Source organism: Peromyscus leucopus, chromosome 19 (assembly GCF_004664715.2).
Source record: "Peromyscus leucopus breed LL Stock chromosome 19, UCI_PerLeu_2.1, whole genome shotgun sequence".
NCBI lineage: Eukaryota > Metazoa > Chordata > Mammalia > Rodentia > Cricetidae > Peromyscus > Peromyscus leucopus.
This window is the reverse complement of record NC_051079.1, coordinates 36,918,378-36,990,466: the sequence shown is the minus strand read 5'-3', so window position 1 is coordinate 36,990,466 and position 72,089 is coordinate 36,918,378. Positions and strand designations below refer to the sequence as shown.

Sequence of the window (72,089 nt, the reverse complement as noted above, 5' to 3'; positions counted from 1 at the left end):
CCTACATGTGCAGGCTGGAGATTGCTAGGTTCCCATTGCTGTTCATTGTAGATGTAACCAACCGTCTTATTAAATAAGAAACACAGAAACAATGTAAAAGAGAAAGCCAAGAGGTCAGAGCTCAGAGCTAAAATCTTACCCTTCCTCCTGCGGTGGTCCCAGCTTCCCGAAAGAGAGCTGTTTCCCTGTGTGTAAGTCGTTTCATAATCATTCTGCCTTCTCATTGGTTGTAAACCCAAACACGTGACTGCCTCATCACTGTCTGTATGTACAGCCCCACAGGTCTTAAAGGCATATGTCTCCAATGCTGGCTGTATCCCTGAACACACAGAGATCTATGGGATTAAAGGCGTGCGCCACCACCGCCACACTCTGTCTATGGCTCTAATAGCTCTGACCCCCCGAGCAACTTTATTTATTAACATACAGTCAAAATCACATTTCAGTACAATTAGAATACCACCACAGTTCATCTTTAAAATAAATAGTTCAAAGCAAAGAGAAGAGTAGACCAAACTTTCTTAGTATCAGGCACTGGAATAGCTACTTTCTGAGAAGAATCTTGAGAAACAGAGAACATAGTTGAAATTTAAGAAGCTAGTGGTTTCTTTTAATCTGACCTGGAGGGCTGGAGTGTAGCTCAGTGATAGAGTGGCTGGCTCAGCATGTGTGAAGCCCTGATTTTGATCTTGAACAACAGAAGGAAAAAAATGTTGCAAATGTGATGTACCCAGACTAGGGTTGCTTGAGTGACATGTAAGAATCATCCAGTATAGCTACACTATTGTAGAGGCTGTGGTCATCCTCTATCTTTCCCCTTAGCTCTGTGGTTTGTGACTAAGCCCCTGCCCTTCCTCTGCCCACACCCTAGCTCTTGGAGAACCAGACACTTTCAGACTTCTTCTCCAGTCAATACAAACCTCATTAGACTGTGGCCCTCTGCCGTCTTCATTCACAGGCAGCCACCAGAGAAATGATCAGTGTGTCTCACACTGAGGTCGGGTCACTTTAATTTCGGGGCAGACATGTGTCCATGCATTTGTATGAGCCAGAGACCTAAGGATCAATATGTATTTAGGAAAGAATGTAACTCTCAAGCTGTTCCTCATCAATCGCACCTGAGTTGTTAGTTTTTGTTGCTCTGAATAAGCCAAGACATTAAACATTGGCCAGATTCTGAAAATGTATTTGTGTATTTTTCTGTGTGATAAAAAAATAAACTATTTCATCAATATACTATGTGGTAATATATATAGTATATATACTATTAATACATAGTAATGATAGTTTGCTTTGTAGGGGAGGATTTTATCTTTATTTCTTTAAAAATTTGTAATAAAGTATTGGATAGTTATTAGCTATTTGGAGAGAGAAAAAGGCTTTCCCAACAGTGTAGCAAGGCTGGTGAGTGTATGTGGACACACTTCAGTCTGTCTCGGCACTTGCCTTAGCTTATGTTCTTAGAAGCTCAGGCCCTATACCATCTTGCCTCTTCTTGGCCCAAGCAAGACTTTACCACAGTTAGACCCTCATGGGGCATGTCCTGACCTTCAACTCCTGTGGATCCCAGTGTCAAGGACAGTAAAGCCTTCCCTGCTCACCAGTGAATTCCAGGCAATGGTCATAGTTTATAGCTGAAAATCAAGATTGTTCTATGGAATCCAAGTCTAGAGGGTTGACTATGTTGGCCATTCTATCCCACCAGCTACCAAAGTTGGGGTGAAGGGAAAGGCACCTGTTTTGTGTCTTTTCAGCATGGTGTCCCTCTCTAATTGGACTTAATCACTGCACTGACAAGTCCATGTGACACCTTTTACCAATAGCCTTTTTGCTGGTTCATTCATTTTACCCTGACATTAGGTTTGTGATATAGATGCTATTGTATAGATACATCACTTTTTATTGTTTACTAATAATCGATTTGCTTACTTGTGAATTGTTTTTTAGCTTTTTTTTTGTTGTTCTTTAGCTTTACAATCAGGTGGAGAACTACAGAATGCAAGCTTGTAAAGGCAAAGGATGTGTGAGCAGGATTTAATGAAGAGTGTCAGGAAGGTACTGGACTAGGAGACCCAAGGTTTGAGTATGAGACCTGCTGTCCAGGCTGTCACTGTAGGGGCTGGCTCAAGGACATCCAAGGCCCTGTCTTCTGCTTGGCTCATTCTGTAGCGTGTCTTCATATCTCTGTCTTATTATCTATCTAGGCTACTTGATGACTTTCTGGTTTCTTGTAATGTTTTCTTGGACAGGAAGAGTCAATTATTGTTATGATGAATATTATTTCCATTGTTGTTGTTATTTCTAGTTTTCTCTTATCTCAAGACTGTCAAATAGATGGGATGAATGAGCATTAGTTGAGCGTCTTGCTTTTGCTTGGGGCTTGGCCTATACTAGCTTATTAAACATTTGCAATTATTCTGGGCTTTGGAACTGATTATTTCCCTATCTTATTTTATGTAGTTGGAAACTACACACATGGGATACTAAGTAATTTGGACAAGATTACATGGTTAGTGCTGAGAAACTTCTATTTATCTGCATTGAATCTGTAAATGGCTTTTAATAGAATATTCATTTTCATAATATTAGTTCTACCAATACTTGAGCATGGAATATCTATTTTCTAATGTCTAACTCTTTTTTCAGAAATGTGAAGTTTTCACTGCAGAGGTCCTTCACTTCCTTGATCAGGCTTGTTCCTAGATATTTTATTTTCTCTGAGGTTGTTGTGTAGGGGTGTGTGTCCATGATCTATTTCCATATATATTTTTGTTATTGGTACATAAACAAATTCTAGATTTTTTGCAAATGGTTTCCTCCATGTTGCCTTAATTGTTGATCATTTCTAGATATTTTCTGGTAAAATTTTTGGGATCTCCTATGCATACTATCATGTCTTCTACAAATAAGGATGGTTTAATTTTTCTTTTCCTATTTATATCCCTTTGTACTTTATTTCTCCAGCTAGGATTTTGAACACAATATTGAAAAGGAATCAGGAGTAGTGGACAGGCCCCTCTTATTCCTGATTTCACTGGGATTACTTCAAATTTTTTTTCTCCATTTAGGATGATGTTGGCTGTAGGTTTCTCATATATATTGTTGCTGACATTTCTTACCTTTCCTGAAGGAAGGGGAAATTTGGTTTTCCACTTGAGGCCTAGCTAAGAACTAGTGCCTTGTTAGCATACTACAAACTGCTCAAACCCTAAATGGACTAAGAAGCTTAATATTAACAGACATTTACATTTTTCATTTTCTCTAAGCATTGTCCAGTTTTGGCATCAAATTTACAGCTACCTGTGGTTTTATTAGCTGAAGAATCTGATGCTTTAAGATTATATAAGCCACTTGTAGGATAAAGCAAGCAACTGCTACTTCGGCAATCAATCAATGGGGACATGACACCTATCCTTAAAGTGGTTGACTTGGTGGCTTTCACTTATGGATTTGAAGTCTGAGAAGTGTTATGAAGTCTCCATGTTGTTTATTCACATAGACACTCACTACCACTAAAGTCATAGCTTCATTTTATTATAGGAATGGCTACATCATCTTTATATTAATAAGATGTTCTGATTTTTCTTGGTGTGATGCAAAAGCTACTTACAACTTTGCTACTGTCTTTACTGAAGTCTGAGCCCTTTTTAAGACTAATCATTTGACTTTGCACTAATGAGATTAAACTCAGCAGGGACAGATATTTTCTTTTTTAATTTTCATTCCTGTTATTTAATTGGCATTACACACACATAATGAGACCAGAAAAAAAAACAAAAAAAACAAAAAAACACCTACACCCTGTAGCAATCTGTTTAATACAGATAACTCAAGCAGATGCAGCCAGATGTATCCATGGTGACCTCCCTGACTGTCTCACTCCACATACATCAGGGAAGGTGGCTAGGAATGCTAACTCTGCTTGCTGAATGGTGTTTGCTTCTTCCACAACAAAGGGCGTTTACCTGTCTTTATTTTTATTACCCTTTGGGAGTGTTCTTCTCAGCATCTGTAGGAGTGCCACAGTCTGGAGTTGAGTGGGTACTCATCAGTGGCATGCATTGCTGGCTGACTGCCCTTGTGACTTCAGGGTTGCATAGATTCTTAGTGTATACTCAACTATGGAGAAATACTAGATTGTCTGAAGGCCAGTAGAACAGGTCACACATAATGGGATTTTTCTCATTGTGTACCAGGTTTCTATAGCAAAATCAACTTTTTCTACTCAGAAAGCTACTATTCCTTTACTATCATTATTATTTCATGCACATATGCATTGAAATATGATTCCCATTACCCCATTCCCTTGTCCAACTCCCTGTGAAGATACTGTTACTGAAGTGGTCAGGAGCTCACAGGATCTCTTTGATGAACCACGGTGGTTAGCCTTTCATTGCCTTCTTTTTTTTCAGTGCTTTCTCATAGATTCAGGATTTCAGGGTCAGTTTCTTAATCCAACGGTGCTCAATAAATCACCGTTGCCCAGCAACGATGCAAAGTTTTCTTCCACACATGGGTACGAGCTTCCTTTCTTCCAAAACAGATCCCATGAAAATGATGCTAAGTTCCATCTTCCATGGAACAAAACCGTGTGATTCTATCATACTTCCTGGAACTTTCCTTTGTTTGCACAGTACATGGACCAGGAAAATTTCCATGCCTGGAATATATGGAAGATGAACAAACTATTGAACGGACAGTGCAGAGGAAGTCCCACTCACCCCACTGAGTTCTGCCCTCTGCTCTGGTTTTCCTTCCTCCAAAGCTGTTTCTCTCCAGTGCCTTGGTAATGCAGGAACCCAGAAGGTGACATCAAACCTCCCTTCTCTCTGTTGAGAGAGAGAGAGAATTTCCCTGTCTTCATTTCCAAAGCTACCACCGTGGCACCTGTGATATGTGACCAGGTTAATAAGGCTCCAGTCACCTTGTCTGTTCAAAACCTCCCCCTCTGCTCTTCATTCCCAGACTGTATTGCTGCTTTAAAACACAAGTTGGATCATTTCCTACCACATTTAAGACCTTTAGTGGTTCCTATTACTTTTGGACAAAATGAAATAAACTCCCTAAATCCAAACTGAAGTCAATTAGATTCTTGATAATCATAGCCAATTAGCCCATGACCGGCAGGGCTCCCTATGATGTGGGATCTGGCCATCATTTGCCAAGATGCCAACCTTTCTTATTTGGATTTCTCCATGACCACCTTTCCTTTACTCTAAGCTGAAGACAAAATGATCAGCTTCCCTGCAAGACCTTTTAGTGTTTCCAGCCCAAGCTACTGTACACATCCCTTCTGTTTCTACTTCAGCCATGACCTGCTTTCAGTTCCTAGCCCTAGGAAGGGTTTTGTGTCAGGACTCTACGCTTTATCTTAAACATCTCACCCAATTTGGATTTTTTTAATGCTGTGTGGTGAGGTATGCCTCTATCATTTCTACCTAAGTTGTTTGAGGCACAACAGGTTTTGAACTGTGCACACCACTGTACCTGGAAATTTATCCCATGCTCCCAGAGTTCATTTGTGTTACTATAGAACAGTTTTCTTCCCTTTCATCTGTCCCATGGGTATATGTTTATGATCTGAACTCTAACCACTCCTGTATTGCTTTAAAAGTGATCTTTAAAACGTGAGAGGCTTGTTTACAATGACAGCCAACATTTGCAATTGTTGGGTGACCCCCTAGGGACAATTACTAAACCCCATTCCTTCTTTATTACCAATTATGTCCAGTTTAGGTTAATTTGCTGAAAGATAATTCACCAAATGGCCAATTTCTTTAATTTATCTCTTTTATTTTACTAATTTTAGTTGACAGACTTTGACTTTGTCTTCTTAACACTAAAGAATGTTCAATTGACCTCTGCCTCAGTTCTCTGCTACTTAAATTGCACATAGCTGGCCAATTTGGCACCCACACCACTGTGTCTTTCTCTATAGAGCCTTGGAGCTCTTTAGGTATCTGCTCTTCATTCTCAGCTGTGGGATTCCAGAAGAATGGGTCCCATCCATGCTTCAGTTATACTATTTGTACGAGACATGATGAGATGAGATTTGGATAAGACTGAGAAATGAAAAACAATTACATTTCATCCGAATTCCCTGGGAAAACATAGCACATAGGACAGGCTCCGTGGCAAGCCAAGAGTCCTTCATGAGCAAGGAAGAGGCAGGTTTGCGGACAAGCATCTGCACTGTGGTTTTCTGTGGGATTCCAGCTGGGAGACTGGCTCCCATGTTTTATGACAGGGTACACTTGAAGAGTGAGGGATAAGAGATATTAGATAGAAGGACAGAGGGGAGAAAAACAGATAGAAACACAGGATAGCCTCAGGAGGGCCTGGATCATTATCCACCAGCCCTTCTGTCTCTTCTGGACTTTTTAAAGGAATGCCAAGGGGTGGAGCAAAAGACCTCCCCTAGCACAGCCAAGTACAGACAGACCCTTTCCAATCACCTGGTAACCACACACGTGGTCAAGCAATTTTCTAATGCAGCCCTGCTTGGAAAAGCAAATTCAGATCCCACTAGGAAACCTTTGTGGACAGTTTTCATGAGAAGAAATGGACAAGGCAGGCTAGGCATATTTAGGGTCACCAGCTCCTGATCAAATTCAAGTTCACTGAGACTCTAAGAGTGTACAGGTTGGTGCTATCTAGTGTCTCCAGATGTTTATAGGTGAGGTCAGGAGCTAATAATACCTAGTAACCAAATTAGGAATGTTAAATCATCAATCTAAAAAAATCAAAAGCATGGCTACTGGGGTCCCCACTGACCTGCATGGTAAGACCCTGGTGACATATAACACAAGTTTGTTCAATCCTGCTTTGGGTATATACAGTCTTCCCTCCCCAGATAGAGAAAATTCTTACTGGAAATCTTGAGCCTTGATCTAAACTCGGTCCACTTAGCCAGTAGCTCTTACCTCATCCAAGTTACCTAGGAAACACCATCCTTTTTCTAGGACAGGTGATGGATCATTCTGCAGATAGTTGCTCTGAGATGTAATACTGCCATTCTCTTTACTTTCTGAGTGGAACAGACCCATAATCCAAGAACACAGAATGGAGCCGCATGGAGCTAGTCCTATGAACTGGAATTAAGCTGTGATGGGGAACTTACTCACCAGATTCATGGTTCATCTACTGTTCTCTTATTTCATAGTTTGCAGAGAGTAAGAGCATGAGCTATGCTGTTCCTAATCCTCAGGATGCCCCAAGAGGGTATTCTACAGATTGAAGAGTAGAACCAGCTACCTAGCAGAGGATCACTGAGTTCTTGTGCACAGTACTGTTTATTTATCTGTCCCAGCCTGCCTTGTCTTTTATGACTGTTTACAGTCTTTTAGTTTTCAGTTTGCATCTGAAAGCTTTTGCTTTCAACATATACATGTCCTTTGCTCAAGTTGAGGTTCCTAGTCAGCCTTTGGGTAAATGCCAAGACCTACCTTTGCCATACTTCATATCATTCTAGGAAACAATTGACAGAATGGTAGGAAAGAAATGAAATCTTGAAAGCTACAAACTACAATATGAGAGAGATAGATGATAGGTCATAATTATTCTCATGCAAAAGGACTCAGAAAATAATTACTGAAAAAATGAAAAAGTATATCATTTGAAGGCTCTTGATGTGTGCCACCTGGTTCCTGGAAAAGTGGCAGTACTCTGCTTCTTTGGAGCAGTTCATCACTCACAAAGGCATTAGCCTTTGTGGTACCTTGATGTGAGGTGAGTGAGGTATCTTTCCTGACTCTGAAGACAGCCCTGGATTGGCTTCACCTCTTTGCCCTGTGTCTGGATTCCAGGTTACAGACAACACAATAGCATGTCAGACTTGGTCTCATTTGGAATGTTTTTGTGTTGTGATTATGTTGCCAAAATTTGACTCAACCTGCCTGTATTTTTGAGAACATGACATCCACCCCCCACCTCTTTCTCATTCTTCAATGTAGCATCTGACGGTACTGCAGTGTCTGCCATTCTTTAGTGACATATCAACGTAGCCCATCCACATTCAGTGAAGTTAATTTGGTCCCTTAGGGTCTCGGTGTTCTGCATGTCTTCTAGATTTCATTTTTCCCTAGTTCTCTAACGGATCACTTGCCAAGTCACACTGGCCTTCAGGATGTTTCCTGAACACACCTTCCCTAATCACACATATCCTAAGGTTCCAGGGCTTTGTACTTGCAGCTTCTGCTGCCACAAAATGGACTCATTCACTCCCTCAGCCTCTTCAGGCACAAACTGCTTCCTCCTTACAGAAGCATTTTATGGCCACTGTAAACCTCCTTTACCCTCTACCCACTTAGCCTGCTGTATGTTTCTTCTCTTCTGCTCCCACATGTTTATTATCTATGTAGTCGTTGTCATAGTCATCCCATGTAGGATGTCAGGCTCACAGGTAAAGATTTCACTGTGTTTATAAATGTATCTGAAACTGGGTCTGGCATGAAGTAGGGCCTTAGAAATATTTGTGGGGAGAAAAGGGTGAATGAACAGAATTCAACTGTCATTCTTCAGAATGCAACAATAAGACATTATTCATATGGTCTGAATGGAAACCATAATGCCAAACGAATCAATGGTCACAAGAGGTTTTTGGAATTTGGAATGGGGAGGAGAACAGTGTGGGGATTTCCTGAGTTAGTAACATTTCCAGACAATGTCTTCTACAATTCAAAAAGCAGGGCAAGTTGGTCAGTGAAAGGAGGAAGAAGTGTCCTGGAAGAGACATCAATTGAATGGACTGTGGGCCATGGTCTCATTCACTAGGATCTGTTACCTTCTTTTTCCTGGAATAAAACTGTCAAGACATGTTGGACTGAGAAAGGAAGAAATAGATGCTTAAGGTCAATCATCATCATCATCATTTCATGATTTTCTAAAAGCAAAGTCAAATAACTTCTAGAAATAACAAAATGCTTTCCTTTCTAGACAAAATTCAAGGGCATCACAAACATCAGGGAGTAGTCATATCTTTCCATGCAACTACTGTGGAAAGTAGTCTTTCTATGGCAGTAGGCAAACAATGAACAAATGTGACTTCAAAAGCAGCCACACCCTTGAGCTTGAATTCCCCATGTTCTGTCTTATCATGAGATGAATAATGGATAGTTTCTATACTGCTTTTCTTTGGCTCCCATAACAAATTGTTACCAACTGGGTGGCCTAAATCAAGCAAATCCTACACATTCTATGAAGGTCAGTTTTCATTCAGACCATAGATCACTCCCACGGAAAAAGACAGAAAAGAGTGAGAAAAGGAAAGGGTTGTGTTCATACAAATATAAATACGAGTGCATGTATATGTGTGAGGTGGGGGTGAGAAATTAAGAGAGTGTATATAGGGGTGAGGGGGGGGTGAATTATTGTTCTTCTATTTTACCCCTTATAGGTAGTTTCAAAACTACAAAGGCATAAACCAACAATAGGATGAGTTATTTTGGATTGACTGCTTTGGATGTAATAGGTGAAAATGGACTGAATATGGTATTTTCTGACTATTCATATTGGGTTATTTGACATAAATATCCAATATAAAATTACTTAATCTTTCTAGACTAAATTTTTTGTTACTTTAATTTCTATGTGGTGACAAATAGGGAGAGACAATTGTGTTGGAAATAAACCTCTGGGAATAGTTGTTTACTTGAGTTGACATGCTATTGGGAAGAGTAGCTAAGCTTGAGGTATTTGACAATAGAGGAACTGAAGACTGTCAGATTCAACCCTGCTTTGTATCAGGTAATCGCTTCTGATGTCTTCAAATACCCTTTTATGTGGGATATTCACTGCTATATTTCTTCTTTGTAAGTGTTCTTTCCATTGGTTTTCTCTGTGCTTTGGTCTAGCTCATGATTCTTGTCATATTCTTCCTCCCATGGGTATTGTCAGAACTACAGGGGGCTAAGCCAACAGTGACTTGAGCGCTTTGGGATCTGTTGCTTTGGATGTAATGCAAATAGACTAAATATGATATTTTCAAATTATTCATATAGGGCTATTTGACATATAATATCCAATATAAAATTGATTAATCCTTCTAGACCATATTCTTTGGTGGCTTATCTTCCAGGAGGCTTCAGAAATGGTTTGCTACTCAGTTTACAGGTAAAGATAATGGCAACTTGTGAGATGACTCATCCCAGCAGGCTTGAGGCCCAGCCAAGTAAAAAAGATACTTTCTGAGAGCCAGCCTGGGTCTGCCTAAGTGCCTTAGCAACAGCAGCTGAAACATGATCTGGAGATGACCTGGACCAATAAGAGACAGCTGTGTCACACTAGCTGATGCTTATTCATCAGACCTCCCCCCAGGGAGGGGTGGAGGATATAAAAGGCTCACCTCTAACTGAATAAACTGAGCTTGTTGTTTCCACATTCTTCTGGAGTCTGTATGCCGGTGACTCTGCGCCTACTTGGCCCCCTCCCCCAAAGGAAACAACAGAAAGGACCCTGGTATATCAACTCTCTCTCTCTCTCTCTCTCTCTCTCTCTCTCTCTCTCTCTCTCTCTCTCTCTCTCTCTCTCTTTCTCTCCCCCTCCCTCCCTCCCTCCCTCCCCTCTCCACAAGTATGTTACAACAGTTCAGATTTAGATCACCCTACATATTTTATAATATCATTTGAAATTTTCTGTTCTCTAAATTCATATGCTCCAAAGGACATGATTTCTAGTTTTTGGTAAATGCTAACATTTTAAAATAAAACATTCAAATCACTCTTGTAAAGTTATCTGAATGTGGATTCCATCTTAATTTGCTTCTTAAAAATTCAAGATAATGCTCTGTTTTTAAACCAGTAGGAAATCTTGTATCATTTCTTCTTGTCATAGAAATCATAATTCTATTTCACTGTGTGAGAACCAAAGTTAACATTTTAAGTTTTAATTACTATGTCTTAGAAATCCATGAAACAAAAATGTCTCTGATCTACAAACCCCTTACCCCAAAACAAACAGTTTCTGAAATGCTGTAGGCTGTTGTTTATGGGAGAGAACAAGTTAATGTTTTCACCCCCCTAAACAAGTTTGTTTGACTCATCTACACTGGATGTGCTTGATTACATGTGGGTGGAAGATTCACAGATGGGGGAGGTACTTCAAGATGTATGCTTGCCCCTGATTGGACCTGGTGGGAAATGCAATGAATATGGGTTTCCTTCTTAAACCCTTGCCATACTTGATTCTGGGCCATTTCTCAGGTACTTGGGTGTGGACCTGGCCGGAGCCCATTCACCTGGCCAGTATTAAAGTTTGCTTCAAATTTGGCTTTAAACTGTGATAGTGGTCTTATTCTTGATCAATGGGATTAACAACTTCCCACACAGAAATGCATTCTAATGCAATTTAGTGTGATGTCTGAAAGTCTTTTTAACTCATCATATATCTCTAGAACACAAATGTGTGCTATTTACATTTTAAAAGGTTTTCAATCACCTTAAAGCTCTAATGTGGAATATTTTTCTTCTAGATTGGGTTACTGTTGCAATTGTTTTCTATGCGTTATGATGAAGAAGCAGAAATTTGTTGCATATTATAATCAGTTACTTTATTGGAAATACATGCCATACTGAATTCAGTTTGGGAAGGCTTTTAGACGCCTTGCTCATAAGCTCATGCTTCTTGTCCTTGCCACTTGAGAAGATCTACCAAGCAGTTCCTTGGCTCCTTACCCTTTGTTAAGCAAAAGCATCTTTTGAAAGGGGGATCCCTGTTTGACTGCAGGTGCTATTCCAGGTCATTCAGTTTTAGGATTGTGTGCTCAGAAGCTCCTCAGATGTCTGTGTCTCTGTCGGGGTGACAGTAGCCTCTTTTGAACACTCTGCTTGCTACAGAAGTGTATTTCTGGCTTATACCAGGGAAGAATAGATGCCAGACTCCTGTCTAGTCTTCAGCCTCAAGATACTCATTTTGGTGGCTAAAGCCTGAGATAAGATGATTTGGCTGTGGCTAGAAGAATGATTCATATTTGCCTTAATATGGGAAACAATAAAAAAGAAGGTTAAACTGACACTATACCATTGCTTAAAGAAAAACCAAAATTCTCAGGCACTAGGACATTATTTTAACTCAGTGAAGGCTAAAATTCGTTATTTTAAGGAATCTTTAGAAACTGTTCTAATACAGCTGCACAACCACAGAATGGGAAATGACCTCACAAGCCACAAGATCTTTTGAGGTTCAAATGAACAAAGAACAGCATGGATACCAAAGAAGAGAGCAAGGGTTTATTGTTGAGGACTTATACCTTTAGGGGAGGTTTTCTACCAGGGCCAGATAATATACAAGCCAAGCAGGCATGTCAAAGTAAGACAAATAATGGTCTTAATAGAACTGCTGAATTGAGCTGCTTTGGTGGAATTGGCTCAAGGGAAAACAGGACAAGGGACATATTCGCAGGGTGAAATATTGTCTTGGAATGAAGTACCTCATGAATTTAGCTTTTAAAATGAGCTCAATTTACACGTGAACCAGTTGTTTGGATTAAAAACAAACCTTTAGATGAAAACATGAAGAGGAATAACCAAGCCCTCTGTTACCTGAAGACCATCTGGGGTGCTCTTGAGGTTTGGAGCAAGCTCAGCTTTACCAGCTCTTTTCTCGTTTTCTGGGTAGGGATGACATCTCTACACATTCGTGTGACAGGTACACATGCTGGACCATCATGAAGAGCTCTTCTGTCTCTCCCAATTGCAGGGCTTACTCTTTGATAACTCTGCTCCCAGGCAGACAATTACACACCAGCAGAGATCTCCAGTGACCTTCTGCTATCACCTTGGTTTCTTGGCAGGTGTGATCTACTATTTTAATATCGACAGTGTTAGAGACTGTGAGGTACCAGACACTTCAGAAAAAATTTTGAGAGCAAGTGCAAGAGTGTTCTTTTGCCTTTATTTATGCTCTGGCTTCCTGATGATGCACATTTATTGAAAAGATATAAATATCTCTGCTACTGTGAAATTATCTTGGGATATCTCTAATGATAAGAATTTTGTTGCTTTAATGCTAAGAAAGGTAATTGTTTTAAAGAGTTGGTCTTTTCTGTGCTTGGGGTCTCTGGCAATTGAAGATAATGTCATTAAGTATTTGGAAGTAAAATGCCTGCCTAGCATGCGCAAAGACCTGGATACAATCCTCGGCACTATAAATGATGATGGTGATGATGATGATTCCAGGCAATTTTTAATAACTTAAGTGAACCTTAAATGAAAATAATGTAAAAATTTTGAAAATTAATAAGTGAGACAAAGATTATATTTATATAATACTGTACATTTTAGAGATTCCAACCTCATTTTTTTTTTTAACAATTCTGTAAAGGTTGGGTGAAAATATATTGATAAACCTGGCAGTGGTCGTGCACACCTTTAATCCCAGTACTCAGGATGAAGAGGCAGGTGGATCTCTGAGTTTGAGGCTAGCTTTATCTATAGAGCAAATTCTAGGATAACCAAAGCACACAGAGAAACCCTGTTTCAAAAAACCCAATATATACATGTATATTTGATACAAACAGTATTCATTAATTAATTCCATGATTTTAGCTTGATGAATAACAAATATATAGCGTTACTGTGTTTTCATTCAAACTCTGAAATTATTCATGTATACTTCATAGATTAATACTTCACTTACAATCATATAAATCTATAAATTATATATAATATAAGGTATAAATCATAAATTAACATCCCATTCTATAATTTGTATATTCAAACTTATAGTCACTAGGACATTTTGGCAGCCTTTGCTATATAGGAACAACCCACAATCTTGAATTATACCAAGATAAACATGAAAGGACAAGGAAGGGGTGGAGAGAATAGGAGGATTTAATATTTAGAAACATGCTTACTTGGGATTAAATGACCTTTCCCATAAATCAGAAGAGGAAATTGTCAGCTGGGCACTTCCTCATTTGCAGACTGTCTAAGTAGCAGGAAAATGAGCCAAAACACCTTTTGAAGCAAAGCACCATGGACTATGCAATCCAATTCACTATCACCGATGTCTTTCCAGTAGATATTACTAGAGATAAATCAGGTGAGGCCCCGTACATCTCACTCCCCGACAGGCTGTTCCTGTTAGGAACATCTTTATTTTATTGCCCAAGGTTGAAGAACTCTTGCCTTTCCAAACATCCTGAGACAGATAAAGTGAGTGTGTGCTGAATTAGCACCTTGTGATAGGAAAATGATTGATTTGCAACATTGAGACTAGGAAGACTTTGGGTTGCATTATTTCAGAAGGTGGTTATGAGTTAGAGTAACATTTCTTGGGATTAATTGCAAAGTAGCAGGGCTCTGATGTTCTTGGAAATTCTGTTGGTTTGGCATCATGGACACTCTCCTAGTACACTCATGAAATCACAGTAATTTTGTCTATCTTTTTAGACACAAAGAAAAATGTCAGAAAACTCAATGGCCACCTGAGAATTGCAATGATCCTCTCTCAAAGAAAAGGTCTGCCCTCTTTCTTCCTTGAAAAAAAGATTATAATATTTTACTGCTTATTTTTATCTGTCTTCTCTATCTGTCCAACTGTTAATTAACTAACTAGTTAATTAGTTAGAGACAAGGTTGTGCTATGCAGCCTAGGCTGGCTTTGAACACATGATTCTCTTCTCTGCCTCAGTCTCCCAAGTGCTGGGATAATAGGCATGTGCCACTATATTAGCCCAGCCTTATCTCTGATGTTGCTGATTTATTCCTTGCCTGTCCATCCCATTTTCCACTTGGCTAACCCATCATACTCTTCTCTTCTCTGAGTTTCTGTTCATATTTTCCCTCTGATCTCCTCAGATACCCAAGTTTAACATCTCTGCTACTGTAGGGGAGTGCTCAGCCTGATATTTTCCCTCTAATCTGAGCCCTGTCTAAAATAGTCACTGTCTTTTCATTGTGGTTCAGTTCAGGATGTCAGTGGTGAGAGTGCTCCTAGAGAGTTGTATGTAAGTGAATATAAACTCTCTCTCTCTCTCTCTCTCTCTCTCTCACACGATCTTCTAGAGAGAGAGACTGACACACAGAGACACAGAGAGAGAGAGAGAGAGAGAACAACAGTGAAATGTCATGGTCAGATTAGATGTTTACTTATCATCCTTGGTTACCCAGTCTGTCCTTTTGTTACCAGCTTCAGCAATGCATAAATAGAATGTCTGAATGACACGGTAGCTTCTCATAAACCTTAATACCTAGGACAGTTATTTTTCGAGTGTTTTAATGACCTTTGTTTTTGGAGTAGTATTTAGTGAAATCAGTTATGCTCTAAACTGTGCAATATTCCTATCAATACAAGAAAATAAAGAATAGCTCATGTCACCTATGAATTCTTTTAAACCATTTTTGAAAGTGTGTACTTAAGTGAGGGAGGACCTTCAGAGATTATTAATGGCATGTGGAGATTGGGGTACTGTGCTCAGCATAGGGGGTGGCCATCAGGGCAACACAATTGCTTAGATACAGGTGGAAAACCTCCCCTAGCTGCTGTGTTAGGACTTCTATTCCATTTGGTCCTCGACTCTTTTGTCCACGGATTTAAGTGTTCAGTCAGAGGATTATATTAATTATGAATTCCCTTCTGTACTGAATAGTTTTATGTCAACTTGACATAAGCTAAACTCATTGGAGGGGAGGGAACCTCAATTAAGAAAATGCCTCTATACAGTGGGGCTGTAAGCAAACCCATAGGACATTTTCTTAATGATTGACGGTGGAAGGCAGAGCCCATTGTAGGTGGTGCCATCCCTGGGCTGGTGGTCCTGTGTTCAATAAAGAGGAGGATGAGCAAGTCATGGGAAGCAAGCCAGTATGCAGCGCTTCTCCGTGTCTTCTGTATCAGCTCCTACCTCCAGGTTTTTTCCCTGTTTGAGTTTCTGCCCTGACTTCCTTTGATGATGAATAGCCATGAGGAAGTGTAAGCCAAATACTCCCTGCCCCCAGTTGCTTTTGGCCACAGTGGCTCAACACAGCAATTGCAACCATATCTAGGACACCTTCTTACTAGGAACAGCAACACTACTCTGACAGGTTGGAGTTCTAAAAATACTGTAGCAAATGTTTGTTGAGTGCTTATGAGAGGCTCAGTACAGGCCTGCAGGACCAGGCATTGCCCACATCCAAAGAGCCTTGACAGAAGTCCCTAGAAGCAAGTCTCTAGTCCCCATTCATAGGCTCATGAAGCAAAGATGTGTCTTACCGTTAAGCTCATGTCAGATCACAAAGAACCAGGCACATGTGCCTTAGCCTTTCCCCTGATGACTTCCTCCTTTACACCTAATCCTAGAGGTCAGACCTTGGTTAAAGACAGAAGAAAGAATGGAAGAGTAAGGATGTAGTGATGACATAATCTTTTGATCTTGATATTGAGGCCGGAAGTCACACCTTTGATCCAGGTTGGAAGACACACCTATAAACTGGAACACCTGCTGGAAGCTTCCAGCTTATATAAGGGCATGGAAGCAGGAAAATTTTGCTTTTTGCCTGCTTGCTTTCACCCTGTTAGCCCATCTATTCCTTCACTGGCATTGGAGCTTACTTCTTCCAGCATATACAGAAGACAAGCTGAGACATCTATATATATATATACTCTAGAGAACCCTGATTAATACACTGTGAAATTTCAAAGATGCTCTTAGCTAGACATTGCTCAGATGAAATTCCATGTGTGCTAAGGACTGTCAGTGGCACCACTCCTCATGATAATTCAATTAGGAATGGGCCAGAGCATAGGGCAGCAGCATTCTAACCTGGCTCTCTTACCAGCATGCTCATCCATGTGGCTTTTTCCTTCCTAGCTCATTGGAATGAAGGCTCAGAGCCTCAGAATGTACTCACCCTGATTCCATTACATTCTCAAGGATCAACATCTGTGGCTTTTCTCCTTCTGCTCTCTATGTTAGTAACACATTTCTTCTCACTCATCTTTTATTCTCCATCCACTTTTTTCTCCATACCTTCAAGTCTTCCTTCAGCTTGCTGCTGTTTTCTAGATAGAGCAGCACATGTTACAGAGGAAATTGCAGCCAGATCAGAGGTCACATTCAAAGCTGCATCCTTGGAGGAGAATGCTTTCCCTTTCTCTTGATTCTGTGGCTCTTGCCACAGAAGGAACAGCCCAGGGGAAAAGTCAAGGAAGTTATAAATACAAACAGGGGATCAGTTATTGGCTCAGATTTTGGTTTCACCACAGGAAAAGATTGAATCCCTGTTTCCACAGTGTGCATTTTGAAATAAAATGATTGCTTTAGTCCTGTCTGGAATTCAGTGAAATGTGCATGCATGAGCTCAAAACTGACAGACTGATCCCGACTTAATGAAACTCACTGGTGCTAGCCGGAGCAGTCACTTTTAGAAGGATACACTCCCAGAGCTGACCAGGTTTCAACTTTTCCTCAGCACTGAGCCGGAAACTCCTCATTTGTTTTCCTTGTCTGCGCATCACCTCACTCTATTCAGATGAGGTGACTACCATACCTAAAGAAGCTCTTCCAAGACAATTTGCCTCAGGCATGCAGGCTCAGATTTTAGAGGAAAGCTGTAGTTGAGGAGGGACTGTTTCTCCAGCTCAGAAGAGTTTCCTAGTGACCAGAGATGATGGTGCCGTGCTTTCAGAAGCCACAGGATTTCCCAGGGACTCAAGTTCCCCTTCACACACTCATGGACAGAGGGACCTTGGCAAACCATTTAGGCTGAGAGACCTTAGCTGTAACATGGTGGAAGACCATTAACAAATGGAGGCTGATGTGAATGCTAACTGTATTTTTTCACTTCTTTTCTGTTGACAGGCCTCAGGGGGTATGTGAGTGATTTAGACTGGTATTCGTTGAAGTGGTCTGACTATCAAGTCCTGGCCTTGTCATTTAAAGTCATTAAATGTCATTAAAAATGTGGGCCCTGACATTCTGGCCTCTCAAGGCTCACATATAACAGAAAGTGCATGCATATTCCATAGTCTGAGTTATAAAGTTAAGAATACTTTGAAGTAAAAGAAAGCTTATGAGCTCTCATTTCATAATATTGAATAGCTCCATACAATATTATAATATTTCCTGTTGATTCTCAAAGAAAGTTGCATCATGAGACCCAATCTATAGCTCTTAGCTGAGATACTCAGGCTAAGAATGTAGTATGTTGAAAATGGAAAGAAGTTTTTTTTAGCATTATTATGTATTGGTCATCCTGAGAAGAGACTACATATTCATGTGTAGGTATGTGCTTATGTGTGTGTGGGGGTTTGTGTTTGGATGTAGAAATGATGGAGCAAGGGAAGAGGGAGAGAGACACTGAAAACAGAGAAGGTGAAAGGTTTCTATGCATTTTGATAAACCTGGCTTATCTCATAGAGTGTCCTTATGGAAAAAGCTTTAAGGTGAGTCTTTCCTAAATTGAAGGTACAGAGAGACTGCTGAAACTGAAAAATGGCTGAAGTCTTCCCTTCTCTTCGTGATGCTGTGCTGAGCTTCTCAGAATGGGCCACTGACGTTCGTTCTGTGGATAGTTCCTGATGCAGTATGAGGTTTAAACTCTGAGTTACGGTCATGCTTAAAATCTGTAGGAGTAGGAATGTTGAATTGAGAACCAGCTAAACTTAAAAATGATGTTATCATTCTGTATGTGTTTAGATGCATGCATGCTGTGAGTGGGTGTGGGTACGGGCATGGGTGTGTGCAAGGTCAGCTTTTAGGAGTTGATTTTCTCTTTCTGCCTTTTTTTGAGGCAGGGTCTCTCCTGGTGTTTCCACTGTGCTGTGTATTCCAGGCTAGCTGGCTCTCAAATTTCTGGCATAGTCTCCTGTCTCTTTCTCTCAGGCAGCCTTAAGCATGTTGGGATTACAGATTCATGTCACCGCTTTCTTATGTGGGTTCTGTATGTGGGTTGTAAGACTTTTTAATCTACCTGGCCATCTATGTCCCTGGCCCCAAAATCAATTAAACTTTTGACTCTAACTCAAATACATGGCTATTTAATGTGCTTGGGTGATTTGAATTTGAATAGTGTATTTGTCAACTGGAAATTTGATACATGGTATGAAAAGCCTTAGTTTTCCAGTAATTTTATGAAGACATTTTCCCAAAACAGGTTACAGTTTTCCATTTTGAAATTGTTCAGGAACAACCCAAATGTTAATGGTGGACAGTGTTTTAATACCCCTTTAAAAGCATATTGATCTAAATTGTTCAGGAATCTTTGAGTCATTAGTTAGTATTCAAGGGTTGACTATCATGTAATGAGATGGCTTGTAACAAACTCATTAAAGCACATTCAGTTGAGAAAAAAAGTAAATTGAATGTAGACTATTTGGACTATTTGTAAGGCAAGCTAGGGGAACTACAATGCATAAGACACAGTTCTGGCCCCCAAGGAACTTATGTATTATAATAATTTTTACACTTCCACATAATCACCCTGGAAGGCTATCATCTTTCTGCAGTGAGATTACTCCTGCAAACCATTTAGGGCCTTCTTCATAGGAGTTGCCCTCAGAGACAATTTAGCACATTTACTTCTCAGTGTGCACACACACACTACGGTCACGGAAATGTTTGTTTCTTTGGTACTCTTGCCAGCAAAATATAGTTTGTAAATCAAACCTTGACTCATATGTTTTTGATGCAGCCCTATAGCTAATCATAATCAAAATAAAGTAAATGCCCCCAAAGGCAAAATAATAATAATATTCTGTGACAGATGACATTTTTGTAAAATCCAAATTTCCGTGTTCATAAATAACGTTTATGGTTGTTTGCAATGCTTTCTCATGACTCACATACCATCTGCCACTGCTATCATACTGCAGTTGACTTCAGTAGCTCTTGCAGAGACCACAGACATGAAGCCCACATATTTACTATCTTGTCCCATAACTAAATCAGGCTTTGGGATTTATATTCCCACTTTCATTATAAAACATTTTTATAGATTGAGATTATATTTTATTTCATGGACACTGAAAGAATTCTGATTTTTTAAAGAAAATATTTAGTTTTTTTTAAATTATGTATACCGTGTTCTCCCTCATATACATGTGTATGCCAGAAGAGGGCACCAGATCTCATTACAGATGGTTGTGAGCCACCATGTAGTTGCTGGGAATCGAACTCAGAAACTCTTGAAGAGCAGCCAGTGCTCTTAATCTCTGAGCCATCTCTCCAGCTCTTGAATCGTTTTTGAAGGTATGCCCAAAGAGTTCCTAAATGCTACAATGAATGGGGGCATCCTGAGATAGACTAGAAGTAATAGGGAGAAGGAAAAAAAATCATCTCAGTAGTTCACCAATAAGGCCTGAGACAGTCATGGAACAATGTTTGGGTACAGGAGAAACATAGTGTTTAAGTTAGAAGCTTGGTCTCACTCTCCCCCATTCCAAACCATGTCCCCTCTCAGAAAGCTTACCAAGTAGTGGCTTCTCCGCTGGAGCTGCTCAAGACTTCATCTACAGGGTATTTAAACTCTCTCCTAGAGAGCAGCCACATAGTTTCCCCCATCTCCTCTCCCAGTCTTGCCCAATAAAATTGTTCTTTTATTCTTAATTCGGCTTGATTCTGCTCACTGAATCAGCAGAGCAACTTAATATTGGGGTACAGAAACTTTTCATATTGGCCACTGTCTTTTACCCACACGTCTTGCTTGTAGGTCCCTGCATTTCTGATGAGACTTCCTCACTTGTGAGTCTATAGACTGCCATTTCTCCCCTCTAATATTCTCTAACTCATGGTGACAGTTTGCTGTTGGCCTCCATTGTCTAGCTGCTTCTGATAGTGCTGAGTGTCAACTTGACAGAATCTCGAATCACCTGAGAGGTGGTCCTCTGGGTAGGGCTCTGGGGTATCATCTTGATTATATTAACAATAAGGACATATCCCATGTATGTGGCACTGTGTCCTGGCTGAGATCCTGGTCTGTCAAGTAGGGGAAGAGAGCTGAGAAGCAACATGCACTCAACATTCCCTGCTTTTTAAGTTTGGATGCAAGGTGATCAGCCCTCTCAAGCTCCTGTTGACATCCCCCAGTCATGGACTGGACCTTGGAACTTTGAATGGAAATAAACCATTAATTTACCTTTGTTGGAGTATTTTACCATAGCAATAGAAAAAGGAACCCAGACACTGATTCTGTGGATATTTTATAGCCCTCCAGATATTTCTAATTCAGAGATTTTGAGGGGAGGGCAACTGATAGTTTTGACAGTGGCTAAGGTGTGAAGTGTGACTTTGATATGCATAGTGCTTGATTTAGGTCCTCTCTCAGTGGGACAGTCCCTAAGTAACTCCTAGAGAGAGCAAATAAAGCAGGCTTAAATCTCACTTGGGAAGTGGTTCGGGAGAATCATCTGCTGACTTCTTGGTCCTCTGAGAGCCTGGTACATGGTTCTTTAGGCATCAGGAACTCTGCATGTGTCCTCACCATGATGGGGGGAAAGCAGACAAACAGCATCACTTCATTGAATATGGTCAGGAAATGCCAGCGATAGCTCACTGATAGAGAGCTGAATGTAAGACATTCTGGAAGGGGAAGGGGAAAAATGCCGCTACCATTGACTGTGATCCAGATAGATGGAAAGGGGAGAGAGCCATGCTAAAACCAAGTTTAAAATAGTCAGGAACCACCAGCCAATGACCCTTAATCCCCTTTATCTGCATTGTTTTTTCTTTTGCAACCAACAACAACAACAACAACAACAACTGTAGCTAGAGTTTTCCTGCCTTGCCCACAGTCAGGACAAATCTTTGTCATCGCCAGTCCCACAGCCGCTCAGACCCAACCAAGTAAACACAGAGACTTATATTGCTCACAAACTGTATGGCTGTGGCAGGCTTCTTGCTAACTGTTCTTATAGCTTAAATTAATCCATTTCCATAAATCTATACCTTGCCACGTGGCTGGTGGCTTACCGGCGTCTTCACATGCTGCTGGTCATGGCAGCAGCTGCAGTGTCTCTCTGCCTCAGCCTTCTGCTTCCCCGAATTCTCCTCTCTCCTTGTCCCACCTACTTCCTGCCTGGCTACTGGCCAATCAGTGTTTTATTTATTGACCAATCAGAGCAACAGATTTGACATACAGACCATCCCACAGCAAACAACAACAACAACAACAACAACAAACTGACCAATTTTCAGGACTTCTTCTGGCACATGCAGAGGTCTTCATCCTATATTCAAGAGGTTTGAATCTTTATAAGGAATCATCCACATTTTCAAAACTACAACCTCTCTCTCTCCTTCCCTCTCCCTTTCTCAGTAACTATTGTCATTTGAAAAACTTTGCCACCATGGATTTATCTGAATGTTTGATGTAGACTCAGAGTAAAGGGGGCGGCAACCAAGGTTGGTTGCTGTGCTCTAGAGAAGGGTGCAGGGCACAGAGAAACTAGAGTGACCTAGACTTCTTGGGGAAGCTCTAGGGTTTGAATCCCACCAATGGAGGACCTCCTTGACTTGTCTGTAAGTCATATTTGCCTTTCTTGGGGACCTAGGGCGCCTTACTGTAGTGTTGATGGGATTCTCTCTGGAGGAAAATTTAACACTTTTCATGGTCAAGTTGACTTGATCTTGCTCCTAAAACTCTTGGAAACAAAGCAGGAAAGACTGTGGCTGTGAACTTGCTAGGTCATCTGCATATATGTTATGGCTATGTGGCATGGTGTTCTTGTAGGACTCCTAACAGTGGGAGTGGGGCTGTCTCTGACTCTTGCCAGCTCTTGGAACCCTTTTCCTCCTACTAGGTTGCCTTGTCCATCTTTGTTATCAGGGTTTGTACCTAGTCTTTTTTTTTTTTTTTTTCTTTCCTGGTTTTGGTTTTGGTTTTTTTCAAGACAGGGTTTCTCTGTGTAACAGCCCTAGCTGCCCTGGAACTAGCTCTGTAGATCATGCTGGCCTGGAACTCATAGAGATCTGCCTGCCTCTGCCTCCTGAGCTCTGGGATTAGTGTAGGAGAGAAGAATAAATAAAAAGAAAAATATGTAAATGAAAATGTAATAAAAAAGTCTGAGGCCAGACTGGGCTATCTACTGAGACCCTAAACCCCTCCAAATTAAAATTTCAGATATTGGGGGCTTGAGAGATAGCTCAGTGGTTAAGATCCCTGGATGCTCTTCTAGAGAACCTGGGTTCAATTCCCAGCACCCAAATGGTAGCTCACAACTTTCTGTAACTCCGTTTCCAGGGGATCTGACACCAATGCACATAAAACAAAATTAATTTTTAAAGTATTTATTAGGACTGCAGTGAGAGCAGAGAAAGATATCCTTTGCACATTATTTTGTATCTACTATTTTATGTGGAATTACCTTCTCTCTTTTTTACCATTCTTCCTGTTTGTCTTAACCATTAAATGCTACAGTTGCTGCAAACCAAAGGAATGACTGTGAGTAGCTAGCTAGCCACCAGTTAGTCATGACCTCATTGTTCCTTTTTTATGAGTGAATGGAAAGGCAAAGCTCAGAGTCAATATCCCTGGCCTGTAACTGTTTGTGACTGAGGAAGCAAGATACAGGCAAAGACTGTGGTCACCAATGTGCAGAGCAGCAGCATGGATGGGAGAAATTAATGAACCCCTCTAGATGAGAGACAGAAGCAAGAGGCCCATTTCAGCGCTCCAGACAGATGGGGGCAGCAGGGTAATTTTAGAGTACGCTATTTTGAAATTATACAGTGATCTGCATTAAAGAGATAGCAGCTGGTACCAACTTGACAAACCAGTGAATTTTATAGGCAAGATAAACTGCATACTTGTTGGAAAACCCAGCCAGACTGATGCCGGGGATTCTAACAGAAGCTCTTACCACTGTCAAAGTCAATGTGCATCCTTGATGACCTTTCCTAAATGGGTGACAATACATTTGGCAAAACCCCAGCAAGATATATGGACAGGTAGCTGGAGGGGAGGCTTTCGTTTGCTAAGCCCGTCAGCAGTGATTGCTGAAACTGTCTTCGTCCTTCGAACCCGGGAAGATGCATGGCTACCCGAGGGTGAACATGGCTGCTTGGATCGCTCTTTAGTGACTTGAATTTGCTGGTCTGCCGGTGTGTCTCTCCCTCAAACTTTAGTGATCATGTTTATGAATTTGAACCTCAGGGTGGTCAAGATTTCCTGGCTGCCCCAGGGAGTGCTCCAGCCTTGCATCCTGACCTGCGTTCAGCCAGTGTTCTCTTTGCATCTTGAGGTCTTGACCGGGGAAGCCTGGTTCCATTTCCCTGAGCATTGTTTCTTTTAAATATTTTGCAATGAAAATGAGCCATTGGGGAGGATTACATCATAGTTAATATCTTTGTCCATGAGCCACAGCAGTTTTGTCAGTATGGGTCTGATTTAGGACCCCTGCTCTTTTAGAGTTCTGTGTAAGACACAAATACCAAGCTAACCATTCACTGGTATTTGGATTTATTTTTGAAATAGGTGTCCTCGTTACTCTTTCCATACCAATCTTCCAGCAACAACAATTAGATACAAAGGCATGAAATGCTTCGAAAATATGAGTCAAACCTTGCCACTTGCACTGAGCAGAGAGCTGACAGAATTCCCTCAGTGACCTCCCCGGAGACTCAAATTCAAGGGCAATGGACTGAGCCCTCAAGCTGAAACGGAGCACCGATGAGCCCATCTTTCCCTGTAGCTCAGTAACGAGGCGGGTTATTTACAGTGCCCTCTGCTTGCTGGCTCTGTTAGCATTTTTTTCTTTTCAATTTGGACCTTGGCCCATACCCTGCCCCTCTCACGAGGCACGTGCCATTTTGATTTTAAAATAATGGGAAGAACGCTCCGTTGCTGCTAGTTGGTGATATGGCTCTCAAAACTGTCCGCAGATTGCCGAGTAAGTGAAATGTTTTGACAGAGAGAAATATGTGTTGTCAACACCGCTTTCCCCATGGTTGAGAAGGGAAATTGAAACTGTACTTCAGTAGGGTTCAGATGTTGATGACTGCAATGATGTCCCTGAAACAAGTGACTATGGACCACTTTGTTTTCTTTTCTGCCCCATCCTTCTATAATGAAATGCCCAATTAAAGGCATAGCTCATGTGCTCCACAAGAGGCTTAGGAGGGATTCTGGGATGGAACAGTGACTGTAGCAATTCCTTAACAAAGGAAAAACATTGGAGAGAACGGTGCCATGTCGTGATCTGCAGTGTCCAGAATAGTGATTGTGAAGAAATGAAGAGCGAACATGGCCTTTGTAAGATGGAAAGATTGTGATCTCTCTCTCTCTCTCTCTCTCTCTCTCTCTCTCTCTCTCTCTCTCCCTCTCTCTCTCTCTCTGCCTGTCTCTGTCTCTGTCTCTGTCTCTCTCTCTCTCTCACACACACACACATGCATGGGGTGGGTGGGGGGATGCATTTGAGAGATTGATGTGTGGCGTATCAAATAGTAGACATAGAGTGAAAAATTAAAATATAGAAAGGAAGCAGAACCCCCTGTAGAATGAGACACCTAGGACAGCTTGGGCATTTGTCTCCGGGTTTAGCAGAGTCAGGGTCTGCACAGCTGTGTGTTGTCTCCTGGCAGAACGAGGTGCCTTTTGTTTCCCTGGCAGGCGTGCCCTTGTCAAGAGCTTGTTGGAACAGGAACACAGGCAGCTCACTGAGCCCTGCTGACCATTATCTTCACATTCAAGTCTGCAGCGTGGAAGCTGCTCCCTATTTTCTCGCTTAGAGAACCCTCCTGATAAGAGAAAATGCTGACAGCTGTGTCTTTCCTCACACTCACTGAGGAAACATTTTCTTCCCTCTTGTCAAGCTTTCATGTGCTGGGTAGAACAAAGGAAAGGGATATGGCTTTAAAGGCTATCCCAGTTTCCAACCTGCATCTAACAACCTGTATTTTCTAGAGTGTCTACGCTTCACATGCGCACAGTGTGAGCAATTACTAAGATGAGCAACACTGTCCATCTGCACATTCTCATTTAAAAACCAATCTATTGAAAGGGCTCTAAGAAGGGTGAATATAAAGTAATGTGGTTACTTACATGTATTGAGCATGGCTCACTCTATAGGTTCTAAAATTAGACAGATCGGAGTCTACTCAGTCACTCCAGCACTGTCCCCTATTGCATGGGCTGCCATGGTGTATTTCAAGCTCTTTATATGCCGATTTGTGGCACTTTTCTTGAGGCACTGTTAGGATGATTAAAGGATGTGTCACACACCTGTGTCCAGTACAGTGCCTGGCTCCTTCATTTCTACCCATAATATCAGCTTTCTTCTATTTCTTCAGACTGAGCTGTATTCCCTGGAAGCCATACTCATGTCTCTCCCAAGCCTGCCCATATGTAACAAGTGCCCATGAAGATGACATGTTCAAATGTGTAGTAATTATAATATAAAGAGACCCAACTCATGGATATGGTAATACAGTGATGATGGGTTTTGAAAAGCCACTTTCCCCAATTTACAAGTTCAAGTGGTTCTTTCTCTGCTTAAAGTGTGATCACACAGAAGGTATGCAGATAGAAGCTATAGACTGGTGGACAATAGACTGCCTTTCTCGTTCCAGGAACATAAAAGGGTTATACTTCCCCATCGCATGGAAGTTAGATACACTCTTTGATTCATTTTGACCAATGATATGTAATCAGAAGTGACTGTCAACTTCAGAAAACATTTTTAAAAATTTGTTGCATTCACTACCACCATGGCCATGGAATACACTGGTGAGGTGAGGGCTGTGCCAGCCTAGGCTTATGAGATATTATAAGTAGCAGGACCCCACTGTTAATTCACATTAAAAAAACATAGACTGGGTGGGAAAGTGACTTCTGTTGAGCTGCACTGCAGGGAGTTTACAGCCCTTTGCTTTTGGTCTGCCTCAACTAATGCAGGAAATTCTGCACACATCCCGCATTCTGCTTTTGCTGACACCACTTCGATGATTCTTCTCATGGTATTCCTTTTAGGGCAGCATGTGACAGCCACAGTCCTGGTGTAGAATGATGCTTGCTCTCTGCCCCATGACCATAGTGCCAGGCTACCTCCTCAGTTTTATTCAGTAGACTTGACCCTGACAGCATCTTCTGCAAGGAAGAAACGAAACACCACTGGCTTATTGGACAGCCTGTGCCCTTCAATCTCAATGCCTTGTAAAGGTGGTGGCGGGGGTGGGAGCAGCTTTCCCTGGGTGTCAGCAACAGGAAAGTACATTGTCTTCAGGAAAGTTTTAAAACAGTAGAATCAACCTGGACATGGTTTCTTTATTACAAATCACAAATCTACAGTTATAAACAATGTGAAGAATGAAACGCTCAATTCCTCTCCACTAGCCCTTTCCCTTCTCTACGATGAAGTTACCATGCAGGGTGGTGGTGGGGTTTTAAAATGTTTGAAAACAGAAATGAGAATTGGGATGTTGTTCCCACTGTGGTGATGGCATTTATTCGGAATGTGCCCCAAAGAAAAATCATTCTAATTTATGATTGCTCTCTGTACATTAATTTGGATGATACTAGCTTATGAATGTTTCTATAGTTACACGCACTCATTCCAATTCTCCTCTCTAGAGTGTATAAGATTTGTAAGGGCAAGGCTGGGCCTCCTTCACTCTTGGGTATTCTTGGAGTCTGACTAGTATTTAAAATATGTAGAATTAGGCCCCCGTGCTGGCTTTCTGCCACTATAACAAAAATTGGGAGATGATCCACTTATAAGGATGGCTCATGATTTCAGAAATGTCAGTCCATGGTTACTTAGTTTTGTTGCTATGGGCCTATTTTTGCATGGTACACCATGGGAGAAGCTTACGGTAGGCTGTTCTCCTAATGATGGCCAGGAAGCCACTAGAGAATGGTCTCTTAGGATCTCCTTCAAGGGCACTACTCTAATGAACTAAGTTCTTTCAACTAGGCCCGACTCTAAAGAACCTAACATTCCCCTAGCATGCCTCAGGGGGCAGCAAATGTCACTTGGGGGTCCTTTAAGATACAAACTAGAGGATGTCCAATATACATGTTGGGTGACATGAACTTGAACTAGGGTACCAGTAGAACAACTTTCTCTTTGTAGCAGTCAGGTGGAAATCAGGCTAGTGGTCCCTCCTGTGGTTGATACTAAGAAACTTGGGATACCTGTTTTATGGGGAGAGAGATGTGTTCTAGCTGATTGTGCTGACAAAGACCTGAGCCTTTTATGTATGGTACTTCATCCACACCCAGCAGTATTCATATAGGTTGAGCTGAACTGCCTCTTCCTATGTTCATATATATATGCTCTTCTGTGAATATCACTGTTCGTTTCATGCATTCATATATTTTATTGTCAACACGAAATAAAGACAAAGCAGGATGGAAAGGGAAAGGCTGCATTGTCACAGTTACTACAGTCCTAAGCCAGAGTCCTGGTGAAGGTAGGATTCTGTAGAAGATAGATGGGAGATGGAATTGAAGGGCAGTTCGGATGTTGCCTATGACTCCACACTTCAGCTTGGGAAGACACACATAAATATGACACTTACAAAATAATGGTTGGGATTGGATCTCAATGCTGAGTAATTATGGAGTGTTTCCTGCTACTGGATCATGATGATCTTAGCTTTGGGGAAAATTCCTCCTTAATTCTGATTGTTTTATGGATAAAAAATGGTAGTGGGGCCTAGCAGGCAAAGAGAAAACTGGGCCAGAAAAGTCTTTTCCTTTTCCTTTGTTGTTGTTTTCTTTTCACCATTCTATAAGCCTGGTTTCACATTTTCCACCCATGATTGAAGGCAAATGTGTTAGCTCTGGCCTACTTAGAGTCTACACATCTTCCAAAAGACCTGCCAGATAGAGCATGGTGTTGGGTAGCCTTGCTGTTAGAACAGAGCTCAGAGCCGAATTGAATGTCATCTGGAGCTTTCAAGATAGGACTCAATTTCTGAGACCATGAGAATCACTGCTCAGAGATTTTCATGACTGCCCCCCACGGCCCATTTTAAACTTCGGGATAAATGGTTGAAAATAGAGAAGTTGGAGAATACCATCATTTTTCTGATACAAATCTTGCAATCTGGGTTTGCCAGTAAGAGTTTAATTGGTGGGTGTGGGAAAACTTCTGCACTTAATTGATAACACATTCAAATTAATGAAGATCTCAAATGTTTGGCTTTGGTTTTTGCTCCGTGAAAGAACTCATAGTCTTATTGTGTTATTGTTTATTCTTTGACAGTGTCACACATATGAATATTGTATTTTGTTCATATTCACCTCCCATTACCCCCACCTAGCTGCTTGCCTCCTTTCTAATCAGTCATATTTTGATGTTGTGTGTGTGTGTTTAGTTTACTGAGTTTAGTTATGGTGGCTTTACAGTAGAATGTAGTTTTTCACTGACATTTCTTCAAGGAGCAGCTTTGTGGCCAGGCTGATTTTAAATAAAGCAAGTCTAGCTGTAATAATACCTTATTTTAAAAAAAATGATGTTCTTGTCCTTGGAAACTTTATCCACATGTGCTTCTTGGGTTTCTAAGAGTGTGGTTTAATGGATGCATGGATTCAGGAGCCACAATCATGACCATTTTCTTTATAGGAAGTCTTTGAGTGATTCATTTATTTTGTAACATCAGATATTGAACCCAGAGCTGTGTGTTCCCTAGGGAACTGCCCTACCAAAAGGCTAGAGTTACAGTCATCATTTTTCAGGTGGAGAGGGCTTACAATATGGCCTCTTTTGCTTCCATCCTTTTGCCATTTAGACAATAGAAAGACAACTTAAGCATGACCTTGTGGAACTCATTTCACAGTTTTAAACTCATAAACTATAAAATGCCAGTGTTGAACTCCGTCACAACTCAGGTCCCTGGCAACAAATCATGTCTTTGATTTGGGTGCAGACAGGGAGGCAGCTGCCATGGGCAGAGCTGGGCATGCACCCCCATGTGGTGCTTTCTTATTATTTGTCTTACAATTTCCTTCGTGCCTGAAAAATACCATTTCATCATAGGCAGCCCTTAAAATAGTTTTTTTTTTTCCCTTCTAAAGTGAGCTTTTGGATTTTGCAAAAATATTGTTCTAGATAAAATGGAACAATTAGCGAATTATTGAAACACTATTTTTAGGTCTGTGTGTTATTCCACAAACCCACTTCCTTTGTTTCTTCTTCCTCAAAGGATTTGGGTAGCTTGTTTCTTTGGCTTTCATCAAATACCTTTTTTTTTTCCTTTCCTGCTCAAAATAAACTCTGTTTCCTTTTCCCCAGCCAGATGAAAGCTAGAATACTCTGCTCTTTCTGATACCAACCCAGTGATGGTGGGACATGGGTCCACGTCACTCACGACTGTCAGTTTCAAAGGATAATTTGGAGACTGTAGCATGAAAAGCAAGCTTCAATTTTCCTCTTCAGATCTTTCCAATAGACACCGCCTGTGTATTATTTCTGAAAATCCATTCAAAAGTAGACTGCTTCCTTCCCTGACTGGGCACCAAATCAAGAAACTGTGGATAATGCATTGTTGTGTTTATTATGCATCATTTCGCTGCTGACACTGGAGTCATCAAATATTGGAGAATTTACAACCAGGGAGGTCCAGTCATCATGCCTGAAGGGAAGGAAAATATATTCTGTTATTCATCCCCAGGTCTGGTACTTTATGGACAGACAGTAAGCAATATACTTATCAAAGTCAAAATAACCTTCACTTTACAAAGCACACTCGTCCTTAATTGGCAGACTGAAAATGCACAAGCCATCTCTTTATTGATCATGAGATGGAGGCTGAATTGACATAACTTTGAGTATTTTGAAATTTACTGAGAGTGATATGGGTAATTATGTTTTAATTCACAGATTATATATGTGTTATAATGAAGAAATGGAAAAGCCCTTGGAGTTGAAAACATCATACAGTCTAAATATGTACATACTGCTTATGAACTATCTACAATATGTTTTTATTTATCTTCTTATTTGCCTATCTTAGCTTTTTGAGACAAAGTTTTTCTGTACAGCCCTGGCTATCCTGGAAGTCACTTTGTAGATCAGGCTGGCATGGAAATCAGAGATCCACCGACTTCTGCCTCCCAAGTGTTATTTCCTTGAATCAAGGCTGAGGCTAGCAGTCTTATTTAAGCAATCCAGTGAATAGTTACAGAGGTTTGGATCCTGGAACCCAAAAGATGTGTGAATCCCTGGCTATCCTGTGAAAGGGACATATGTCTCTATCTACTTCTCTGTAAAATGTTAATAAATGGTAATGAATAGAAATCTTTTAAGGATCAAATGAGGTTCTACACACAGAAAGACTCTGAATATAATGCCTATTCCATTTTGAGACCTGGAGAAATGTTACCATTGTTGTGATTACTCCTAGTTAGCCTCTTCTTATTGCTCAAATAACAGTGATCCCTAGGTTACCCATCCATGAGGCAAGAGGGAAATGATGTCCCCAGCTGGGAAATATATTATCTTTTCTCTCAGAGAACTTACTGGGTGTTACATGAGTGATATATAGTTTTGGTATTTTCAGTTGACTTTAAAAGCAGACAAAAGCAATGAAGATGATTCTTGATAATGCAGTTGGTTACTATGCTTACCTCAAGCTGGCTTTATGAAAGACACAGGATGCATCTTGCATCCTTTATACCGTGGCCAGTTGGGCACGTAAAGTTAGGAGGGCTGCTAATTTGCCAATAGGCTGGCTCTCCTATGTGGACAGTAAGCCCACTGGCTGCACATTTCTGCGGGGACAATTGCAAAGGACAGAATGGCCAGAAGATGCTCTCCACCTCCACGGTGAGAAAGGCAAGTGGAGTCCATACTTGGGCCATTTGTCCTAGCTGAGACCTGCATTGGCAAGTATCTTCACAGCAGTAAAATCCAAGTGTCAGCATTGGCTTCTCGCTGCTGTCAGAGGTCCTCTGTAAGGAAAGTGGTTGAGTTTTTAAGTGGTGCGTTAGAGCAAGGGTCTTGAGCAAGACTCCATTAGCAAGGTGGAATAACTGACCATGTTAGGATCTGAACGACCGGCCTGGCAGGTTCCTTGTTTTGGTTATTGTTCTATGTGGTGTCACTGGAAGATTAAGTTTATGCCAATGAACTGTTAATGGGCTGTCATTTCAGGCAAATAGCTTATTCAAACATCATAAGACAAGCAATGGAGGACTTTATTTGAAATGAAAATTACAGTTTGAGAACTTTTTCAGAAAATCTTAATTTTCTTCTCTTTCTTCAAACTAAGTAGCATTAGAGGTGGAAAGGTGAAACTGTTGAATCTATTCATGGATCTATCTCTCTTACACGTAACACACACACACACACACACACACACACACACACACACACACACACACAACCTGACCCCCTCAAAGCAAAAGTCTTACCCAAATCCCTCAAGAAGTCCCATTCAGTCTCCATGTGTGTTGCATAAAACTTTCCTGGCTTTCACAGGAGCCACTGTTGTGAGAGGAGGAACCATAATGCACATTAATAGGTATAGAAAACCTTCATGGGAAGGGCCATAAACCTCAGGAAACCATAAACTTTAGAACTGGATTCTAGACTGAAAGTCTCTGGAAGCTCAAAGCCACAGGCAAGTGTGTGTGGGTGGGGTGGGCTGGGGATAAGGCAGAAGAGACTGTATAAATGAAGTTTTTGGTCCCAAATTGCCAACTACAGCAGGTCTGTTGTCTACTGGGCTTCAACACCTCTAGCTCTGCCTTCTCTTCTTAGGCTGTTTATTGCTTTCTGAGCGTGAGCTTGCAATGGATGAAAAATGCAAAATTTAATACAACAGGATAAAGTAAGAAAAGTATTTATGATAAGTTTTAAAGAGATGTCCTCAACTTGCATTTTGATCTGAACAAGAAGCAGACCACCAAATTAATATGTTTACCTCCCGAGGTCCAGCACTCCCCAGCAGAACACTTCTGTAGACAGCTATTTCACTGGGCCAAAGAAGGAGGCTAGAACTGTTCTGCCTTGCCCATAGGCCTGAAACTTAAAAGTGATTCTGTGTGTGGCTCGGCTTTCCAACTGGCTTCCTGCTTCCTGAGGCTTCAGTCTCAAAAGGGCCTGTGTTTTCACAGTCCTCACAAAGCTGTGAAGGACTGCTTGTTACCAGATTTACAGCTCTGGTCTATATCCATCCACACCAGGCCCCCACCAGCGTCTGTGCCAAACTCCATGGGCGTCACCTTGGCCTCCCACAGTGTGGCTAGAGCACATGCATCCTGAGAAAACTCAGTGCTGCTGTCTTTGGTGTATTTTTCTGTCTTTAAACCCTCCATGTTCCTCTGACTATTCGCTAGGTCTCTAGCTAGTACCATATTGTTTGTGTGCAGGCCACATCTCCCAAGGGAGAGCTGAACCTTCCTGCCTCCAAGATCTTAAGAGACTTTAGCTGTTACTCAGGGCTTGACTCTAGCTGGGATAATGTTCTTCTGTGATCTACACCCAAGACCAGGGACAGCCCTATAGCATAGAGATGTATCTGCTTATTTTGACAGTATTTTGGCAGCATGTTCATTTTGCTTCAATTTTAACGGAGTCTCAGTCACTCTTTGTGGAATTAACTGGACTTCTCATGCTTGGCAGTACTAGGGCTGAAGCCATCTTCCATGGAGAGTGGAGAATTTCATTAATAAGATGTTGACAAGTATTGGATGACCCCTTGGAGGCCAGAGAGAAAAATGTCACCTATGTCAATCTTACTCCCATGGGCTAGTGTTCTGCTGAGATTTTATCAATGATAAAACATCAGTGTGCGTGATTCTTTAAGACAAGTAAGCTTGTATGAACCCGGGGTGGGGAGGGAGGAAACAGTGCAGGGCAGGTTGTCTCTGATTGCATATAGCCTTGGCTTGTGCCCTCACCTACCTTCCCTAGCCTTCTTCCCTTAAGTTCCTCACTGAGAAGTGGAGAAAGTACTCGCTGAGAAGAAGAGCATGGAAAGGAAAAGAGTTTCCAGAATGGATCCTGGGTAGCAGACTGCAGACAGAATGCTTATCACTTATGAACTTTTCTTTTTACAAACCTCCTTAGATTGCTGACTCTATGCCAGGGATTATTCCCAGAGGATACTGAACTGCCATCATTCATCACATCAACATCATTATCAAAGGTTTTCATCAGCTCATGCATGCTCTGTACTCCAACAGCGTTAACTTGAGTCAATAGTGGCCTTCTTGAACTCTGTGTGAAAGACAAGAGGTATAGATGCACAGGCTTCTTCTTGGTGTTTGCAAAAGAGCAGTTTCATGTTGTTATGCCAACATCAAGTTAACAGAATGTGGCTAAATTACAATAGATACAATTCCTTGTAGGGAAATTTGTTGGTACTTAGTTATGTTATTGTGTTCACTATAGATCATAGCTTGTTACTTTCTGCTCTTAACCACTTAAGTTTCAAAATGAAAATGAAATACTGACGCATCATGCTTTTTCAAGAAGGATGTATGTGCATCTTTCATTACATCAAACAGGTTAATATGCTTTTGCATGTGTAGCAGGAAACTTTATTAGCATGATGAAATAAATGCATGTAGGGCAATATCATCTTAACCAGTTGCTACCAGTAGATGAAGTCTGATGTGGTAATTGCTAACCGAATGTTGGATCATGGTTATTACTGAGGTAAAATCATTTACCATGGCATGATCAGGGATGCAATATTGTGAATGATAAAAGAGTCACTTCTATTATCTAGTTTTAATTAGCTAAAGATGTGTTCTGGGTATTTTAGAAGGCTCATCTTATCAATATTGTTATTTAGAAATGATTTACAATATCATTATAGAATCTGCTAATGTTTCTCTCATTAAAGTTTCATCATTGTTCCCACTCTAAATTCTGTGATTGAAGCTTTAAAGATGCATTAAATATTTATTTCAAATCCCTGTATTTGTATAAATATGTGTACAGGTATGTGTGTATTGTATTAAAATTTTTTTGTAAGGCCTTAAACCCCAGAAGTTACTGTTTGTGGATGTGCTAGTATATGTTTTCTTTGCACCTACGTCAAAGTCCAGTTTCAGTCTCACAAAAAGATATAGGTCAAGTGCTACTTAAGAAAAGGATTTCTTTTACCTATTGATTATGTATGCTTGAAAGTGAATCCCTGATACCCTAGAAATATCCATGAGCAAATCTGATGTACTACAGTTCTGACATTTAATCATTAGGTTGCTTCTGATGTTAATGCTCCAGTTGCTAGTCAGGTTTTCCGTGAATGTCAAACGTGGTCCTAGTCAAGTTCCCATACTGCTCAGTTCCTGAGTGAGAGTGATTGGAAACATTTTTTGGAGAAAAGGGAGCTTCATATCTTCCTGACAAATTTATTCAAGAAAACCTTGACAAATGACATCCCATTTTTTGCCCCAGCATTTTCAACATGACATTTCCCAGGTAGAAATGGAGGGGCTGGAGATAATAGCTTAGCCACTCAGGAAGACTGGCCATTGGATCCAGGCTGTACAGTCCTTGGATATTTTTGATCTGCTGTGTACCTCTGTCTTACCCACTAATGGTTGGTGAATAAGGGATAAACTTTATGGTGGTTTTTGTTTTAAACTAGAAGGGCCCTTAAAAAATACCCATTTTTAAAACTAGCACACAATTGCTGTGTGATGTTTGTGATACGTAAATTTGTACATATATCGTCTACTGATGTGAAATACTTATTGTTATTGGTGGTTTACAAGTCAGAAAAACAAAACTGAGTGTTGAGCCAGGAACTCAGTCTCTTTTCATCTTGTAGCCCTATCCTCAGTGCGGAGTTTCAAATGTGTTTACGTTTCTACCCTGATGTGAGTGAAGGCCTAGAGGGTGCTCTGATTCCTTAACAGCTTTGTTTCTCCTCATCCTCTGGAGTGATCCCTCTGGATTCAGGATACCTTTTTTTTCTTCTGTTGGGTACTTCTTTCTAAGCAATGGTTGTGTATTGAGGAAATACACGATGGTGGCAGAGTCTTTTCCTTTGCTATGTAACTTATCCCCAGTCTACATTCAAGACCCATAAGAGAGATTCTTTGGAGGTTAAAAAATGGAATAACTGCGTTCTATGAGTGCATAAATCTGTATTCAGAAGACATGGTCTGGCAGTGGCTTGATGTTGGTTGGCCCAGATAAATACCCCAGCCAATCTAAAGGTGTGGTGCACTTTCAAAGTCATAGCTCCAGATCTTCAGATATGAGTAGATAAGCTGGAATAAGTGCAGAAACCTGGAAAGTAAAGAGTTATTTGGGGGAAGGGTCAATAGAGAGAGAAATAGTAGGAAACAAGAGATTTAGAAGGGGAAATGGGAAAATAAGGGGACCCTAGTTAGGAAGAGGGAGCTAACTATACAAGAAGGAGGGTAACATAACAACAGGATGTATGAAAAAGTCCCAAGAAACCACACTATTAACTATCTACCTAAGAATAGCTACAATACATGTAAATTGGTGTATAAAGATACATATGTAGTTTAAATGAAAAATTTCCATCTGGGCTGACAATGCTCTTCCCAAGAGGCATAGACTATCTAACACAACCCCAACACCAGGCACGAGAAGCCCTCTTTTGAGTTGTTAGTCAGGGTTTTCTCAGAGACTACCAAAACATTACAGGTTATTGTCATTGCTTTTTGATGCTCCCAAGAGGTGGAGGGTAAGGCTCTATTGCTAAAGACACCATGCACTTCAGATGCAGGGCCCAGAGGCCCTGAGCTGGATCTGATCTGAGAGCCTCCTGTCTGAGGACTAGCTTTCCTGGTACCAAAAGAAGCCATGCAAGCTTCCAAAGGAAGGTAGCCTCCAATCATCCTATTCAGCTGTGATGCCTATGAATCACCACAACAACCAGTATGGTAACAGTGGCATGGATGCCTTGGTGGTAACCAACAGCTCTCTAATTGGACATAAGACCCACTCAACAAGAGAGAGATCATGCCTGGTTCTGGAAAGCTAGCCAACTCTCCAGGGCTAGTCAAGTAACGAATGTTGGAGGAGAGTCTACAACTGCCACATTTGTAAGTCAGCATGATCCCTAACTACCTCACACTCACAGATAGGGGTAGTCTTCATCCTTCATTAAAGAAATTTCTTCCTGTAACAGATGGAGACCATACAGAAGACTACAGTTTATCAAAATGCAGAGATGTGGAGCCAAGTCCCAAATGATACATCTATGACATCACTCCTGCACCTAACACTCAGGGAAAGTCACAGAAGAGGAGGCAGAAAGATTGTAAGAGAAACAGGAAGTTTGCAGTGACATTATGTCTGCTAGAAATGTCAGAGATGCTATACCCATGAAGTCTCACCAGCATGGCTGCCTAAATATAACCTCAACAGGTACTACACCAATGAACATGATAGCATGAAAGGGGTAAAGCTCATGGGGCCACAACTCTAGACAAAGAACTCTAGACAACTAAGGATGCTGAGAGCAGGAGAAATAGTTTTCTTCAGGGAAGAGCACATCAGTTGTTTATCCAATACCAAATGGTTAGCCCTGAAAACATATATACAAGTAACATTATACCAACTGAGCAGGTTGTAATTACATTTATATTCATATATTTATATGCAGACATGCATATACATACATACATATGCATATACAATGAAAAAGTGACTATGAACTTGAAAGAGAACAAGGGGGGTATTTGGGAGAGTTTAGAGGGAAGAAAGGAAAGAGAAATGATATAATTGAATTATAATCTCAAAAACTAAACACTGATTTTTTAGAAAAGAGGACTGGGCATATAGCTCAGTGGTAGAACACTTGTCTATCATGTGCAAGGTCTAAGGTTCAGTCCCCAGCTACATACACATGTACACACACACACACACACACACACACACACACAGACAGAGACACAAACACACAAACATACACACACACAGACACACACACACACACACACACACACAGAGAGAGAGAGAGAGAGAGAGAGAGAGAGAGAAAGAGAGAGAGACTTTAAAAAGGAATTCCAGAGTTACCCAGCAAATTTCCACCAGCTACTTTAGAAATAACTGCAACAATCATATTAAAAGAAAGCAAAGTGATAGAATTACTCATGACCCTCAAATTTTATATCTAGCTTAATTACTTTTTGCCTGGATTCAGAAGCATGGCATGAAAATTATTCTCCTTAATAAACTATTTTAAATGAAAACAAGATATATGTATGTGACACATGCAAAAAAATATACAGTGCACTTACATATATATTTTCTGTCTATAAATAATCAAGTAAAAAATAAGCCATTTATTCCAAGATCAAAATTCCACATATCATTCAGTAGGAGTTTGAGCAGGCTGTGGCTGCTAGGTTAGTAGACTCTCAGGGGGTTGATCTGTCAGGCCTCAGAGATGGTGGCTTTCTGTAGGATAAGGTGCAATTTTACATCACTGAGACCCCAGAGATAATGGATCTAAAGTAGTTGAGAAGAGATTTTCTTGCCACTTAAGGGCACTATCAATTTGAGCACAAGTGTTTCCATTCCAATTTTGTAGTTACTATAAAAACCACATTGAAAATCCAAAATAACTGTTGCCATCTTTCCAATTTGCTTCAATAGTATGTTAGTGTCAGGGTTGCCCACCAATTATCCCTGTTTGGCATTTTGTCACTTTTGCCAGATTATTCCACAGGTTTGCAACCTGGCAGAATTGATTTATGGCCTCTGGAGAGGTATATTGCTTCTAATACTGACAAAGCTAATCAATGCCTGAAAGAACTATGGATCTCTCTATATACAGCAAAGTGATGCTGGGAGGACTTTTGGAGGTTAGTGTTCTCTTAAAGGAATGGGTGGAGGATGCCTTAGAACCACCAGAGGAGCTTGTGGCAAGTACTGCCAGCAGCCCTCCTCCAGCCCTGGTACCTCAGGTTATCCTAGAATGAGACCTGGGCATTGATATTTAACAGCTCTGTAGGTAATTTTCACAAACTCCCCTTTAGAAAAGATCCCTAGTTAACTCAGCAAGGATTGAGAATCAGCAATCAAAAGTGATGGCCTCTTTGTAGTGTAGCTTAATAAAAGGATATTATTTTATTAGAAATGACCCATGATTTAGTTGTCTGGTAGACATCATGAACAAACAGTTGCCCTGATAGTTTTATAGCAGACAGTCTGGATGTGATGGCTGAGTTTGCTACAACTCTGATGTTCTCCTCTCACATCCAGAGATGACTCCTAAATTAATAGTTTACATTTGACACAACACTAAAGAAATGAAAGGCAAATCGACTCCAGCAATGCACAGAGATCAATCACTTAAGGCATTTCTCCTCCATGACTGTGAGATCCAATGACTTTTAAGGGTGACTTCTGATTATGTTAGCTTGTTGCTTGTAGTATTTTAGTGTTTCATCACTCAGGGGAAGGCAAAGTTAGAGAGACCATGGCTTTGCCTCAGTTGTCCTAAATGTTAACCCAGACACAGGAAGTCTTATTGCTTGCTTTTCTCCATTCTGGGATTCCACTTTCCAAGCATGATGCTAGAGTATCCTGGGTATGACAATGTGGATATGGAATTGAAAGACTTGCCACCTAGCACCAACTTGAATCACAAGCAGCTGGAAATGTGATAAGTCAACAGTATCTCACAGCTCTTTTACCTACCACAGGCCATTTTTTTCCCCACTGGCTACATCATTGTTAGTACCACAACATCCTTTTTAAACCCCTCCAAAATCTTCTCCATGGGCAATCTCTCTAGGCAAAATATACTCTCCTTGCTTACTAAGCTTATGAGTAATTTTTCACTATGGCTGTCTTTTCATTATAATTATATAATAAAGGCAGATAATTTTCTAAGTGTAGCTGTCTAGGCTCATAGAATCAGCATCATCTGGAATTTTGACATCATCATCACCACCATCATCATTAATATTATTATTTACCAGTCGTTATGATTTCGATGTGATCTGTTTCCCAGAGTTTCCTTTGCTGGAGGCCTTGTTTTCAACATATAAATGGCAACATTTGAAGAGTCTAAGAAGAGAATCCTGGTGTGGGGTTGTCTGGCTACTGAGGCATTACACTTGAAAGAGCTTAATGCTCATGTTGGAGTTGTTACAAAATGAGGCCAAACTATGTACTTTGTCCCTTATGCCTGTAGCCAGTCCCATTTCTACTCATTTTTCACATTATGGCATTGTTAAGGTGGTTCTCATTAATCCAAGCAGATGGGGTTTGTGATCTTGGGCTTTCAGACTACAAAACTCTGAGTTAAAGAAGTCTCTTTTCTTTGTAAATTCTCAGCCTCAGATAAGTTCAACGGCCTTCTGTTGCTGTTGCAAAAGAAGGTGGGTTAATGTGGAAAATTGGTGCCAAGGAGTAGGATTGCTACTCTAGCTGTGAATATTAAAAGTTAGAAGTGGCTTTGAAGTGGTAATGGGCAGACATTGGAAGAGTTTTGAAGAACAGGCTAGACAGTATTTTTCTGAGCACAGAAAATTATGGGTGATCCTGATGAACACTCAGAATATAGGGGCAGCAAGAAACTAGTCTCTTTGCCTTCCCCTGAGTGATGAAACACTAAAATACTACAAGCAACAGGCTAACATAATCAGAAGTCACCCTTAAAAGTCATTGGATCTCACAGTCATGGAGGGGAAATGCCTTAAGTGATTGATCTCTGTGCATTGCTGGAGTAGATAGAAATGAGACCCTGCATGAAACTAGAGCAAATGCTAGACCTTTTCTTCCATGGTAAAGAGCTCACAGCTGTATGCCCAGGCCCTTGAGACTGTGGAAGGCTGAGCTTAAAAGGAGTGAACTGGGATGTGCATTTCTAAACTGCAAATTTTCTGCATGTAGTATCGTTATTATCAGCTACTTTATTGTAGTTTACAATGTGACTCAGTAGCAAAAGAGAAGCAGAAAATGGGGAGATTTGGGAAGGTGACAGGTTGCTTAAAATGATGACAAAACCTTGCATGTTTGGGACAGTATAGCACAGTCAGGTGGTTAAATAAAAGGATGGGACAAAGGCCTCCAGGACAACTCAGAGATCTTGGCAACTGCTCTCCTCTCACAGTCTTAGAGTCTTAAGCAGTCAATGTTTTCAGGATAGCCCTTATTAGGTTCACTTGTCAGGGCTACCTCAGGTTACTGCTTTCTGCTTCCTGGAGGGATGTTCTGAAGCTTCTCTAGCCACAGTTCAGTGCAGGCACAAGCATGACTGAGGCACTGATGGATAGAGTCAATGACAGGAAGTAGCATCCACATGGTGTGCAGAATCCAAGAGTGATGGGGTCATAGTGGCTTCCTGCTTCTGCTTCTGTGATTTCAAAGAAAAGTTAAGAAACCAGGTAGCCATTGCCTTGGAGATGGAGCCTCTGCAGAGATCCTTCACTGAGGCCAGGGATCAGGAGAGTATAGATGGAATCCCATGATTGAGTCACGCAAGGCAGACAAATTCAACCTAGAACCTGTGGCTAGCAAAGCTTAATGTGGGGATGACTGAGCCCTTGGCACACATATCAAAAGGCACAGAGGCCTTTGGAGTTTGAAGACTCAATATCTGTTTTCTCTGGTTTTCAGTCTGTTTTTGTACCAGTTACTCCCTTCTATTTCCTTATTTCTTCTGGAACAGGGATGTTTATCTCATCCCTGTCCTACCACAGAATTGTGGACACAAGTGACTTGTTTTTACTTTACTGACTCACAGCTAGAACAGGTTGCCTCAAGTCTCAGATATAATATAGGGCTTGGACTTGATTGATACTGGGACAAATGAAGATTTGGGGGCTAGTAGAGATAGAAGAGCTTTGTGTGTGAGAAACAAATTAATCTTGGAGACTAGGGAAGGGATGCTATGTCTTGGAATAAGTCTCTTTCTGCATATCTGTCTTTTTGCCTCAGCATAGATCAAACATTTGAAGTTCTATCTCCCAAATCTCTCAATTAAATAGAGCTTTTTCTTTTGTCTTTTTCCTTTCCTTTCCTAACCCTCTTCCTTCCTTCTCTTCTTATCTATCTATCTATCTATCCATCCATCCATTATCTATCTGTCTATCTATCTATCTATCTATCTATCTATCTATCTATCTATCTATCTATCTATCTATCTGTCTGTCTATCTACAAGGTCTTACAATGTAGTTTCGGCTGGCTTAAATCACATGCAGACCGGATAACTTTGAATTTGTGACAGTCTTTCTGCCTCTGCTTCTTGAATGCTGGAATTATAGGCATCTACCACCATGCACAGCCAAAACACTTTTTATAAAATAAGTACCTAGCCTCATATATTTCCCTGCAGTAACAGAAAGAAAACTCAATTTACTAATTAACTGTTTTATAACACTTTAATTCCCCCAGTACCATTTCTCACTCATTCATTTATAGAATTTCAATAGCTGAATCGTACATAGCTCTTAATTTGTGTCAAATACCCCTCTATTCATTCCTCAAAGTATTAATTTATATAGTACCATATGAAATATTACTATTTCCCTATTCTACAGAGATTAAAAATTGAACAGGTAAAGCTAAGTAACTTACCAAAGTAATAAATGATCAAAAACAAAAACAAATAACAAAAACTCTAAAGAATCAGAAGTAGTGATTCTTTAGATACCCCTGAAATTCCACTTGTGAGGTGGAGACAGGAGTATCAGGAGTTCAAGGTAATTCTTGGCTATGTAGTTACATCCTGGGATACACGACACTCTACCTCAAAAGTATGTTTCCCCTTATGGATAAATGCTACAGATGAATACATAATGTTAGCAGTGGTTACTTTTGACTGCTTCTGAGTACTCAACTATAGATGGCTTCGATGTTTTTGTTGTTGTTAAGACACACACAAAAAATCTAAAATATTATTGAAAATAACTGAAGTGGACATTTCAGAGAAGTCCTGGAGTAAGTGTGTGTGTGTGTGTGTGTGTGTGTGTGTGTGTGTGTGTGTGACTTCTAGAAAACCAAGGAGTTGTATTTTATTTATTTTCCAGCTGTTTTGGAATTCAGAGTTTTATGATACATACAATGAGTTTTGATCAAACCTGTTCTCTATTACCTCCCCTCTAATTTCTTTACTATATGCCTAGTCTTTCCCCTTCCAATTTTGTATGATTTTTCTGTTTTAACTGTAAGCTTCCCAAGTCCAGTTAGTTCTGCCTGGGCACCAGACCATCTACTAGAGCACAGATAGCCACCGAGGCCTCTATCCTTGAAGAACTCTTTCTCCCCCTGCCGTCATTTGCCAACAGCTTCTCAACTACAAGTGGGAACTACAGGAGAAACCCACCCCCATGCAGGGGGGGGTTTGATGGCTTGATCTTTTTAAGGTCTTTTGAACACAGTCAGAATCACTCTGACTTTATGTATGCAATGGCCCTGTCACGTCTAGCCAGTAATGTTTTGATTTGTATGTCCACTATGTCTAGCTCTTAGATCTTATCATCTTTTAATCCAGTGGTTCTCAACACTCCTAATGTGGAGACCCTTTAAAACAGTTCCTCATTTTGTAGTGACCCCCAACCCTAAAATTATCTCATTGCTACTTCATAACCATAATTTCTCTGCTTTTATGAATAATAATGTAAATATCTGATATGCAGGATATCTGATATGTGACTCCCAAAAGGATTGTGACCTATAGGTTGAGATGATTGTTTTAACTCCTTTCTAGGATGATCTCTGAGTTTTGAGGGGAGGAGTGTGATATAGATGTCCCATTTAGAGCTGAGCACTCCACAGTCCCTTATTCTCTGCATATTGACCAGTTCTCTATTCTCTGCATTGAGACCAGGGTCTCTATGAATTGTCATCTACTGAAAAAACCTTTTCCAAAGAGGGATGAGAGATGTACTAATGTATGGGTATAAAGACAAGAACTTAGGGACAGTTCCACCCTATGCCATTTAATAGAATAATAATAGTATTAAGTTCCCCTCAAGGATCTATGACCAAGCCAGTTGCAATTTTTGGTATAGTTGACAATATCAGGTATGAGTTTATTTTATGAATCAGAATTTAAATCCATCCAGAAAGTGGTTGGTAATTCCCATAACATTTGTGCCACATACTAAATATATATTAACTGATGAACAGTTAATAAAAATATGCATATACACAATGGAATATTTTTCAGCTCTATATGAAAATGAAATTTTCCGGTAAACAGATAGAGCTGGAAACAATCACTTTGAATTGTTTGAAACAATCACTCTGAAAAGGTAACCCAGACCCCAAAGACAAATGCCACACGTTCTTTCTGAAATGTGAATGCTAGATTTGAAACTTTGGAAATGTGTATCTAAGTGATTAGAATACCTATAGAAGCCAGGAAACTAGTAAGAGACTATGAATGCGGGTTTCAAGGGTAGAATGCAAGTGGTGTGAAGGAAGAGAGTTGAATAATGGAGCAAGAAGGGTCAAGTGGTGTTGGTGGTGGGAGGGCAGGATAGTGGAGGGAGTATGTGGAAGGGAAAACTAACACTTGAAGACCTTAGAAAGAGCCAGATGGAAATGGGTTGTTGTTGTTTTATTTTTTGGCAGGGGGGAGTAACCACCCAGCTCCCAAATAAATCACACATGGAGGCTAATTCTTAATTATAAATGCCTGACCTTAGCTTGGCTTGCTTCTTACCAGCTTTCCTTAACTTATCCCATCTACCTTTTGCCTCTGGGATTTTCCTGTTCTCTTACTGTTAATCTTACTCTTGCTCCATGGCTTGCTGTGAAGCTGGGTGGCTGGCCCCCTGGAGTCTTCCTCCTTCTCTGCCTATTACTTTCCTCCCAAATTTCTTCTTCTTCTATATATTTTCCCTGCCTGCCAGCCCCAACTATGCTCTCTCCTGCCTCGCTATTGGCTGTTCAGTTCTTTATTAGACCATCAGGTGTTTTAGACAGGCAAAGTACCACACCTTCACAGAGTTAAACAAATGCAACATAAACAAAAGTAACACACCTTAAAATAATATCCCCCAAAAGAAAGCTACTCTATAGAAGCTGCTTAAGATATTTACACACATTATATATATATATATGAAGTTTAAATGAAGTTACTCTATAACTGGGAGACAATGTCTCTCCCAGACAACACAAGCTATCAAATGAAAGGCCCAGTGACAGGTTACCTCTCATTGAATTATTGGCCGGCTGAGTCCATAGACCCCTTTCAAACATTAGAGGGCATTGCCTGTGGTTACTTTGGGGAATTTGATGCTAAGACCCTATTGCTGAAGACACCACATACTTGAGTCACAGGACATGGCAAAATCAAGCTTGTTCCAACTTGACTAGCTTTCAGAGAGCTAGAAGTTTCTATTTATGCTACCAGTAGAGAACAGTTTTGACAATTTCCTCAGCTGTGACCCTTGTGAGCTACAAGCTAGATGGGCCCTGCTGATGCAGTAGTGGCGTGAATGTTATAGGAGTTGTAGCTTTCAAAATCTCCTTGTTCAAATATCAATCCTGGAAGTTGTTGAATAAATAAGCAAGGAAAGAGCCTCTAGCATGAATGCAGTGAGCCCTGGGCCTAAGATCAACGAGCCTCAGACATGATTGCAGGTAATCCTTGCACACTGGTGCCAGTGAGGCAGCAAGACTCAGGTTGTGAATATGGTGAACCTCAGGCATGAATACAGTGGTCCACGGGAATGAGTGTAGTGAGCCTTGGACATGGGTTCAGATTAGTCTCAGATGTGAGTACAGTGAGTCTGAGGTGAGAATACAGAAATCCAGGGAGGATGCGACATTGAGCAAGCAGATTTTTCCAATTCTCTAACAGATTTTTGAAACATTATCTTTATAGGTAGGCAGAAGATGGAAGCGTTTGATCACAGTACATCCAGGAAACGTTTGATAGAACAGAAGAGCACTCTGACTCATCTCTACATGAATGTAAAGTGAAGGAAGGGAATTAGTTTTCCAGGGCAGGAGGAGACATGGAGGAACAGCTATATGTTTTCAAAATAGCCCATTATTAAAAACTCCATCAAATTGATGGATATCTACCATTTAGCCATCTTTAATATAAGCCGGACAATAGCTGAAGTAGTTATTTAGAGTAAATTACTGCCATTGTAAAATGTGATAGATGTCTTATTATATCAATAGAAGACTTTTTTTTTTAAAATTTCTCTTTCCACTCCATCTCTATTTAGTCCATTCTCCTTGCCAGGATAGGAAAATATCTTTTTTTTTTGCCTTTCCTCCTGAACCTTGGCAAGAATGTTTCAGCCATGTGAATGCAGCAAGACAGGACACATCTTGTAGAGGTTTTCCATTTTAATATTCTTTAATGACCAATAATATAGTCTTTATAGTTAATCTGCTGTTCTCATGAAAACAATCTAGATGGTTAGGAAAAAAAATCAATCATTAGTGAACAGTAAGTGACGGGTCCCCAACAACACAGCTGTATTTTCGCAAAAGTGATTAAACATTGTCTGTATTCATAATTGCATGGTTAATAAGAATGTTGAGCACCAAGTCAAGCATTGTTACTAATGATGACAGATTATGATGCTATGAATGCTTTGGAGTTACCAGGCTAAATTTTCAAAGGCAGTCCTTGGAACAGAATGCACACAGACCCACTAAGTATTCAATTTGCATGGACCATTACCAGGTTTGTGTATGGCATTTGGGAGCTTTGCAGTTGAGACTCTTTTGAAAATCTGGCCCATTATGACAGAAAGCATCTGTAATTAACAGTAAACTGAGCTCCCTTTACCCAACTTGGTAAAAGGTGTAAAAAGCTCTGTGTGTTTTTTCATGGAGTCCAAAGCTCCTTTGATGAAGAATCCTTGAGACCCAGAGGAAGGCAAGTACCTGTAGGGATGTAATTCAGATATAGAGATGGGTGTATGTACCAGAGTTCTGCAAGCAGGTGAGGTGTGGATAAGTCCTTCAGAATAGGACTGGGAAAGATCTTACCTTTGAGCTCCTATCAGTGATTGCCTTTCTCATTTGGCTATAAACATACCAAATGAATCTTGGGAATTAATGGGTCAATTTACAGGTTTAACTATTTAAAATCTAGGACTATCCCATGATTCACTGGGGATTGGGAGCTGTGCTGTGGTCTGGATTTCATTCTGTTTGGAGCTATGGGTGGAGTGAGTTACTTGGTTATTGAAAAGCACTACTTCATCTCGGTTTGTCTACACTCTGCTCAGGAAGAAAGCAATTCCATTTATGGGGCCATGCATAGCCACAATTTATGAGGAAAGCTACATGCTGAAAGGTAATTTATGAATTTGTATATTCTTGAAAATATTGTGCATCTCTCTGGGATGTTGAAGGTCTGATGGAATTTTTTGGGTAGCATTATGACTTGTGGTATTTGCTTATTCTTCCTTTTCTGTATATCTCATCTTGACAATAGCTTGGCCTAGAGAAGAGGAACAATTTGTATTGTGCTCTGACTTGCTGAGAGCACCTCATTCAGTGCTATTTTTCTGTTCTAGTCAGCTGCGGTAAGAGCAGGGGGTTGTAAACTCTCTTAGTGTGTAAGACAGATTGACATAGGGTTGAGAACATGGCTTTCTGATGGCTGGGATTGAAATGTCACTCTTTTATCAACTGGTGACATTCCACAACTCTTGGAGTGTTTCTTTTCCTCATTAGTAAAACAGAAATAAGATTAATAGGCACTAGTTCAGGTTACTATGAGGACTCATGAGATAGGTGTATGAAAGTCTTAGTTTTATACACAATATACAGTAGATAAAAGTGTATTCCTCATGTCTTTATTGCTCTTAAGGTCATGGGACTTGGTTCTGGGCAATTACAGGACACAGTGAAAGCCATAATCTTTTTAACTTACTAGGTTCATTCTTCATGGGTCTAAGAGGAGATGAGGCAGAACCTTTTATCCATATGTGATGTGATTATAGTCAACAATCAGCTACTTACTTATTATGAGATAAAATGTATTTCTCTTACCTTTTGGAAGATACATACATATTACAGAGTAATGAACGTGTTGTCAATAGCCCAGGAACACAGATCATCCTGAAGCTATCATAGGGTCTAAGGTCCCACAACCTACTTCTGGTATTAGAAATCATACTCAGGACTTGGAATCACACTCAAGACTTGAGTTGAAATATTGATGGGAGGAGCATTTTGGAGTCAAAGAAGACAACAGAGTGAGCTACTATGGTGCTTGCTCAGATTCTGTCTGAGCTTCTTTCTGCTTTTATAGTAACACTCCCCATTCACAAATTAGACTTTCCATGCTCAAATCTCTGGCTAGGGATTAGGCCTCTCAACCTTGAATCTATGGGTAGAGAAAACCATTCTTTTTAAAAGTTATTAATTTTTTGATACAATATATTTTGACCATGTTCTCTACCCTCTTTCAGTTCCTCCTAGATCTTACCCACATCCCTATCTACTCGACTTTATGTTTCTTTCTCTCTCTACAAAAAAGCATGAAAAGCAATAATACTAAAACTGTAAAAATCAAAACAAACTAAAAAATTAAAAAAATTAAAGAAGAAAATTAATGAGGTTAAAACAAAACCAAAACAAATAAAAACAAGAAGTGCAGAGAGATAAGGAAATCCATTTTGTATTGGTAGATTACTCATAGACATAGGCCCTGCCCTGGAGTGTGGTTGACATTCCTAGTGAAACTATTGGAGAAAACCCGTATTTTCTTTCCCAGCTGGTATCAGTTGCAAATAGTTTTTTGGTTGGGGGTGGAGCTTTGTGTCCACGTCCCCTTGTTAGTGGTGGTGGGATTTTTGTCTGCCTTGAACTTGTGCAGATCTTGTGCACGATGTCTCAGTCTCTGTTGGTTCACATGTACATCGGTCCTGCTGTGTCTGGAAGACACTCTTTCTTCAGAGTCATCTACCACATCTAGCTCTTACAATCTTTCTGCCTCCTCTTTCGCATAGATTTGTGACCCTTTTTGAATTACTGAGCCACAGAGCCCACAAGCATAATTAAGTGGCAGTTATTTCTGTCACTGAATGTGTGTGTGTTTGTGTGTGTAGCAAAAATAATTAGAACTAGGAATTACAATTCATAAACCAATATTTTGATGAGGGCCAAGCCTGAGATCAAACAAAGCATTTTTTTTTTTTCAAAGAAAGTCTTAATGGTAGAGCTAGTTTCTACCATTAAGCACGGGCCTCATGGTCTGAAGTTCCATGTTCTATTCACCATTCTAAATATCTTCCCAAATCTTATTATAAGCCCTACACATTCATAAGGCAAAAAGTCCAGGCAATGATTTCTACTCGGTGACTTACAGTATACACCTGGCATAGGGAGTTCTCTTGCATATTTTAATCCGTGAGAGATACTAAGACCTCCCATGATACAGAAATAGAAATGGAGAGGAAGAAGACAGTTCATCTGAGATTGGAACCTTGCAGGGGAGAATTCAGGAGGTGCCACAGCAGGGTGATAAAATTCTGGAGACTGGTAGGAGAAGGCCTGAAATGACTTTGGTTCTGTTCGGGCAGAGGACCGCGTGCTGACAAGAGGGATGTTGATAAGCAGCTTTCCCTAGACTCTTGCTGTCTGCAGCTAAATGGAAAGTGAGAAGTAGCACATATGGAGCAAGAAGTAGCAGAGGGAGTCAGCAGGAGAGGAGGGGGGATGCTTGAGGAGAGAGATGGAGCCCCAGTAAGGTAATGGGAGCAGTTGGCCTGAGTATCAAAAACAAGCCAGGGGAACATCAAAGACAGTGGGAGATTGTGAGGGGGCTACAATGAACACCCCAGTAGAAAATTCAGAGTGGTTATTTGGGATGCAAATAAAGGTAATTCACAGTGTGTGGGTAAGAGAGGGAGGGCAGAAGCACATTGCATGGGGTGTGGTGGTGGTGAATAGTTTCAACTTAAAAAAAATAGTTCAGTCAATAGTTTAGGTTGTGGTATGACGTTCTTTGAGTTACCAGCTTACACGGAAGAGTCGAATTCGCTGCACTTGTGGTAAGTGCCTTTACCTGTTGGTAGTGTTGAAATAAAATCTGGACAGTGCCTTTGTAGTTAAGGTTAAAAACTTCATTCTCCCTCCCCCATGTGTACATGGATTACACATTTTCACTAAGAAGTGATCACTGGATAAAAAAGCTGGGAAATAATTATGATATGTAGGTAAATGAGAGAAAAAAATCATCTGAAAGAGAAGACTATTGGAACATATTAAGTCAGTAGACCCTCCAAAGATACTCATGTTCTAACTCCTGGAATCTTGGAATATGTCATTTTATATGGTAAAATGACTTCTTATATGTAATGAAATCACCTTCCATAGGAGAGAATATCTTGGCCACCTCAGTGCATGCAATCTAGACATACATGTCTGTAAAGTAGGGCAACTTTGGCCAGAAAAAAAAGAGACCTTATTATAGAAAAATGGCCAGGGACATATACTATTCTTGGTTTTAAAACAAGAAGTGGCTGTGAGCCAGGAAATGTTTTCTAGGACCTAAAGAAAAGTGCTTAACCCTAAAGACACCTTGGGTTTTTACCCAGGAAGACCCACATTTGTCTTCTGATCCATAGAATTAAAAAGCATTGGAACGGTCTGGTTTAAAGCCACTAAGTTCGTGGTATTTTGTTAAAGTAGCTACAGACATTGCCTTCCTCCTTCCCCTCTTGAAAGGCTGAGTGATGTTCAGCCTGGTCAGGATTCGGTGGTGTACAATAATATTGGCAAGGGTCAGTCTAACCCAAACCAGTTGAATAGCTTCAGCTTTCTGAATAATAGCTGGCTTGTTAGTGGGATTAGATTGTCTTCAGATGCCTGTTGAGAAACATCAGAACTTAATTTCCATCCTTTTGGATTGACCTACAGTGGATTCCTATAGAGTACCCAGCAATGATTTCACTTTCTTGTGTTTGTCTTGTTTTGACTCATAGGTGAACCCCTTATAACCAAGTTTCTACTGCAGAAGCAACTGCTCACTGACTCACTGTTGATACGAACAGAAGGGTTTCTTGGCTCAATCTGGGCTAATCAGAATCTAAACTTCTGGTCCAGGAGTTTATAATGGGTTTTGAGAGTAGTTAGGTGCAGCCTCTGCCTGCAGTTAAGATGGAGATGATGTAAATGTGGAGGTTGAGTGATGGCCACGGGCATTGATATAACTATCAGGTCTGTAGGGAGAGGAACCTGAGGCAGAAGCACAGAACAGAGAAAAGTAGAGGCTACAGTCTGAGAGAAAGAACCAAGAGGGTCTTGCTGGCTTTTAGTAAACACTTTTACTGTTATTGGTGCCTGGCTGCATCTCTGACCCAGATTCTACAAGATACCATCATCTCATTATAAAAGCTGTATTTATTTAAACCTTGCTGAAACAGTTCCTGTTACTTATAAACAAAGGGACCTTGACCAACACACCCACTGTGATGTAGATGAATCAGGAGAGAGATGAGGAGGTTTTGTTAATGCCATCTTGGGTCCTCATTTATGCTTATTCCAGGAAAACCTACAGAAAATCAGGCAGCTTAATTATTCAAGAGGCCAAGGGCATTTCATCTTTCCGTGGCTGTAGCTGTTGCGCATAGCAGATCTTGCCTTTGTAGGGGTTGGGGCTCCTGGCCATAGAATGCTTTATTAGGCTCCTGCCAAAGGCATCTCATTTTCACATTCAAAATTAATGTTGGCAGATGGATATCTTTGAATCAGGATTTTGTAATTCTAGCTGACTTCTCCTCATCAAGCCTGTGCATGCAAACATAGCCGCTCGAACACCCAGCTGTGGGGCTTTTCTGTAGTTAGGAAATTTCATTTCTTGGGAGAAAAATTGAAGCCAAAATGGTGGTTTTTCTAATTATCACTAATTTCAGAATTTAGAAAGCAACCATGGGGCTGAAGACATGGCACAGCAGTTGAGAGACCTTGCTACCATTGCAGAGGACCTGGATTTGGTCCCAGCACACAAACTGGGCAGCTCACAGCTATGTCTAACCCCAGCTAAGGGGATCAAATGCTATATTCTGGCCTCTATGGACACACAACACACACACACACACACACACACACACACACACACACACACACACACAGAGAGAGAGAGAGAGAGAGAGAGAGAGAGAGAGAGAGAGAGAGAGAGAAGAAACTATAAAAATCATCTTGTTATCTAACTCTTTAGTTATATAGACAAGAGAATATATGCAGGATAGCTAGATGGATTCTTTTATATTCTTTGATTGGATCTGTATGTATGTAGCAGACTATGGAAACTTAGAAAATGAATTACTCACCAGATTAAAAACATAGCAAAACTTTGGATTGAAATATTTTATGAATATTAAATATTTTTATAAGACATGTGATATTATTAATTAAAAAATTTTCTATTAACCCATGAATGACGAACCAAATACAATGTATTTGATGGACTCAATGTTAATGGAATGTTAACCCGCAGTATTTATGCATCTTTTCATTTCCCCCGTCTCCCTCTCTCCCTTCTTTCCTTTTTATTTTTCATGAGTGCCGACCTTGTCTTTTACAACTTTTAAAAGCTGGACATATAATAATTAATAATATGCTCCCATGGGTCAAGGACACTAGAAGAACTAAACAGGGCTCATAGGGACTCACAGAGACTGCAGGGGCAATCTATATTCTTAGAAAACTGAGATTAAGTCATTTTTCCTGTCCACAGACTTTATCATTTAGATTTTCTTCCATTGATATCTCAAAGGAGAATTGGATTAGGAACTTTTTTTTCCCACACAACTTGTATTGAGTTTAGGGAAAGAAATTAAAATATGCTGTGGACCAATATTTCCAAGTACCAGCTGATTTCCTCTTTTTCCCCACAATTCTCATCAAATATCTTCTGTTGTATATCAACAACTTGTCTGGCATAGAAACAGTCTTTGTGTTCATTTTCTTGGGCTGAGAGTCTAGATGACAACATGTCAACTGTTACTGAAGCCAGCTCCCTCTGTCACTGGTTCCTGCCAGCTTCAAGACACTGAGTCACAGCTGGCTTCCTGTGCACACTGTTTCCAGCCTGCAGGAGTCTTCTCCTCTCATCCAGGGTGGAGTTACACTTCCCATAGAGACAAGCAATGAGAAGAAGAGGAAAGTTGAGTTCTGGTAAAACAGGGCTCTATGACTGTCCTTTGAACTCTCTGGGTGTACTGTATATTTTCATATGGGTCATATGACAATATAATGCTTCATTATATACAGTTCCATGAGGCTGGGACTGTAGCTCAGTGGTCAAGTGCTTGCCTAATTCCTACAAGGTCCTGCATTCAATACCTAGCACAAAGAGAAGAGAATAGACCAGAATAGATAAACAAACAAACAAACAAAAACCAGATGGAAGAAAAGAAAAGATCTCATGAATTAGTGGCTTAAAGCAATAAGTATTTATTTAGTCTATGGCTTAGAAGTTTAGGCTGGACATAAATGGATTGTTTTGGTTATTGCTGGGCTCACCATGCCTGGTGTTGAACTTCTGACTGGTTTCAAATGGCTCCTGCTGTAACTCCCAAGTTCCCTTAGCTCTTTCCCAAGTCTGATATAGTCAGAGATATGTGGGATGACTCATCCCTAACAGGCTTGAGGGTCAGAAGGCCCAAACAAGTAAAAAAGATACTTTCTGAGAGCCTGCCTGGGTCTGCCTGATGGTCTTAGCAACAGCAGCTGAAACATGATCTGGAGATGACCTGTACCAATGAGAGGAAGCTATGTCATACCAGCTGATGCATATTCATCAGGCCTCCCCCCAGGGTGGGGTGGAGGGTATATAAGGCTTGCCTCTTCCTGAATAAACTGAGCTTGTTTTGACATTCTTCCTGAGTCTGTGTGGTTTGACTCTGTGCCTACTTGGCCCCTGCCCCCAAAGGGAACAACAGCAAAGACCCTGCTACAGAGATATATGTTTTTTTCCTCTCATACATATTCTCATAATATTGAGGGGAAGAATAAGCAGGGCCAGTTATGCACATTACTTTATAGCGAAATCATCTTACTGGCCAGACAAATCTCATGGGTAACCCTGGAGGCAGTGTGGAAGGGACTTGCAGAGTCACATGACAAAGAACAGGGGTTAAAAGGGGAGAGGTAAAGAGCCAGGGTCATTAATGCCATCAGCAAGCAGCATGCTTATCCGGGGACTAAATGTTATAGGTTATTTATTTACCAAATGATCCAGGCTGAGTTTGAAAGGTTTGAAGGAACCATAGGAGTAGGGGGACCCTGGGGTCCAGAGTAGACCAGAACGTGTCCAGGTAAGCAGTAGCAATGTCTGAATCTGGGGTGACAGGGCAGCTGGGAAGTGGAGTGGTGAGAGGTCCAGCCCATGTAGCTAGATATACTATAGATGTAGGGGTGTAAAGAAGATGGATAAAGGTGGCTCTGGAACGTGACCTGGAGGGTGGGAGTGCCTGTGATAAATGAATAACCTGCTGTGCCTTGCAGGTGAGGATCTGAAAGTTACTTGTCAAAGAAGCTTGGTGAGCTGGGTAGCTCAGGTCCTCTGGGACACAGGGACACAGAGCAGCAGGAAAGTAAGTTGGTGGGACAGTCATGTAGCCAGGGCCGGGAAGATGGTAGGATGATGATGGCCATGAGTGCTGGGATTGTGGAGAGCCTTCTTGCTTGGGGACTTGGAAGCTCCTGGGCAATAATTTGGATCCACTGTGTTGGAGCCCTGGCAGATTCCCAGGGACCTGTGGAGGGTGTTTATGTCTTTTTTTTTTTTTTTTTTAGATTTATTTATTTACCATGTATACAGTGTTCTGCCTGCATATATGCCTGCAGGTCAGAAGAGGGCACCAGATTTCATTACGGATGGTTGTGAGCCATCTCATTACAGATGGTTGCTGGGTATTGAACTCAGGACCTTTGAAAGAGCAGTCAGTATTCTTAACCGCTGAGCCAAGATCTCCCTCTCCTTGGTTCTCTCGGAACTGGAGCTTTATCTAAGGCACCATGGAGGAGACTCCCCATCCCTCCTGGGAGGGTGGCCATTCTGTTGTATGAAGACTGTCATTCCCTGCTGCCCCCGTAGTTCACAGGCCCTGCTATATTTAATCAATCACACTGGTTTCACCTTTTCCTCCCAGCTCACCTCCAGATGCTCTCCAGCTGTCTGTCTTTCTTTTACTCCACCCAGTTCAATAAACAATTGCAAAACCTGGCAATCAGGGTGAAGCCAAGCATTCTAAACTCTAGCTGTTTTGACTTTCCTTTTTCTTTCCAATAAAAATCTCTTTTAAGGATTCCCAAAGTGGAAAATGTTTCAAATGACCTCCTTTGACTGCCTGTTCTTGAATTCCTCAGGATCACTGCTGATAACATCACGAAGATTTCTGGGACACAGAATTGAGCTTAAAGAGTTTGAAGGCTTCTTGAAGCCACCTGATCAGAGAAGTGATTTGTTAGTTCTTTTGCAGGGAAAGTCAGGTGTCATGTTAAACAAAGCTGATGAGCAACAAACTGCCTCAGGGCTTGAGTGCAGCCCGGGATGTCTACCTCAGTTTCTCCCTACTTATCGGGACTTAATGTTACACATAAAACAGAAGTTAATAATTACAGATATTATTTTTCCTAGGTCTTAGATTTACTCAGTTTATCTTTTCTTCTTCTGTGCTTATGGGGAATGCCTGTCATTTGAAGTCAGTGTAGTCTTCATGAAGGGCCAGTTCTTTCCAGTGTCAAGGATACCAGAAAATAAAAGCTGGATGGCAAAACCAGCTCTTTGTGGGAGTGGATATGTACTCGACTGTGGAAAATCTGTAACTACATACACTTCCTGCTCCTTCAAAGCTGACTTCTGCAGGGGTTGGTGATGAGGCTGTTGGATGCTGAATACATTTCTTCTTCTTCTTGCCAACCTCACATCTCGCTGTAATTATACGCATAATCACTCGTCATGAAATGACTGTAGTTCTATATCAGGGTTTCATAAAATATGGTCTGTAGACTTCTGGCTTACTTAAAAATTGCTGGATCTGGGTCATGGTAGTATACATTAAAGAAAGCAAAAACAAAACTGGGCATCCCAGGTGACCTCATACTTCCTGAAGGATAAGAATACATATCCTTGGGGCACAAATATTCATTCATTTTTCTGCTCCTTCAATCTTCCCTTCTCTCCCTTTTTTCCAGATCAGGACTCATGTAGCTAAAGATGACCTCTAAGCTTCCTGCCCCACCTCCTGAATACTGAGATTCTAGGCATCTGCCACCAAACCTGATTTTACACAGTGCTGGTAATCTAGCCCAGGGCTTGGGGCATGCTAGGCAAGCACTCTACATATCAACTGAGTTCCATCCCTTGGCTCCTCTCTTGCAACTGTTCCTTATTGTTTGTATGCTTCAGATTAACACAGAGGAGCAGCAAATGTTATTTTAAAATAGTATTTGATCCTTGCTTGTGACTATGTAAAACTATCTAAGCTAGCTTGTGGCTTAAGAACATTATCTCATGGTCATTACTTATTTCATCTTGGCTGTGTTAGTAGGCTGTGGTAAGGCAACTAGGTATCAATTGAAGTTCATACTCTGCTTTTCAAATGAAGTACTTAATATGACATGGCTATGTAGCCCTTTTTGCGTTTAGGATTGTGTCTATTTCTTTCCCCTTTTCCTGGGTGCAGAGGATTTCCAATTTAAGGTTGAATGTAGCCTGAGTCCCTGAATAACCATGTACCCAGAGTACCTGCTTTGATCTTTTATCTGAGTGACAAGTGAGTCCTTGAGATGGAGGTATCAGTGGTTTTGTTGTGCCATATGACTCATTGTTTAGGTGGGAAATCATTTCATGGGAAGGAATTTGGTTTTCAGAATTAGGGAAGTGAGCCCAAGTCTCAGCTCTGCCGCAGGGCTATGGAATAACAGATAAATCATGAGATTGCTCTGGGATTCAGCTTCTCTTGTCTAGTAAGATCAACAATATTGTATTTTTTTGTCTCTCAAGGTATGTAGAGATCAACTTTGTGGCTTTCTCATGAAAACACTGTAAATTGCAAATCTCTAGAACACAAATGCAAGAAATGGCTTATTTCTGTTTCTATGGAATTGGGAATAAATGATATTCTGTCTCTAATACTCTCTATAGTTTGTTTCCTTTGGAATATGGGAATTGTGGGGATATAAAGGTTTACCAGGATCATTGTACTGATAAAAACATGATAACACTTATGATGGTGTCTAGCCTAAGACATCACATCTTGCAGCAACTCAAAGGTATTGACGCCCTCTCTGCAGGGCAGAGCAATGTGTTTGATGGAAAAGACTCAGAGAGAGTTCATATAGAGTGGTGATAAACATGAACAGGATTCCCCTGCTTGTATTTTACTCAGCTCTGTTGGCTGGTGGGTGATTTTTACTGTCTCCTTCATTCTTCTCTCCCTAGGATTTGATTGTGGCTCCAGAGCAGCAAGGAAGATGGCCACAGAGAAGCCGTGTGCCTATTTATGGGGCTTTCTCTTCTATTTCTTCTACAAATATAGAAACTCTAGTTACTGTGAATTAGTGGAGAGCTTCCTGAGGACCTCGCCAGTGAAACCCAGGCCATTCAGGTCCCCAGCCTCCCAGAGAACCCTTTCACCTGCAGGCATTCTCTATGACACCCTTCATCTGGCCCACTTCATTTCAGTTGACTTACTCTTTATCAGAGTTCTTCATTTGAATTGTCTCCAAACTAATTCACTTTGTTAGAAAGGGAAGCCTCAGAACTTCACACTGTAATAAAGTTTTATAATGGCAATTACAAAACTCATATTATTTGCACGCTGTGCTGACACTTCAGTGTTTTTATCTGACTTCATTTGTTTGCTCATTATTGGTTTCCTCTGTCATCTGCAATCGCTCATCTTTTTGCATGTCACAGGTGCACTGCTAGCCCATGTTGGGCTACAGGGCTGATAGGTGGTTGGAGTGTTAGCATGTGTATTAATAAATGTATGTATGTTAATAACAATATGTACAATAGTAAATATTTATACTAATTCTATTAGCATTGATTATCAATACTATTTATACTTTCTATCAATTATGCATTTTATCTAATAAATAATAGAAAGTAGCTAATTTAATTCTCCTAATAATTTTTTTCGAGCTATCTCTATCACCTTTCCTATACTTGTGAATATTTAAAGTTTGAGCAACTGTAAAATTCAATAGGAAGGTCAAAACACTGTCCAAAGTCAAAATGCTACAAAGCATGAAGATGATGAGATTTACATTGTGGTCCTTTGGTTTCATAGTTGGTGTATTTTCCCTGCTCCTAATTTTCCTAACAGTAGGAAGAGAGATAGATAAGTTGTTACTGTTCAAACAGCATATACCTTTAGTTATCTAAGCAACAAAGACACAAGCATTCAAGCAACAAGACAAGGAAACTTTCCCCTTCCTATCATCCCAACATTCCCCAACAGCCTCTGAATATCTACTGTGTGGCACCTAGTGTTCAAGATACCACGATCAGCATCTTTATCTTTCAGCTTATTCTAATGGCAAAACAAATAACCCAGCAAACAGACAGACAAATCACCCAATGCGAAATCATGATGACTAGAGAGGGCCACTGAAGCGGGGAAGGGGGTGAGCTGTGAGAGAGCCTCTGTATTGCAGGTGGCTGGTCAAAGTCTCTCTGAGGAGGTCACACCTGAGCAGAGGCCTACATGGAGGCAAAGCCTGCAGGTAGTAGATGGGGAAGAGATAGCCCATATAAACCCTCTGGCAGGGTCTTAGGAGGACTTCTGGGAGTACCTTGGCTGGAACAGGCTCAAGGAGGGTGGTGGGGGTGAGGCCTGAAAGTTACCATGAGATCTGTGGGCCTTGGTGAAGACTTTGAATTTTATTGTTGCAGTTGGAAGTAATTTGAAATGTTTTTTTTGCCTTTTGTTGTGTGTGTGTGTGTGTGTGTGTGTGTGTGTGTGTGTGTGTTTGTGTGTGTGTGTATGTGTGTGTGTGTGTGTGTGTGTTTGTGTGTGTGTGTATGTGTATGTTCAGAGGGGTGCTAGAATCTGACTTACCATTCAAAAGGAACAACTGTGGATGCTGTGAGTAAATTTGAATACAGGATTCCAGAGTGTAAGCTGGGAATCCTAGTACCACTCAGCTGCATTCATCCGTGTATGGCAAAAAGGGAACGTGAGTGGTGTCTATATGAGTAAGCAACATTGCACTTTTTTACTTCCTGCTCTTATCTTTGGGTTTCTCATTTCAACTCTTTATGGTTCTCTTCACAGCCTCTTTACTGTGTTCAAGGTATTGTGAAAACTGTCCTCTGTATCTTTATCCATTTTAGTCTTTTCCTAAGGACTTCAATTATTTTTGTACTGAAACCAAATTACACATTGTTCCACTTATCTCAGCAGCAGTACAAAGGAATCAGTTGCTTTGGTTTTCTGACAGTATAGACCTTGCAGCCGACCTGAAACGAAATGAACTGGCATTGAAGTGATAGTAGATCAGCCTGCCAGCAGCACCCTTCCTTGGTGACAGCAAGCCGGTGCTGGATGCTGTCAGCACCAAGGCCCGGGTTTGTAATCAGCTTCCAGTTCAGACTCTCCATTTGGAGAGTACTGGCTGTTTTCTAGCAGAAGTGGGTGATTGGATTGGAACTATTATCCACCAAATGCCACTAAGGGCTATTAATATTGGTAGAATAATTGAGCTACCAGATTTGGTGGAAAATATAACTACTTTCCACATCCTTGTAATCATTGTAAATTGTTTTCCAAGCTATACTGGCCTTAGCCACAAAAACAATCAGATCTTAAAAAAAAAAAAAAAGATGCTTCTTGAATACTTAACCATAAAAGTAAATGAGATTGCTCTAGGCTGCGCTGTTAGCTCTGCAACCATGCCCACATGGAAACTATTAGGAACCCTGTGTGTGTTTGGATGTTGGCAGATACTTTGCCAGCTCTGCTAGTATATTATGTACTTCAGTGCAAAAGAGTGATCCAAGCAGCAGGTATCCACACCAGTTTGGGGGGAGACATTTACAGTACAGACAAGGTTTTCTAAATACCACAGCTAATATTTTACATTTCTGGCATAATAGGCAATCGTCTTTTGTTTTGAAGCTGGATTACATTCAAATGCAGTTAGTTTCTCTTACATGGCTAAGAGGGATAGTTGTGGGAGCAATATGGCATCTGAAGGCTGGATCCCAGGTACATCTGGGGAAACTTTTAAAGAGGTCTGCTGCCTTTGCTCAAATGATTTCTCCACATGGATGACACTTTTTATCAATGTCTGTCAGTCTAAATTCTTCTTGCTACTCTAGGCCAAGTTCAAATTCTGCCCCTTTCAGAAGTGATACTGACCTGGTTTAGCATGTATAATTAGGAAAAGGGGTCAAAATTGGACATTTTCTCAGCAGTGATTGTGTAGAATCATCACATTGCTCATCTGCTCTTTATACAACCACCCTGGGAGGAAGATATTAATGCCTCCATTATGAATGGATGCCTGTGTGCTCTCAGAGATAAGAGAAGGAAGAGTCAGGTTACCGAGTGAGGTTGACTCGACATTACAACTTTTCACCGTACTAAGTGACTTTGCTGGACTTTCAGTGTACCCTAGGCAAAGTGCACACACCTTTGAGCACACCTCTGTATCCTGCTGCTTAGCATTTGTGGTTGTGTTTGTAAGGTTTTCTAACAGGGTTTTAATAGCCTTGAAGAAAGCTCTGGAGAAAAAAAAAAGAAGTATGGCTTCTGCCTCATTGTATTTTGATATAATTACAGACACAGAAAGAAAGGTATCTCCTGACTCATAGGAGAGTGGGTAGAGGTCTACAGGGAATTTAGAAGCGACACAGGGAGGAACCCATATGTTCTGCCTGTTGAAATTGGGGCAAGGGTTGGTAGGAGCAGGAAAGATTTTTTTTTTTTATATCATTTTCATTCTGAAATATGAGCAGGTATTAGGAATCTAGACTTGCATCTAGTAGGGGCTTTGGAAAGCGGCTCAAAAGGAAAGACACCTGGTAAGAAGAAGGCTTTTGAACCAGAGCAGATTGTGAGCATACCAGTAAGTACTTCAGGACAACTAGTTATTTGTTAAAGTAGAAGTCAGAGAAGGGGCTGAGGAAGGCGATGGGCAGAGGTCAGATTTAAGGCAGTAAAGCTTATGTGTCTGTGGGATTTCATTTGTTTTAATGCTTAACTGAGTTAAAACTGAATTCATTGTCTGTCATCAAAATTACTAAGCAAAAAAACAAGTAATTTTGTTTAAGGTGATATGTGGTAGAGACATTATTTTATAAGTGTTTGAAGAGCTGAAGGGGAAGGTAGTTAGGCATCTATTGTAATTATCCAGTCAAGAGAGGATGAGGCCTGCATTGGGGGATGTTGGTGGGAAGGGAATGTTGTCCATAGAGGCAAACCCTGGCTATTATTCTCCTGTCTATTGTCTTGAATGGCTCTTGTCAGAAGGATTCATCTCCTACTTTCTGTTAGTATAACAGCTTGGTCCCAAGCACATGAATCCTTTTTTATGTCTCTGCAATGCTGAGGCTGTTGGCTATAAAATGCTGGAAGGATCTGAGGGTGTGTGCTTGCAAAGCATGCGCAGATCTGCATTCAGACTGCTTTCAGCTAGGGAATGCAATGCTGTCTTGCCTTCTGTAGCATCCACATGCAGCACAAGTCCCCATTAGTGGAGACTTCTGGCACTGAAAACATCTTCAGAATTTGTGCGAGAAGTAGGAGGGGAAATCACATTTTTTTTCATGACTCACATATTTATCTTTTCATATAAGTAAAGCAAATTGTATCAGTACACACTAAGCAGTTTGTTTCAACATCTCATCCATGTGTCCTTGAATCCTGCAATATTTGTAGTGGGTGGCTTTACTGCCTTAAATCTGTATTGACAGGTGTAAACTTACACTAATAACTTAATAACACAGAGAAGCAAAACAAACCGCAGCTCCTAGGATGCTGGATTAACTTGAGAACCAATAGTATCAAGAAAGCACAGGCCAATGGCTTCTGAGTGATTTTTTTTTTCTTCTTGATTATAGTAAGCCCCGTGCCTATGAAATTTGTAATGCTCCCTGCTTTTCTATCTGTGTTTTCACTTATTGGATTTACTCACTGCAGTAACCCTCTACCATTTCTACACTTTTAGCTCTGCTTTAAAGGTGAAATACAAAGTTAAGCAGTGATACAGTACTTCTCAGGAAGTCTGAGTCTGGGTTTTCCCTTCCCTGAATCTCTGTGGATTCCTGTCTTCCAGTCTCTGGGTTTCTCTTGGAGACTTGGGATGCCCACTGAGTGAGTCTGGTTAGCTGAGTGTGCTGGCTCTGCCATATTGCATCTTTTAAATTTCCCTGAGGAAGAGACCCTGGTCTGGTCATTCCTAACTGTCTTCAGTTGGGAAAAGAATATGTAAGCATGTGGTAGGGGTCATTTAGTTTATACTGGATGAAAAGGGGCATGTCTACACACCTGGGAGAAGGAGAATGATTTTGGGTATGAGATCTGGTGAAAGTGGGAGATATTGGTAAACTGACACAAATCACCAAGAAATGGGGAAATGTTCCTTGTATAGTAAGGGATATGTCAGACTATATATACAGTCCACCCCCCACACACACTGCCAAGCAGTACCTTAAACAAAGGCATTTCTATGTGGATCTTAAAAAGATGCTTACCCTAAATTCTGAATCAGAAAAAATTCCTTAAAAAGAAACCATTAAAAGTATATATTGTAAAGAACAAGATTGTATATCCTTTTTTCCTAAAAAGAACGTTTTCTCACAGATTCTTAATTATCTGTACAGACAGATGCACCCTGCTAGTGGCCTCCACACTTCCTAGGTTGTTTTAACTTTTCTGCCTTTAGGCATTGGAGTTGAAGGGCCCAGAATACTGCCCATTCCCTTGAACACCTGGACAGCTCTCCACTTCTGACTGGTTAGATTAGAATCTTCACTGGTTAGATTAGAATCTTCATTTCTGCTATTCCTCCTCGAGTAGCCTTCCTGTGTTAGCTCTCCCACCCCTACCCCACTTTGTAGACACATTTAGTTTTATTGTAACAAAGCAACTTGTGCTCCTTTAGCATTTCAAACAGAGCATCATCTTTTCTTTCCTTTCTGGTAGAAGCAAAAAAACAAAACAACAAAACAAAACAAAACAAAACAAAACAAAACAAAACAACAACAAAAAAAAAACCCAAAAAATGACACTAGAGAATACAAATTGCAAATAATTCAACAGGTTCTGCAGATTCTCTCCATTGAGTGACAGGGCTCAAGTCATCATTGGGGGGGGAATTTTATTTCAAAAGTATCATCTTAAACACAGCCATTAAACATGCCAAAGGAAAAGCCATGTTGCAGAATGCTCTCTTAAACAACCCAACCATCTCAAACTCACTCCTTGCTGACCTGCTAACACACCCTTGCATTAAGTTTTGTTTATCTTCTTAGACAAAAAAAGCAGATAGATACACAGCACTGTATGTGAACTTTTCATATTTACACAGAGACATAATGTAATCTCTGAGGCCAACACACAGAGGGAGGGGAAAAAAAGCCAGAATTCTATGCAATTCTACACAGGGTCTAGCACCCTCCAGCTGTTCCAAGGAGAGTGAAGGAAGCCCTATTTTCTTTTTCCCCACAGAGGATGGTGGTAGTGTCTGCTTTTTATTGCTGCCATAACAAATTATGACAACCCTGTGGGCTTCAGGCAATGTCCATAATTCTGTAGATCAGAAGCCTTCGGAGTCTCTTTGTTTAGATGGCTTCTCAGCTTCGGATCTGCCAGGGTGGGCTCATGTAGAGTGTCTCTCGAAGAATTTTCAGGCTTATTCAGTTAGCACAATCTATCTTTGCAGTGCAAGGCATAAAATCACCAACTGGGTTTGCTCTCTGCTCCAAAAGCCCCCTGCATTTTCCTCATGGTGCCCATGTCCTCCTAATTCAGACCTCTTGGACCACTCCTTTCTTTACCTCTTTTGCTACCTGACAAAAAATTAGCCTGCTTTGTAAGGCTCATATTGGGCCTTGTTGTAGAATATTATTTTAAGGTGTGTTACATTTGTTTATATTGTGGAACATTTGTTTAATGATGCAAAGATGTGCTGCATTCTTTTATATTTCATCTGCTTTAACTCTGTGAAGCTGTGTTACTATGCCTGTTTAAAACATCTGATGGTCTAATAAAGAACTGGCCAATAGCAAGGCAGGAGAAAGGATAGGCAGGGCTGTCAGGCAGACAGAATAAATAGAAGGGGAAATGTGAGAAGAAGGAAGAAAGAGCAAGAGAACAAGGAGAGGAGGATGCTAGGGGCCAGCCATACAGCCATCCATGGAGTAAGAGTGAAAGTAAGATTACAGAAGTAGAAAAGAAAAAAGTCAGAGGCAAAAGGTAGATGGGATAATTTAAGTTAAGAAAAGCTGGTTAGAAATAAGCCAAACTAAGACCATGCATTTGTAAGTAAGAGTAAGTTCCATGTGTGACTTATTTGGAAGCTTGGTGGAAGGGCCCCGCCAAAGAACACAGAGCAAAAACAACCAAACATAGGGCCTGCTCAAAGAGTCCAGAGGAACCTTGTTTTAAAGTCAACCAATGCAACACTCACTCCATTTGCAGAATCCATTTCATTCTGTAAGAAGACACACTTATGCCACTGGGGACTAGGATAGGCATTTCTTTAAAGAGGCCATCTAAGAAAACCTGCCCACACTTCTTCTGAGAAGGAAAACTTTGCCAGATGGTGATGATTAGTCTTCTGTAGGCTGCAGCTGGAACCCACACTCATTAACGAAACACTCACTTTGCATAATGTCTTGGTAAGTTCCCCCCAGGTCTATGTTGCAGAACAGTATTTGGAATTAAAATTTATATTTAGTTAATGTCCAAAGAAGAAAGTCTCTAGTCAACCATTAGAGGACAAAAGCTCAGGACATGTTTCATGTGACATATGAACTTGTCCACAAACAGAAGTACTTGGTTTGTCTCTTGGTTTCTCAGCTATGTTCCAGGACTGATGACACCATGTGTCATGTAAACACGCTTTAAAATAGCATAGTACAGCCCTGAATGAAGCTGTGGGTGTGCCTTATTGTCAACCAGGCAAGAGCACTATCCAGTGGAACTCATGCTCTTGAATACATATGGCTCTCTTTTCCAGGCAAGGGCAGGTTGCAGGATACATTCTATTATGAGGGACTAGTAGTGAATGTCTGCCATCACTAGCTTCCCAGTGCTATTCAAAAGAAGTTGTTCTATTTTAGTAACTAACTTAACAAAGAATCAAAAAAAAAAAAAAACAACAAAAAAAAAAACAACAAACAAACTGGTGAGATGACTTACCCAGAAAAGGTGCTTGCTGCCAAGCCCTGAGTTCCATTTCTGAGATTCAAATTGGTGGAAGGAGAGAACTGACTCCCACAATTTATTCCCTGACCTCCACATGCTACTAACAAATAAGTATAATTTAAAAATTAAATATATAATACATTTGATTAAATGGGGAGTGGAGATTAAAGATTCGAAGCCACGTGATCAACACTACAGTTACTAAATAGAGAAGAAGGTGAATCTGGTTTATGAGCTGTGTCAAGTTGGTGCTGTGAAAAGTCATTATGGACAATTCCTTATGGACTAGATGGTGCTGGGGACTGATGAACAAGAAGGGTGCTTAAGCTGACCTCTGTAATAAAGAATAAGCAAGCGACTGGTCATTAGCTTTTAAAAGCAAAACTACATGTCACTTTCTCTCTAAGGCATTGTTAATTGGTGTGTCTGACAATGGCTAGACACAGACTCGAGGAAGTTAGCAGTGATAGCCACACATCAGAAGTGCCATAGGACACCTTTGTGGGTACCTGTATTACATTTTATATAAAACAATTTTAGGCTGCTTCATACATTTTCTACAGATTATATATGTCATCAGGTTTATGTTTAAGGTATGTCCCTCATGGAAGAAAAGCATACCCAAACTGCTAGGAATGGAAAGAGAATTATCCAACAATGAAGAAGACACGCTTCATTAAAAAAAAAAACTCAAATAAATGGTAAACAACATAATAATAATATAGCATGGATGATGGATTTCTCACCTGAGAAGGGATTTCCTTACGTAATGCATGACAATGCCTGATGGTATGACCCTGGTGAGAGAGATCTCCTGCTTCTCCCAGGAGGGATGATGGGGTCTGAGCTGTGTCTTCCTGCATAGAACCACTTGTCAGGGCAAAGGTGCTCATTGCTCTAATTACCAAGCTCTTTTGTAGGGCACTTTAAAAGACGATACTGATTTAATTCTGCATCAACGGTATTCTTGGATTGGGGAATCAAATTTTAGCATGAACTTGCAAACAGCCCCAGTGCCACACAACTCATTCATATTCTAGCAGCCTACGCCAAAGCAGGAAGCAGAGTCAAGCTGTTGCCATGAAGCTTGTTTCGAGAGCTCGGGAATCCTCTGGGGACCCCTTGATCATGCTTTTCAAAGGGGCTTTTGTCCCTCTCTTCTCCTGTTTCCTGCAAAGGGGCTGTGTCCAACATGCAAGGACATCATGAGGCCAACAAGGATGTGTGGAGTCTTCTGGGACTGCGGTCCCCTAATTTGAAGTCTGCCTTCTGACGAGTGTCCTTCCTTCCTTCCTACACCACCACACTGACAAGCTTCTTTTCATACTCCTGCCTTGTAAAACTTGACTGTACAATAAATGAAAACTGCTTCTTCCTTTTTAAGAGATACGCTTTGTGGTCAGTCGGCACTTTTTTTATTTTAAGCCTTTTGTGAAAAGGGTTGTCAAATTCTCATTAGAATAGTATCTTTGGATACTATTGTCTGCTTAGAAACCTTAATTGACCTAAAATTTCCTAATTACTAGGCACTAAAAAGTATCAAGTCAGCAATATGACCTTTAAGTATTTTATGATTATTTTTCTTTTGAAAGGTATGGGGCAGAGATGAAAGTAAATAAATAAAAATAAAATAAGTTTGTATTGACATTGATATTCCTAATTATGGATATGGATGTATGTTGAAGCTTAGTATATAGATTAGGTGTATTTACTTCAGTGAACGTAGGAATAGAAATCATACCATTTCATTTTATTTTAGGAAGCTGAGAATTGCTGTTTTCTTTTAAAAAAATATTGACGAAAGAAAGCTGTTTAACTTCACAACATTCTCATGGAAATATAACTGTGCTGTTTCATCATGAACTCATAGGAAAAAAAAATAAGGTAGTTTTTAAAGGAAGCCAAAGGAAGTGAAGCTGGTCAGTCATATTTGTGTTAACACAATTGACAACATGATAAAATTGTCTTCTGAAAGTTATTAATCTTGGCCTACATATATATTCAGATTAGAGCAGTGGTTCTCAACCTTCCTAATGCCTCGACTCTTTAACAGTTCCTCATGTTGTGGTGACCTCCAACCGTAAAATTATTTTCCTTGCTACTTCATAACTGTAATTTTGCTACAGTTATGAATCATAGTGTGAATATCTGTGTTTTCTGATGGTCTTGGGTCACTATTGCATAAAAATGGTTAGAGCTCCCAAGGGAGTCACAACCCACAGGTTGAGAACCCTTGACTAGCATGTGAGTGCATGAGGGAGGGATCTATGAAAACAAAGAGTCAACTATTAACAGATTTTTGCAAAATATCTTACTATGTTCCTCAGCTACTCTTGAACCTGGCTTACATGATCCTCCTGCCTCAGCTTTGCAAATAATGAGGCTACAAGCATGTACTACCTTGCCCAACAAACTGCTTGATAGTGAGCTGTTCCCAGTTGTAAAATGCCACATATGTATCCATTGTATATACTACAAGTATATACACATGCTTAAGGAAGCAGAGACTTCATTAAGTACATTTGTATTTATTTTTAAGATAAAGTTCAAAGTAAATTTCTAGCACATGAGAAGCAAGTCTGTCATTTGAAGCAGGAGAATTTTTTTAGTGATAAAGTCTGAGAATGCTTATCTGTGTAATGGGAAATTTCTGATGTTTGGGAAGCAGAGACAAACTAATATGCTTGTTTATAGCCTGTACAGGAAAATGATGCTTGCCTTGACAAATTTAGAAATATTGCATGCTTTGGGCTGGAGAGATGGCTTAGCAGTTAAGAACACTTACTCTTGCAGAGGACCTGGGTTCAGTTCCTAATACTCATATTGGGTTGCTCACAATGACCCATAACTCCAGTTCCAGGGGGTTCTGATGTCCTCTTCAGGCTTCTGTAGGCACCTGCATGCCTGTGGCATACAACCATCCAGACAAAGACATATGTACACAAGTAATAAATATAACAGAAATATGACATGTATAAGCACACAATATGACTGCATTCCCATTTTCAGTTATCTGAGGATATAAAAACAAAACAAAATGAAACAATTATTTAATACCTACTTTATAAATCAAAATACAGCAGCATGACCAGAAAAGGTAGCACTCATTGTCAGAAGTTGGACATACAGCAGCCAAACTTCAGTGGATCAAGAAAAATCTACTCAGTTAGATGGCACTTGACAGCCTCTAACATTTTGTCACTGGCAAACAAGTAAAAGTCAGATGCTTCTGTCCAGTCTAGAAGAGGTCACAAAGAATATGTTGACAGGCATATGAAATAAAGAGATGAAGTACATAGGAAGGAAGTACTTGGAGAGCACACAGTAGGTCTGGTTAATGGTGGAACAACAGAGTGTCTGGAACTGGAGAAGCAACTGGCAACAGGTTTCGAAGAATCAAGGGGCAGGGTGCGTTGCGAACTGAGAAGGACCCCACAGGGATGTGGGATGACATGTGTGGGTGTGATTCTCAGATGCCTGATGACCTGATTGGGTTGAGGTGGTACCAACAATAAACGTGACTTAATGCTCATCTCTCAGGGATGACCCGAGAGGCCAGTGCCAGTTACCATGTCCAAAAGAAAAGGATTAAAAATCATCACAGAACAGGGTAGAAAATTCAGAGGGTGGTCTTCTAGTTTAGGTAAGCAGTCAGGGAAGTTACTTCTCAAAGTGCTTGTGCAGGTGTGGATGTTACTTAATTTTCTGTTTCTGTCTTAATTGAAAATGACATTTATTTGGTGGTGGTATGATATATAAACACATTAAAATTAAATGCCAATACATGCCTTAATGTTTTAGTTAATGTATTATTAAATAATTTGAATTTACAAGGGATTTTGAAAACAGATTCAGCCTTAAGCATGTCAGGAAATTACTATTTAGACAAGGGATATCAGTATGTTCTACAATGGCATGCACTCATATTTAGAATAAGGCTATTCTGTTTTTTAAATCATGTTAGGGATAAAAACACAAATCTACTTGGCAGGAGATTACTGTTTTAAAAATAAGTTTATTAGAGCCATAGAATTTCAGACTTTCTGTGTAGAAAGTGTGGGGTGATGCATAGTCAGCAGTAACTGATTGGAAGAAGGGCCAGCCAGCCTTGTTATATCCAGGAGAGAGCTGGGAAATGGACTCGCACTCAAGCAAAGACAGTTCTAGTTGGGACAAACCTTGGGGAGTGACACTCCCTGAGAGCTCTCTTTGAAAGCACTGTGGGGGGATATAACGCATTTGCTTGCTTATGCTAGATTTGCCCTTTTTGTGGGAATCAGGATCGGAACACAAGTCATCCCTTTCTTGACCCCTTCATCTGCAGCTCTTGGGACTTCTCATGCTGCCTCCTCACAGGAGTCTCTGCTTTGCCCATGCCTGGCAGTAGCTGTTTGGAACCTTGCCTCTGGCAGCTCTTGGTTTCAAGTATCCAGACCTGTCACAAGGCTCTCCAGGAGAGGCGTCAGGCTGTCACCATCCATTAAGCAGCCCCCAGCTGACACACAGGCCAGTCCCTTCTCTCACAGGCCTTGGAACTGTGAGTACTGGCAGAAATTGAGGAATTTGGTTGTTCTACTCAGTTGGCCTAATTCTTCTACCTGCTGTTGTGCAGTTTTGCCCCAACTTGCATAGATTTACAATTTTATGATCCTGGATAGAACTTTCCTTTGGAATGATTCTAAAGTAAGGAAAGCTGAGAAACTGCTGGGTACTCCTCCTCATACCAATATATATTTTTTTTTCAACAGAAATGAACACATAGAGGTTTATAAAAACTGGATGAAACCACGCTTTCTCTTTCTGGGACCCAACTTCAATCCACCCTTCAGTAGGATCGTATCAGTCTCTGCCTTCAGAAGACCCTCTTGCCATAGAAGGCTGATGACAAGCATTGGGGGGTGGTGGTGGTTACAGTTTCACCCAAGTCTGGTGATGGCTATTGCAACAACTAGGATTGAACCTTCTTAACTATTTTAATTCTTTGTTTTTTTTTAATCTCACTCTTATGGATATTCTTATCTTTCTTTCACCCAGAATCAAGATTCAGTGTCTTTGCAGAATGAGCATTTATTTACAGATACTCTGCACCCGTTTTTCTTTCTTAGCACCACATCCCAACCCTTCTCCACATGCAGAGTGGGGTGCATGACTAGATTCCATCATTCATGTTCCAGAAACCCTCGTCCTTGGCTCAAGGTGACCTGTGACAGAAGAATGTTCTGGTAGATAAGGAAAGGGAACACTTTCATTCACTCTACTAAAGGAACAAATATGCTTTAGTTTTGTGTGCCTAAGTCAAAAGAGCTACAGAGTCTATGGCTCCAGCAGTCATATAGGAGATGTTGACAGGATGTATTAAAAATGAAGGTGTAATGCGAAGGGAAACAAAACCATGCAGAGAGGACAAATGACAATCTGGTGACATCATTTGAATCCATACCTTAAGGCAACCCTCAGCCAGTCTATTCTTGATCTGCTTAAACAAGTTTGCATTAGCTTTTCTTTACCTTGGTTTTGTAAAAGCTTAACTAATGTACTGTGGGTAATTAGAGTCTTGACTGAGAGTTTCAGTCTAATAGCTGGACTTGGCCGCTTGCTGATAACCTCCATGATACTACCTGAGGCCTGGGTCTGTGATAGTCTCCATCCATTTTCTTATTTCCCCCACTGGCTTTATTTCCATCCACGTTTGACCCTGATATAGGTTTCTAGTCTAGATGAAATCTTAAAATATAGAATTATCTTTTTCACCATGAGCATTTCAGGAAGGTTTAACGTTTTACAAACCTTTTTATATCTTTAATAACTCAAAGCAGGAGACTTCCAGGAATATCATTAAGCTGACCCTGAGATACATAAAAATATTAAGGTCAGTGGCTATTTAGTTTTGCTTTTTCCATTTTAGACATTGCTAGGTCACTTTGGTTTCTTTGTTGGTGACCTTTACTGTTTTATTGGAAAGGAACCGAAGCTGCTCTTTAAAAGCAAGCGATGATGACAGAGGTTCCTGTAATAGACTTTACTGCAATGGGATCAGAGTTCAGAGAACAGAGGACGTTAGCAGCAAGGCAGCCCCACTGTTTGCCAGTGAGTTCTCAAGGTTTTCTGAGAAATTAGAGGTAACCTTAGATGTGAGGTATAGACAAAACAGGGCAAGACCAATGAACTCTTAAGGCTCTGTGCTGGCTAAGTTTTCTTTTTTCAACTTGATGCAAGCCAGTGTTGTTTGGAAAGAGGAAACCTCAACTGAGAAAATGCCTCCATTAGATTGGCCTGTAGGCAAGGCTGTGGATCATTTTCTTGATTTATGCTTGATGTGGGAGGACCCAGCCTCCTGGGGGCAGTGCTGGGCAGGGCCAGGTGGTCCTGAATTGTATAAGAAAGCAGGCTGAGAAAGCAAGGAGAAGTAAGGCAATAAGCTGTGTTCCTCCATGACCTCTGCTTCAGTCTCTGCCTCCAGGTTTCTGCCTTGAGTTCCTGACTTGACTTTCATTCATGGTAGACTATGAACTGTGAGCTGAAATAAAGCTTTTCTCTTCCAAGTCGCCTTTGTTGTAGTATTTATTACAACAATAGAAACCCAATGGGGACATAATGCAATCCTGAAATGAACAAAGACGAGGCTTAAGAGTCTTTTCCTACAGATTCTGGACCATGCAAGAATGAGAGTTGGTTCTAGGCATTGTGTTGAAGTTCAATACATGCTCCAAATTCAGGAACAGCCCAACATCTCCTAGGAATACTAAGATAGCCTGTAGGGAAGTTTCCAATGTATGCTTATATTACATAGTATATCTTTTAAGCTTAGATACTTTCATTTTAATTAAAATTGAAATCATTGTTCGCTAAGCTCTATTCTTTTGTATGGTTAATTCTAGGCTGAAAGGCTAAAACAAAACCAAACCTCTTCATAGCAAATTGAGAAGCAACTGAAGTCCTTTCCATTCTGTGACCA

The 72,089-nt window shown here is 40.6% G+C and overlaps 1 long non-coding RNA gene across 1 annotated transcript; it reads right to left on the bottom strand.

Moving 5' to 3' along the window:
- Positions 1–28,618: 28,618 nt before the first annotated feature.
- Positions 28,619–66,175, bottom strand: LOC114694761. Its single transcript, XR_003734752.2, has 3 exons — positions 65,881–66,175; positions 32,274–32,346; positions 28,619–30,493 (listed from the first exon to the last, which is right to left on the bottom strand). It is a non-coding gene; the product is annotated as an uncharacterized LOC114694761 (long non-coding RNA).
- Positions 66,176–72,089: the final 5,914 nt, after the last annotated feature.